Genomic DNA, 65,252 nt, shown 5'->3' on the forward strand with positions numbered 1-65,252 from the left:
GGCACTGCCAGTATCTGTTTGGCCCTGCCAAGCCCGGCAGTCTCTGTTCGCCTCTGCAAGGCTCTGTTTGTCTCTGACAGGCTCTTCCAGCCTCTTACTGGATCTGCCAGTCTTTGTTTAGCTCTGTTTGTCTCTGCCAGGCTCTGTTCGGCCCTGTCTGGCTCTGCCAGGCTCTGTTTGGCCCTGTCTGGCTCTGCCAGGCGATGTTTGGTTCTATATGCCTCTGTTTCGCTCTCCATGGCCCTGCCTGGTTCTGCCAGGCTTGGTTAGGCCTTATTAGGCTCTTTTTGACTCTGCCAGGCTCTGTTAGGCTGTGCCAAGCTCTGTTTTGTGCTGCCCGGCTCTGCCAGGAAATGTTTGGCTCTGTTTGGCCCTGCCGGGCTCTGTTTGGCCCTGCCGGGCTCTGCCCAGTGCTTTCTGGCTCTGCCAGGTTCTGTTTGGCTACATTTGGCCCTGTTTGGCTCTGCCAAGATCTGCAAGGATCTGTTTGGGTCTGCCGTGCTCTGTTTGGCTCTGCCAGGCTATTTTAGGCTCTGCCAGGGTCTGTTTGGCACTACCAGGCTCCCTTTGACTCTGTTTGTATCTGCTGGGCTCTGCCAGGCTCTGTTAGGCTCTACCGGGCTCTTTTTAGCTCCGCCAGGAGCTGTTTGGCTCCATTTGGCTCTGCCAAGCTCCGTTTAGCTCTGCCAGGCTCCGTTTGGCTCTGTTGGGGTCTGTATGGCACTGCCAGGCTCAGTTTAGCTCTATTTGCCTCTGCCAAGCTTTCTTTAGCTCTGTTTGTCTCTGCCAAGCTCTGTTTGGCATTCATTGGCTCTGTTTGGCTCTGCCAGGCTCTGTTTAGCTCTGTATGGCACCGATTGGCTCTGCTTGGCTCTGCCAGAATCCTTTTCGCTCTGTTTGGCACTGCCAGGCTCAGTTTAGCTCTATTTGGCTCTGCCAGGCTTTGTTTAGCTCTGTTTAGATTTGCCAAGCTCTGTTTACATTCCTTAGCTCTGTTTGGGTCTGCGAGGCTCTGTTTGGCTCCGATTGCCTCTGCCAGAATCCTTTTCACTCTGTTTGGCTCTGCCAGGCTCTGGTGGCTCTGCCAGGATCTGCCAGGCTCTTTCTGGATCTGCCAATCTCTGTTTGGCTCTGTTTGGCACTCCTTGGCTCTGCCAAGCTCTGTTTGGATCCCTTTAGCTCTGCCAGGCTCTGTTTGGCTCTGCCTGGCTCTGCTTGGCTCTGCCAGGCTCTGTTGTGTTCTGGTTGTCTCTTCCAGGCTCTGTTTGGCTCTGCCAGACTCTACCAACCTCTTTCTGGATCTGCCAATCTCTGTTTAGCTCTGTTTGACTCTGCCAGGCTCTGTTTGGCTCTGCCAGGCTAGGTTTAGATCTGTTTGGTTCTGATTGCCTCTGCCAGCCCCTGGTGGCTTTGCCTGGATCTGCCAGGCTCTGTTTGGCTCTGTTTGATTCTGCCAGGCTCTGTTTGGCTCTGTTTGGCTCTGCCAGGCTAGGTTTAGATCTGTTTGGTTCTGATTGCCTCTGCCAGGCCCTGGTGGCTCTGCCGGGGTCTGCCAGGCTCTGTTTGGCTCTGGCAGCCTCTTTCTGGCTCTGCCAGGCTAGGTTTAGCTCGGTTTGGTTCTGATTGAATCTGCCAGGTTCTGTTTGGCTCTGTTTGGCACTCCTTGGTTCTGCCAAGCTCTGTTTGGCTCTCTTTGGCTCTGCCAGGTTCTGCTTGGCTCTGCCAGGCTCTATTTGGTTCTGTTTGTCTCTACCAGGCTCTGTTTGGCTCTGCCAGGCCCTGTTTGGCTATGCCAGGCTCTACCAGCCTCTTTCTGGATCTGCCAGTCTCTGTTTAGCTCTGTTTGTTTCTGCCAGGCTCTGTTTGGCCCTGTTTGGCTCTGGCAGGCTCTGCCAGGCTATTTTTGGCTTGTTTGGCTTTGCCAGGCTCTATTTGGTTCTATATGGCTCTGTTTCACTCTGCATGGCCCTGCATGGTGCTGCCAGGCTCTGTTAGGCCCTGTTAGGCTCTTTTTGGCTCTGCCAGGCTCTGTTAGGCTGTGCCAAGCTCTGTTTTGTGCTGACTGGCTCTGCCAGGAAATGTTTGGCTCTGTTTGGCCCTGCTGGGCTCTGTTTGGCCCTGCCGGGCTCTGCCAGGCTCTGTTTGCCTCTGCCAGGTTCTGTTTTTCTCTGCCAGATTGTATTTGGCTATGTTTGGCCCTGTTTGGCTCTGCCAAGCTCTGCAAGGATCTGTTTGGGTCTGCTGTGCTATGTTTGGCTCTGCCCAGCTATCTTAGGCTCTGCCAGGGTCTGTTTGGCACTGCCAGGCTCTCTTTGGCTCTGTTTGGACCTGCTGGGCTCTGCCGGGCTCTCTTAGGCTCTACCGGGCTCTCTTTGGCTCTGCCAGTATCTGTTTGGCTCCGTTTGGCTCTGCCAGGCTCAATTTGGCTCTGCTGGGGTCTGTTTGGCACTGCCAGGCTCAGTTTAGCTCTATTTGGCTCTGCCAGGCTTTGTTTAGCTCTGTTTGGGTCTGCGAGGCTCTGTTTGGCTCTGTTTGGCTCCGATTGCCTCTGCCAGAATCCTTTTCGCTCTGTTTGGCTCTGCCAGGCTCTGTTTGGCACTGCCTGGCTCTGCCGGGCTATGTTTAGCTCTGTTTGGTTCTGGTTGCCTCATGCCCTTGTGGCTCTGCCAGGCTCTGTTTTGCTCTATTTGACTCTGTTAGGCTCTGTTTGCCTCTGTTTGGCTCGCCAGGCTCTGCCTCGGTCTGCCATGATCTGCCAGGCTCTGTTTGGTTCTGTTTGTCTCTGTCTGGCTCTGTTTGGCTCTGCCAGACTCTATTTGGCTACGTTTGGCTCTGTATGGCTCTGTCCAACACTGGCAGGCTCTGCCAGGCACTGCCAGTTTCTGTTGAGCTCTGCAAAGCTCTGAAAGGCTCTGTTTGCCTCTGCCAGGCTCAAACAGCCTCTTTCTGGATCTGCCAGTCTCTGTTTAGCTCTGTTTGACTCTGCTTGCCTCTGTTTGGCTCTGCCAGGCTCTGTTTGACTCTGTTTGACTCTGCTTGCCTCTGTTTGGCCCTGCCAGGCTCTGCCAGGATCTGTTTGGCTCTGCCTGGCTCTGCCGGGCTATGGTTAGCTCTGTTTGGTTCTGGTTGCCTCTGCCAGGCCCTGGTGGCTCTGCCAGGCTCTGTTTCGCTCTATTTGACTCTGTTTGGCTCCGATTGGCTCTGCTTGGCTCTGCCAGAATCCTTTGGCTCTGTTTGGCTCTGCCAGGCTCTGTTTGGCACTGATTGGCTCTCTTTGGCTAGGCCAGGCTCCGTTGAGCTCTGACAGGCTCTGCCAGGAGCTGTTTGGCTGTGCCAGTCTTTGTTTGGCTCTGCCAGGCTCTGTTTGGCTCTGCTATGCTCTGTTTGGCTCTGCCAGGCTCTGTCTGGTTCTATATGGTTCTGTTTGGCTCTGCATGGCCCTGCTTGGTTCTGCCTGGCTCTGTTAGACTCTGTTAGCCTATTGTTGGCGCTGCCAGGCTCTGTTAGGCTCTGTTTGGCTCTGCCAGGAAATGTTTGGCTCAGTTTGGCCCTGTCAGGCTCTGCGTGGCCCTGCCGGGCTCCCTTTGGCTCCATTTGGTTCTGCATGGCCCTGCTTGGCTCTGCCTGTCTCTGTTTGGGTCTTGTGGCCCTGCTGGGCTCTTCCAGGCTGCGCCGGGCTCTGCCTGGCTCCGTTTGGCTCATTATGGCTCTGCCACACTCTGTTTGGCTCCGCCTGACTCTGTTTGGCTCCGCCTGGCTCTGTTTGCCTCTGCCAGGCTCTGTTTGCCTCTGCCTGGCTCTGCGTGGCTATGATTGGCTCTGCCTGGCTCTGTTTGGCTACAAATTCAATCTGGCCAATTACCAACCCATTCAGTCTGTCCTCAAAGTGAAAGGTGGCAATATCAACAGTGCTATCAAGCTCCAACAGCACTCAAGTTTGACATCACCTAGAACAAAGCAACCTGCTTAATCAGCATCCCCTCCACCACCTGAAACATACACTCCCCAGCTACTGATGCGAGTTACAGCCACTATGTACCTTATTGCAACTCACCAAGACTCCCGAGACCACACCTTCCAAATCAGCGAGCTCCTAACACCTTGAAAGATAAGGACAGCAGTTGAGTGGGAACACCACCACAAGCAAACTACCCTCCATTTCGCACAACATCCTGACTTGAAACTGCCATCAGGTGAGATCCTAGAACTCCTTCCTTAACAGCACCTACATTAGATGGACTTCAGCAGTTCATGAAAATGGCTCACCACCACCTTCAAGGGCAATTAGGGATGGGCAATAAATTTGGCCTTTCCAATGATACTCATCCCATGAAAATGTTATTTTTAAATGGGGACAACGGGAGGATTAGAAAGGTAGAAGTGGATATTGACTGATTATGGGTCAAGTCCCATTCCAGGCACTGAGTGTTAGAGCTGCACTCATCCAAGCAAGTGGAGAGTATTCCAACATACTTCTGACTTGTGCCATGTAGATAGTGGATAGGCTTTGGGGAGGCAGAAGGTGAATTACTCATTACAGAAGTTCCAGTCTCTAAGTGCTCTTGTAGCCACAGCATTTATTTGGCTGGTCCAGTTCAGTTTTTGGTCAATGGTAACCCCCAGCATGTTGATGCAAATGGAAGTACTGAGGTACTGTCAGAGGTACCATCTTCTGGATGAGACATTAGACCAAAGGCTCAGCTGTTCCCTCAGTGGGTGCACAAGGTCCCATGGCACTATTTTAACAGTGCAGCCACTCTCACTGGTGTCTTATTCAATATTTATCCCTCAATCAACATCACAAAGATGATCTAGTCATTATCAGATTGATATTTGCAGGACCTTGATGTGTGCAAACTGGATGCCATGTTTCTTACAACAGTGACTATACTTCCAAGTTGATCAGAGGTTGAAGAGGACAAGGAAGGATATGTTTGAAGAGCAGAATTTGTTCTCTCAACAGCAGTGGAGGTTCATGAGGTGTCTATTATGCTCCCAGATGCTGAACCATTTCCATAACCTTGACTATTTCTCATTTTTGGATTTCAAAATCTACAGTGTTAGATACATATGCCAATACCATTTACATTATACTTCAGTTGCATCATAACCTAGTTAATTCCATTGCATTGCACAAACTCAGCATAGTGCAGTGTTTAAGTGAAGCAAGGTTCAAAATTAAACAGCGTTTGAGCAAGGTTTTTCAGCGTTAAGTCAGCTCCAACGTTAGTCATTTTTACACGTAAATGATAAATTCCTACACCTGCATTAATGATGGAAACAGCTGGTTAGTGCTGTCAGTTGTAATTATATTGTTACAATTACATTTATGACAAGTTTACATAAACCAAATGTGGACTTAGGACCTTAGTAGAAAAGCTGCCAAATGTGCAGTGATGCAAGAATTAATATAATCTATTTCATTTATAATTAGATACCAAAAGGTTCATAAAGCCCAAACCAAGTGGATCCCTCATATAGAACTGATTCATTACGCAGATATGGAGTTACCTCTTCTAAAGCTGAGTTTTTAAGAAAACCCTCAGCGTCACAACTATTAATGCTTTGTTTACCTCATCTTCCCCACTTCCTTTCAAACTCGGTAGTATGCCTTCAACACATGCACTGGGGCTTCACTATTTTCAATTTAAAAATTATATTGGAGACAAGAGAGGTTATATGTAGAGAGGGGAACAGAAGCCTACATCACCAAGAATAGAAACATGCCCTCTTGTCCCTTTGGCATCGAGAACTTGATTATAAAATGGCTAAAAATAGAACAGATATATTCTCAAGACAGACTAATCCATTAGTCGATTTGGTGCCAGCTTTAATCTGGTGGAAAGAGGAGACCTGGTTCAGCATCCAGCAGAAACAGAACGACTGCAAGAGGCTTAGTTGTGTGCGCACAAAGGAAAAACCCTAACATAAAAGCAAAATACAGCAGATGCTGGAAATCAGAAATAAAAACAGAAAATGCTGGAAGGGCACAGCAGATTGGCAGCATCTGTGAAGGGAGAAACAATTGTTTTTCAGCTTTTGTCAAAACCCCATTTGTCTTTAACTATTTAACACTGTACTCGCTTTCCATTCTGCACTATCCATAAACTACAGCTCATCTGAAACCCTGTCAGGTACTTTGCAGTCCAAATCACTGGTCACTCCTGACTTTAAAATGATCAGGATGTGGGCTTCATTGGGAAGACCAAGATTTATTGCCCATTGCCAGCTGCCCTTGAGGTAATGGTGCATGACCTTCTTAGATACAAAAACAAAAATGCCTGGAAAAACTCAGCAGGCCTGACAGCATCTGCGGAGCGGGATACTGTTGATGTTTCGAGTCTATATGACCCTTCATCATAACTGAGACGTATAGAAATGAGATGAAATATAAGCTGGTAGAGTGGGGTGGGACAGGTAGAGCTTGACAGGGGGCCAGTGATAGGTGGAGGCCAAGAAGAGACTGCCAAAGATGTCATAGACAAAAGGACAAAGGGGTGTTGACGGTGGTGATATTATCTAAAGGATGTGCTAATGGGGACATTAAGGGTAGCAAGCAGGACAAACTAGTGGCAGATGGCCCTAGTGGGGGTGGGGGGAAGGGATCGAAATGGGCTAAAAGGTGGAGATGAAACAATAGATCGAAATAAATTTAAAAATAGGAGGGAAAAGAAAAATATATTTGTAAAAAAATTATAAATTATTGGAAAAAGTGGGATCAGAAAGGGGGTGGGGATGGAGAAGAGAGTTCATGATCTGAAATTGTTGAACTCAATATTAAGTCCGGAAGACTGTAAAGTGCCTAGTCAGAAGATGAGGTGCTGTTCCTCCAGTTTGCGTTGAGCTTCACTGGAACAATGCAGCAAGCCAAGGATGGACATGTGGGCATGAGAGCAGGGTGGTGTGTTGAAATGGCAAGCAACAGGGAGGTCTGGGTCATGCTTGCAGACAGACCGAAGGTGTTCCACAATGTGGTCACCCAACCTGCGTTTGGTCTCTCCAATGTAGAGACCACCACATTGGGAGTAACGAATGCGGTAGACTAAATTGAGGGAAGTGCAAGTGAAGCGCTGCTTCACTTGAAAGGAGTGTTTGGGCCCTTGGATGGTGAGGAGAGAGGAAGTGAAGGGGCAGGTGTTGCACCTTCTGCGGTTGCATGGGAAGATGCCGTGGGAGGGAGTTGAGGTGTAGGAGGTGATGGAGGAGTGGACCAGGGTGTCCCGGAGGGAACGATCCCTGCAGAAAGCTGCCAGGGGGGTGAAGGGAAGATGTATTTGGTGGTGGCATCATGCTGGAGTTGGCAGAAATGGCGGAGGATGATCCTTTGAACGCAGAGGCTGGTGGGGTGATAAGTGAGGACAAGGGGGACCCTATCATGGTTCTGGGAGGGAGAGGAAGGTGAGGGTGGATGCGCGGGAGATGGGCCGGACACGGTTGAGGGCCCTGTCAACCACCGTGGGTGGAAAGCCTCGGTTAAGGAAGAAGGAAGACATATCAGGGGAACTGTTTTGGAAAGTGGCATCATCAGAACAGATGCGACGGAGGCGAAGGAACAGAGAGAATGGGATGGAGTCCTTACAGGAAGCGAAGTGTGAGGAGCTGTAGTCGAGGTAGCTGTGGGAGTCGGTAGGCTTGCAATGAATATTGGAGGACAGTCTATCACCAGAAATTGAGATAGAGGTCAAGAAAGGGAAGCGAAGTGTAATGAATATTGGTGGACAGTCTATCACCAGTGTTTTCTCACTGAACAATTTCTCCTTAAACTCGTCTCACTTCCTCCAAATAAAAGGTGCGGCTATGGGTACCCGCATGGGCCCCAGTTATGCCTGTCTCTTTATGGGGTATGTGGAACATTCCTTGTTCCAGTCCTACTCAGGCCCCCTCCCAGAACTCTTTCTCCGGTACATCAATGATTGCTTCGGTGCTGCTTCATGCTCTCGTCTGGACCTGGAAAAATTTACTCATTTTGCTTTCAATTTCCACCCCTCCATAATTTTCACATGGAACAAGCCTACCGACTCCCACAGCTACCTCGACTACAGCTCCTCACACCCCGCTTCCTGTAAGGACTCCATCCCATTCTCTCAGTTCCTTCACCTCCGTCGCATCTGTTCTGATGATGCCACTTTCCAAAACAGTTCCTCTGACATGTCTTCCTTCTTCCTTAACCGAGGTTTTCCACCCACGGTGGTTGACAGGGCCCTCAACCGTGTCCGGCCCATCTCCCGCGCATCTTCCCTCACACCTTCCTCTCCCTCCCAGAACCATGATAGGGTCCTCCTTGTCCTCACTTATCACCCTACCAGCCTCTGCATTCAAAGGATCATCCTCTGCCATTTCCGCCAACTCCAGCATGATGCCACCACCAAACACATCTTCCCTTCACCTCCCCACCACCCACCCCCCCCCAAAGCGGCTTTCCGCAGGGACCGTTCCCTCCGGGACACCCTAGTCCACTCCTCCATCACCTCCTACACCTCAACCCCCTCCCACGCCACCTTCCCATGCAACCACAGAAGGTGCAACACCTGCCCCTTTACTTCCCGCCTCCTCACCATCCAAGGGCCCAAACACTCCTTTTAAGTGAAGCAGCATTTCACTTGGCACTTCCCTCAATTTAGTCTACTACATTTGCTGCTCCCAATGCGGTCTCCTCTACATTTGAGAGACCAAACGCAGACTGTGTGACCGCTTTGCGGAACATCTTCGTTCTTTCCACAAGCATGACCCAGACATCCCTGTCGCTTGCAATTTCAACACTCCACCCTGCTCTCATGCCCACATGTCCATCCTTGGCCTGCTGCAATGTTCCAGCGAAGCTCAACGCAAACTGGGGGAACAGCACCTCATCTTCCGACTAGGCACCTTAAGGTCTTCCGGACTTAATATTGCGTTCAACAATTTCAGATCATGACATAAAAACAAAAAACTACTGCGGATGCTGGAAATCAAAAACAAAAACAGAATTACCTGGAAAAACTCAGCAGGTCTGGCAGCATCGGTGGAGAAGAGTCGACGTTTCGGGTCCACACGACCCTTCAACAGAACTGAAGTATAGTTAGGAGAGGGGTGAAATATAAGCTGGTTTAAGGTGGGGGGGGCAGGGGGAGAGAAGTTGAGCGTGGGGTGGTTGTAGGGACAAGCAAGCAGTGATAGGAGCAGAGAATCAAAAGATGTCACAGACAAAAGGATCAAAGAGGTGTTGAAGGTGGTGATATTATCTAAGAAAAGTGCTAATTAAGAATGGATGGCAGGACACTCAAGGTACAGCTCTAGTGGGGGTGGGGTGGAAAGACTGACAAGGTATTAGTTGTAGATTTAAAAATAATGGAAATAGGTGGGCAAAGAAAAATCTATATAAATTATTGAAAAAAAAAACAAAAGGGAGGGGGAGGAAATGGGGTGGGGATGGGGGGGGGGAAGGGGAGTTCTCCTTCCCACCCCCCCTCCCCCCATCCCCACCCCGTTTCCTCCCCCTCCCTTTTGTTTTTTTTTTCAATAATTTATATAGATTTTTCTTTGCCCACCTATTTCCATTATTTTTAAATCTACAACTAATACCTTGTCAGTCTTTCCACCCCACCCCCACTAGAGCTGTACCTTGAGTGTCCTGCCATCCACTCTTAATTAGCACTTTTCTTAGATAATATCACCACCTTCAACACCTCTTTGATCCTTTTGTCTGTGACATCTTTTGATTCTCTGCTCCTATCACTGCTTGCTTGTCCCTACAACCACCCCACGCTCAACTTCTCTCCCCCCGCCACCCCCCCACCTTAAACCAGCTTATATTTCACCCCTCTCCTAACTATACTTCAGTTCTGTTGAAGGGTCGTGTGGACCCGAAACGTCGACTCTTTTCTTCTCCACCGATGCTGCCAGACCTGCTGAGTTTTTCCAGGTAATTCAATTTCAGATCATGGATGATCCTTCATTCCCACCCCCTTTTTCCAATAATTTATAATTTTTTTACAAATATGTTTTTCTTTTCCCTCCTATTTTTAAATTTATTTCAATCTATTGTTTCATCTTCACCTTTTAGCCCATTTCGATCCCTTCCCCCCCATCCCCACTAGGGCCATCTGCCACTAGCTTGTCCTGCTTGCTACCCTTAATTTCCCCATTAGCACATCCTTTAGATAATATGACCATTATCAACACCCCTTTGTCCTTTTGTCTATGACATCTTTGGCAGTCTCTTCTTGGCCTCCACCCATCACTGGCCCCCTGTCAAGCTCTAACTGTCCCACCCCCCTCTACCAGCTTATATTTCATCTCATTTCTATATGTCTTAGTTCTGGTGAAGGGTCATACGGACTCGAAACGTCAACTGTATCCCTCTCCGCAGATGCAATCAGGCCTGCTGAGTTTTTCCAGGTATTTTTGTTTTTGTTCTAGATTTCTAGCATCCGCAGCATTTTGTTTTTTTCTTCTTAGATACACACTGCTCTAAATTTAAAATTCCCATCCTAGTCCTCGAAACCCGTGTGTTTTTACCCCTTCCCATCGCCAAGATCCTGGGAACCTACAACTCCCAGAACTCTTCACTCCAACTTCAGTCATCTTGGGTCTCACCCTTGGCAGACATACCTTAGGCTCCATATCTTGAAGGCTCAAACACAGCAACCTTCCCTCTCCTCCAAAAACCCACCCTTGCCCAAGCTTGCTGTCAACCCCTCCATCTCTTTGGCTTAGCATCCATGTTTGATTACACCTTTGAAGCAGCTTGAGAAGTTTCACTATGTTAAAGATGCTACACATCAATGCAAGCTGTGGAGCTCTAGAATAATACAACACAGGCAGCCATATGGCTGATGATGCCTGTACCTGCACTTTGGTAGATCTATCCATTTACTCTATCCCTTGTAGCCCTGTATTAGGTTACCTCTTTCAAGTTTTTATCCAATTCTCTTTTAAAAGTGATTAATTGAGTTTGCTTCCACTACCTTCTTAGGTAGTGCATTTCAGATCACAACTAACTGCAAAAAAAGTGTTTCCTATGTCACATCTGGTTCTTTTAAATCTGTGTAATCTGGTTACCAACCCTTATGCCACTGGGTGCAATTACTCCTTACTCTCTATTGAAGTCCTTCATAATTTTGAACACCTCTATCAAATCTCCTCGTAACCATCTCTGCTCCATGAACAACCCCAGCTGCTCCACATAACCTTAGTCGTGGTACCTTGAATATTGCATGCAGCTTTTTTTGCATCAAGTATTTGTAACAATTAAGTTTTGCAATGTAAGGTGTTTTTGAGTGGGGAAGTTAGGATTTGGAAAGAGAATATGAAGAACACAGTACTTCACTTGTGTACATGTTAATTCAACGACGTGCCTTTGGATTGCGAAACATCTTTATTAAATCTTCCATACAATAAAATACAATTGAACAGGCTTAGCTGCAATGCTAACCTGGACAATTACACTTTTATACAAAGCTTAAGTGAGGCACTATTAACCCAAGAGGCACTTATCTGGGTTTCTGTAACTGCTGGGCACTTTTAAGCCAGAGTGGCAGTTAACTACAGCACTAGAGGCTAAACAGCAAGTTCTGACAAAGAATCACGAAACTCAGTAGAAGTTAAATCTACTGGCTGAAGGCATTAAGGCACCTCAAGTTTAAAGTCACTTCAACTGATGTTTAAAGTAGTGCGATTCATTGAAAAATACTGTAAAAAGCTTCTTTTGGTGATCAATTATATCAACAAGTGATGGTTAATTCAGGTTTCAGTCTTCACAAAATGTCAATAAGCCTGACTTGACATACATCACCTGCCAGCACTGATTTCAATCTTTTTTCATACACCATCCTTCTGGTCAGACCCAGCCAATTAATGCTGCTATTCAGATTAGGAGTGGGGTGCATGGTGGTGAGGCAAGTGATCAGCTTTGATTCTCTCCTTATTCCAAGAGAGAGAAGCAAAGAAGCATCTCACAATGATTGAGTGACTGTGCTTCAACAAAATGCAGCAGCTGTGGTGGTCTTTTCAAAATACCAATCACCAATGTGTTGCCCACAATTTGCCTACAGTGCAATAAAAAAGTTAAACAGTGCTAGACAATTTGCAACATTCATCTAAGGCTATCACCAGCAAACGTGAATGACAAGTGCAAGTGGGCCAGCATGACTGGTCCACTGGACTGCGGGAGAGAGACTAGCCTGTTCAGATGCTGTGCATATGCTGACATTTGAAGTCCCATTCAGGAGTGTACAGATTTCCTCTTAAAACTCCTTTGTGCAAAAAAGGAAGATTTTCTTAGGTTCATGAACCCAGGCCAATTGCTGGTGATAAAATTAAAGGCTTAGAACCAAATTTTTGCCGAAAAAAGTGACTAGCTAAGCCTTCAACCAACACCAAAGTGACACTAAAGCAACAGGCATCTGGAACATCAAGTTTCTCCCCCTTTGCTCAGTGTCTTTTTATACTAAAAACTTCAAAGGAAAAACTCCTTATCACTTATCAAGATTTGCACATGGTTCATGAAAGCCCAATTCCATTTAGCAAGGTACAGGTTCAAAGCGGAGACCCATATAAATTTTAAAGATACAACCTAAAATGTTACTCTAATCTGAGACATTAAGCAGATAAGGCACAAGGCAAGAGTCAAAATAAACATCTTTTTGGCTTTTCTTTTGGAGCGTTCATGAAAAGGGATGAGGTGGCAACTGGCACGTTGAGGACATATTTTGTTGATAAAAGAAAAATTCCATTACTGACCAAATCTGCAAGTTTGCAATACTCCATTACAATTTTAGGCGTTACTGAGAGTGGCCTATCTCTTTCAGCTCGGGGGGCAGGATTTGGACTAGGCTTTCCTACACCAATCACTGACCACTGGTTAAGACAGTACAGTCCAGATGGCCAAAGCCACAATTTCCTTAAAGCTCATCTTGGAAGTAGCCCAAGGAGGCAGAAGCCAAACAAATTGCCAGAGGAGGTAGTGGTTTGAAAAGTACATCATTCGACCTTTGAAAAAGGAGAAACTTCTTCAGAAAGTGTGTTACTATGGGCATGATATAAACAACATGTTCAATAAAAAGTGAAATGAAAGTGGAACAGAGCATTGCAAACTACAAATTCAGGAAACATTCTCCTAATTTAACTTAAATGACAAAAGGAACACACCACTCTGGCAAAATTGAACCTTTGGTTCCATTGAAACTCAGATGTAAGGGACAATACTGTACGATTGTTATTGACTAGTTGTCTCACTTGGGCATCCAGATTGCCCCTCTCATCTAGAGTATTCCCCTTAAGGTTTGGTGTGCAGGCAGCCCACATCTCCATGCACATACCAACATTCATGATCCATTACTCGATCTTTGCCTAGTCCTAGTGGCCAGGACTAACAGCAGCAGCCTGTCAACATTTTAATTTGCATTCTAGCTTCATCTAAAACCTCTAAGTAGATGGGTTTTAATTGCCAAGAATTTACAAAATGCCTATTTAAAAAAAAAGTTGATAGCTTAGAGAGGTGGGGCAAAGAAAAAAAGAATCACATCTGCTCAGCTTGACTATTACAGACAACCATCTTGATAAAGATTGATCATGATCAGGAGTTCAAGTGTGTGGCAGCCTCCTCAATGAGGATACACAAGATCAAAAATCAAGGGTTTGTAGCATTAGGACTTCAAGTTTCCTGTAGAAGGTTTGGTCCCGCCCAAGGCCATGGCGCCAATTTCAGTTATTACCAATGGTGCCATGTTGCCTTGTTTGTCCATCACAAGTTTAGTATGTAATCAATGAGGGTCAAACTGAAGAGATTAATGCTTTACAACTTTATCTGAACTCTTGATTATAATCAAATTTCCCCCAGTTGTTCATAATGTTTAAACCAATAGACAAACAAATTAACTCTTTAAAAACACAGTAGATAAGGTGGGTTGAAACCAGAAAGTCCTCGTTTGCCTCCAACTTCCAAGCATGAAGTTGGTCTTATGTGGTCTGCCAAACTGCAAAAAGGAAAAAGACACAGTTTAGTCATGAGAGAGAGTACATAACATCTTTATTACTTGACCATTTCAGTGATTACAGGTTTGTTGTACTGAATTGTGTCTATGTTGAAGGAAGCGTTTGGCAGCAAGAAACTGCTCAAACATGTTACTCAAATGACCAATGCTCAGGGTTACCGCAGAGACACAAACCTCAAGTGGTACAACACCAGACCATATGTTATACAGGATGAGTTTAGTCCTGCTGAAAAGTCAGATTTCAGCCTTATTGCTAGATTTAAAAAAAAAAAAGATTTTTGGGATGTGGGTGCCAATAGCAAGGCCGTCATTTACTGACTTTCCCTGGTTACCCGATTAGATATGATGGAATGGCTGCTTGTCCACTTCAGGGAGTAGTGGATAGTAAATCACATGTTGAGTGTGGAACTGGGAGTTGCAGAGCTTAGATTGGGTAGGACTGAAGGCTTCCTTCCCTGAAGGACTCAGTTATTTTTATGACAGCTTCATGGTTCACTTTTATGGAGACCAGCGGCTAGAAATTTAAAAGAAATCTGAATTCAGTTGGAGCTGATGAGCAGAAGCTGCTCCTTCACAAAGGGGCAAACCAGACAAATTTAGAGAACAGCCGACAGAGGGAGAAAAGATTGAGAGCAACAAACAATAAAAGAAAAATGAAAAACTTAGATACTCACTAATTATGACAATTATGATGATCAGGATGACAGCTATTAATATTGCCCACATCTGAGAGAGAGAAAAGAGTTTTAATACTAAAGTATCAATGTCAGAATAATTACTGCTGAACAAACAGATAGCCAACATCAACTGTTCAATGAGCTTTAGTGTATCGGTTCCATGTAGAACAATCCACTCTAACTTCCATCAACCTTGCATTTTATTCAGCATCTCAAGTCAAAAATGCCAATACAAAGTGAATGACCTGGGCTAACTGATGTGTTCTTTTTCCACCAACACAATTACACAATGAAGCTGACTAGTTATCTGTTCCCAGCAGTGTTGTCATGGGAAGGATGTGGCCAGACATCATGAGAATATCTTGTGCCAGCTGTTCTCACAGGCCAAGGTCAATGCAAACAGATTGAATCTGTAATTGAATTGGTTTCACTTGAAGGTCAGCACCTCCCAACAACATAGCCAGCATGTGGCTTGCACATAACCTCCCAAACAGATATGTGAGATATAAATCCAAATGCCTACTTCTTACGACAAGCAATCAGCTGAAGTCAGATAGATATTTTTATTGCCATACTGGGAAGGGTTATAAAACTGGTGGATAGAGCTAAAGCCAACAGAAAAGAGAAGAACCTTGACCTTACCTTGCAGTTCTTCCACCAATATTTGCGTTTTAGTTTTGCGGCACTGGTCTCGAACTGAGACGCTCCAGCTTGAAGTGCATCAGCTCGGTCATCCAACTCCGTAAGTTTTTGGTCTCGTTCAAGCACTCTGTCTACATTCACTCTCATGATATCCACAACCTAATGCCAACAAAGCACAAGGGAGTGTAAAGAAAAATTTCTCTGATTATATAGATGACCAGAAGGTCAAAGACCAGGGCACCTCATCTCTCTCATGAGGTTCCTGCCACCTTTAAACACATATTGAACAAAGTGTGGAGAGATAAAAATTGAGATTTGACTAAATGCTTTGTAAGGATGATAAAAAAAAAAGCGAGGTAGAAGAATTAACACATTTCTCTTATTAAATAATTGCTGTGCAACATCTCCTATTGGCAAGTGGAAGCATGCAGGATATGATATCTTTCCATTGGCAGACAGCCAGGTATCACCCAAGAGAAGTCCCAAGGTGCTTAGCAGTGCAAAGAGATTTTAAATAGTTAAAAAGGATGATTTAGAAGGGTCAAGGAGAGGGAGATGGAGGGGATTCATAGAGGGGATCCCTTTCCAGATTGGAAAGGGAATGGGACTTTATTCTTTCATGGGATGAGCACGTCACTGGCAAGGCCAGCATTTATTGCCCATCCCTAAATGCCCTTGAGTGGGTAAATGGATTCTTAGGCCATTTCAGAGGGCAATTAAGAGTCAACCACATTGCTGTGGGTCTGAAGTCACATGTAGGCCAGACCAGGTAAGGATGGCAGATTTGCTTCCTTAAAAAGGACATTAGTGAACCAGATGGGTCTTTACAACAATCAAAGGTAGTTTCATCATCACCATTACTGAGACTGTTTATATTCCAGGTTTATTAATTGAATTCAAATTTCACCAGCTGCGGTGGGATTTGAATCCATGTCCCCAGAGCATTCACCTGGGTCCCTGGGTTATTAGTTCAGCAATATTACCTCTATGCCGCCATGTCCGACTATGCCATATCAATGGTTAGACAAAGAGGGATAATGTATTAGAGGCCAAGATGGGAGAAGGTGGTTGATAGGGCTAGAGAAGCTTAGAGATTACTTTAAACCCCTTAGAGTCAGTAAAGTCAATGAGAATTTGATTTTTTAAAGGGGGCGGGGGTGGAAGAGACAGGGATTACAATAACAATCAAGGTGTACAGAGTAAGGACAGGAGTGATAGGGAAAAATGTGACAGGCTACAAACAGCAGGGTATTGGGTGGGCTGAGAAAAAAAAGTGGGAAGGAATGGAAGGTTGGCCAGAATGTTGGCAGTAACCAAGGTATAGAGGGTTACAGCAGTAGCTGAGCTGAAGCAAGGTGAAGTGGGTGGTGTTCTGCTGGAGATAGTCTGATATTCTGTAAACAGCTACCTTGGTATAGCACCAGAGGCAAAACAAGGAACCAACAACTCCACATCCACCCAGTCAATTCCACTCATGTTTAAAATCACATCTTCTGCATCCACCCCAGTAAAGTTGTTGCCATCAGGATCTATTCTCAACAGCAATGGAAAGGTCAACACAGTGCCTAATTTTCCTTGCGAATTGCAACCCTTGACTGTCATATCAAGACTACCCACAACAGGCAAAGGTATTCCAGCATCACATCCCACACAAAAATCTGGATAAACCCCTTCAGATGACTTCCCATTTACAGAAGAAGAATGATCCAGAACAAGTCCACATGATTTAGTATACCACCAGGTCCGATCCCTGAATTTTAACTCAACATATTGCATTTCCCTACAGAACTTGGAACAGATGTAGAAGCAGAAACTGAAGAATCATTCAGCCCCACAAACAGAAGAGATCCTCGACCCACTACGTGAGGGGTTCAGCTGAAAACTCAGTTTCCTTTTATTCAGCCGATTCACAAATCACTGGTTAGGCCCAGCTAGAGCATTGTATCCAATTCCAGGTAACACTTCAGGAACGATGTCAAGGTCTTTGAGTGCGGAGATTTACCAGAATGATACTGGAATGCAGGATGTCAATTACATAGGGAAACACTAGAGGAGCTGGGGTTGGTCTCTTTAGAAGAGAGAAGGGTAAGGGGAAAAATTTAATAGAAGTGTTCAAAATGACAAAGGATTCTAAAAGTAAATAAGGAGAAATTGTCTCCAGTGGTAGGAGGATCAGTAATTAAGGGACAACAACTTAAAATAATTGGCAAAAATGGAGGGGGAGAAAAAGAGAATGTTTCAAGCAGCAAGTGAGATCTGGAAAGCATTGTCAGAAAGAATTGAGGAAGCAGACTTGAAAGTAATTTTCAAAAGGGGACTTGGATAAATACTTGACAGCATATAACTTGCAGGACTGCAGGGAAAGGGAGAGTGAGACTAATCGAATAGCTCTTTTAAAAAAAAGACCCAGAACTGGCACTGATACAATGAGCCAAAAGGCATCCTTGTGCATTGATTCATTGATAATTCAAACTTGAAATCTTCCTAGTCGAGTCCGGTGCCAAGCTTCGGGCTAGGTTATCCATTGTAACATGTGTTGTATCAGCTTGGTTGTGAAGCACATTTGTCCTAATGAGAAATTGCAGTTCCTCATGCCAGCTGGAGGATGAAGCCGCCACGAGGAACTGTAGTACCAGTGACCTCGAGTGAAATTTCGATGGCTCTATGAACTGTACATCAGCAAGAATCCAAGGATTCAAATTCAGTGAAGGACATGAGTGAACATAAGTTGTTTTTTAAAAAAGGCAAGGCGGCAGCTTTTCTTCATTTTTCATCCAGAGAGAGCTCACATATGAAATTCAATTTGATAATTTGGTCAACAGTAGAACAGACGTCAACCAATCCAGCAACCATTATTCCAGCAGGGGACTGTACCCTGTACATTCATCTACTCTCTCTGCAAAACAGTCAATGGATAGCAAACAGGATGTACCTTGGATAGTTGAGTTATGAATAATTCTGGGCACCACACTTCAGAAAGACGTAGAGGCTTCAGAAAGGGTGTAGATAAACTTTACCGGGATGGTTTCATGGATGAGGACTTCAGTTATGGAGAGATTGGAAGAAAGTTAAGGCTATTCTCCTTGGAATAGAGAAAGTTAAGTGATGGCCTAACAGTGGCCTAAAAGAGGTTTAAAGATAAGAACAAAAACAACAATAAAAATACCTGGAGAAACTCAGCAGGTCTGACAGCATCTGCGGAGAGGAATACAGCTAACATTTTGAGTCCGTATGACTCTTCAACAGAACTAAGGAAAAATAGAAGAGTAGTGAAATATAAGCTGGTTTAAGGTGGGGGGGGGGTGGGACAGGTAGAGCTGGATAGAGGGCCAGTGATAGGTGGAGATTGCCAAAAGATGTCATAGACAAAAGGAAACCTCTCTTCTATTTTTCCTTAGTTCTGTTGAAGAGTCATGCACACTCGAAACGTTAACTGTATTCCTCTCCGCAGATGCTGTCAGACCTGCTGAGTTTTTCCAGGTATTTTTATTTTTGTTTTGGATTTCCAGCATTCGTAGTTTTTTGCTTTTAAAGATAAGAAATTTGATACAGCAGATAGAGAAAAAGTTGCCTCTGGTGTATGGGCCAATAACTAAGTCATGATGGAACATATCAGAAGAGAGTTGTGGAAATCAATTCCATAATTAACTTTGAAAAGATACAGGACAGGTACTGAAAAATGAGGAACACAGGGTTTTGGAAAACAAAAACAGGGATGCAGGATTAAGTACTACTGCTCCTTCATAGAACTAACAGGCATGGATGGGCTGAACTGCCTCCTCCTGTATACAAGTTAAAATGCTCTTCATGAACCAATGTCATTATGGCATCTCCATTATAATCCACCTACTTCAACACTTACTGGGGAGTGAAAATATGGTTAGTTATGATTAAGAGTTCTGGTTGTCAGGACCAGTGACTCCAGGCTGCCCTGGTATACAGAACAAAATTAGTTTCCAATACCAGTACAAGGTCAGCGGCAGTTGAGTGTAGGGACACGGATAATAGCTGTCCAGTTCTCCAAGGTGAGATGGTGAATTTGAAATACTAGCTACTTACCAATAAAGCACACACAACATTGTTTCCATTTTTAAAAAATGGGAAATTAGGAGGCTTGTGTGGAACATAAACACTAGCATGGACCTTTTGGGCTGAATGGCTTGTTTCTGTGCTGTAAACTAAACGTGCACACAAGAGGTTAATGCAGGCAAAGGGCAGTGGAAGCAGGTTAAATCAAAGGGAAGTGGAACTATACTTCATTATGGTAAAGAAGCGGCAGAATTATGGGGAAGAGCAGAGGCAAAATGGGACGAATTGGATAGTTCTCACAAAAAACATAGGTAGAATGGCCCAAATGACCTTCATCTGAACTGTTTGCAATTCTATTTGTACAGAGTGCTTGCTAAAAGTATCTAGCCCCAAATCAGTTTTCCGCAACCACCATTCTAAAATATAAACACCAACCATCTGGAACTTCCTGTATGTTAACCAGGATTCTGCTGTCTTGAAGGACAATGATATTTCAGTAAACAACCTATTAACACTTTAGGCTGAATGAACATCAGAAAGCACGGCAGAGAAGTCCTGCACAATCAAAGACCTATATAAACACCTTTAACTGGCCAAAGTATGGAGAACCCATCAACTAACATTCTCAGACTAACCCACTTTGCATTCTGCTATTTAAAGTTACAGTTCATTCTTTAATGCACTGCAGATTTTTAACACTCATGTGTTAATCCAGTTTTCAAACCAATCTGTTTTAAAAAAAAACAGTACAATACTGTTGTCTAGCAAAAGGCCGGCATCAAGAATCTGCCAAAGCTGTTTCAAGAACCAGAGTTGGGAACAGGTCACAAAGTATTCTTTGCTGGAGAGTGAAGTTATGCAAAACCCCTCATTTCAGGTAGGCACTTTACAGCCTTCAGACTTCGACAATTTTAGATCATAACCAGTACAAACTGACAGACAGCAAAGAAACACTGGCCTGTCCTGCTCCCAAGTCCTTTCAGCCCTTCGAGCCTGCTCCACCATTTGACAAGATCATGGCTGATCTAGTTGTGGTCTCAACTCCACTTTCCTGTCTGCCCTCCCCATAACCCTAGGCTCATTTATCAAAAATCTAATCCAGCCTTGGATAAATTCAATGACCCAGCCTCCACTGGTCTCTGGGAAAGAAAATTCCACAGGCTAAAAAGACCCTCAAGGAGAAAAAAATTCTCATCTGTCTTAAAACGGAGACCTCATTCTTAAATTGTGTCCCCCAGTTCTAGTCTAGTTCTAGCAATTATATCCTTTTCCAGGAAGACGACCAAACTCGTACAGAGTACTGCAGATATTGCCTCTCCACCCCATACAGCTGCAGTAAAAAACTTTTTCTATTCCATTTCTCTTGCAATAAATGTCAACATTCCACTTGCCTTCCTAATCACTTGCTGTACCTGCATGCTAACTTTGTGATTCACGTACCCAGATCCTTCTGTACCACTGAGTTCTGCAATCTCTCCCAATTTAAATAACTGTTTCTAGTCTTCATGCCAAAGTGGACATGTTCACATTTTCCCCACATTATACTCCATGCCAATTTTATCTCCACTCATTTAACCTGTCTATATCCCTTTGCAGACACTACCTCCTCTTGACAAAGTGTCATCAGCAAATTTAGCTGTCATACATTTAGCCCCTTCAACCAAACCATTGAGAGATTGTAATCAGTTGAGGTCCCAGCACAGATCTCTGTGGTACTCATTGCAGCTTGCCAACCTGAAAAAGACTCATTTATCCCTACCCTCTGCTTCCTGTTGGCTAACCAAACCTTTATCCATGTAATATGTACCCTACACCTTGTGCTCACATCTTGTATAGTAACCTTTGATGTGGCACCTTGTCAAATGCCTTCTGGAAATCTAAGGGCACCACATCTACAGGTTCCCTTTTATCCACCTTGCTTGTTACTTCCTCAGAAAATTCTAATAAATTAGTTCAACATATCTTTTTCACAAAACGATGTTGACTCCACCAGATCCCATTATGATTTTCTAAGCATCCTGCTATAACCTTCTTAATAATGGATTCTAGCAATTGCTCTGACAGATGTTAGGCTAATTAACCTGTAGTCTCCCTCCTTTCTTGAATAAAAGTGTTACATTAGCTATTTTCCAATCTACTGGGATCCTTCCAGAAACTAAGGAATTGTGGAAGATTATAACCAATGCCTCCACTATTTCTGGAGCCACTTCTTTTAAGACCCTAGGGTACAGGCCATCTGGTCCCGAGCAGTGGCCAGCCTTAGTTCTAATAGTTTTCCCAATATCTTTTCCCTGGTGATGGTGATTGTTAAAGTTCCTCCTTCCCTTTCACCTCTTGATTTTCAAGTATCTTGGGAAGTTTTCTAAGCCTTCAACAATGAAGTCAGACAAAATACCTGTTCAACACCTCTGCCATTTCCTTGTTTTCCATCAATTCCTCACATTCACCCTTTAGAAGATCAACGCTAGCTTTTTTCATTTAAATATTTGTACACATAGTAAGAGTTTGTTTTTATATAAGCCAGCTTTCTCCGATACTCTAATTTCTCCATTATTTAGTCATTCTTTGCTGGTTCATAAAATCTGATCAATCTTCTACCACTAATCTTTACAGATTTGTAGTGTTTCTTTCAATATGATACTATCCTTATTCCTTTTTGAGCCATGGATGATGCAACCTTCTCAGTCTTCTTCCACTGGAATAAATCTTTGCTGAAACTTATTAAATATTGCCTTAGCACTGCGGGTGTACCTACATCACATGGACTGCAGCAGTTCAAGGCAGCAGCTCATCTTCTCAAGGGAAACTAGGGATGGGCAATAAATGCTGGCCCAACCAGCAACGCCCACATCCTGTGACTGAATTGAATTAAAAGTCTGCTACTGCATCTCTATTGTCCTACTTTTTAAAACCATTTCACAGTTCACTTTAGCTAGTCTGCCTTCACACCCTCATAATTACCTTTATTTAGCTTTTAAAAGCTCTAGCCTTAGATCCACATTTCTCCCCTTTAAACTGAACATGAAATTCTATCATGTTATGATCACTACCACCAGAGGCTCCTTTACCATGAGGTTATTGATTAATCTTGTCTCACTGCTCATTACCAGGTCTAGAATAGTCTGCTCTCTGGAAAGTACCGCTCTTAAGAAATTGTCCCAAACGCATTACAAACTCATTTTCCCTGCTACCTTTGGACAAATCCAATTGGCAATCTACACGTAGATTAAAGTCACCCATGGTTATTGCAGTACATTTCTTACATCCTCCATATATTTCTTCCTATATTCTCTGTCCTACAGTGTAACTACCGTTAGGGGTCCTATAAACTACTCCCACAAGTGACCTATTTCTGGCAGATACTGGTTCTGATGAAAAGAGATATCAACTCTCTCTACGGATGCTGCCAGACTTGTTACACGGTGTTTTTTTGGCATCTTCCCGTCTTTTAAAAATCCAGTACCTGCTTTTGTATAGGTGCTGGTAATGATTCTGCTGTTAACATTTGCAGCTCTTCTGGACCCATTTTTTATTTCTTTACATCTGTCATTACCAATCACTTTTGCACCATCCTCCCGTTTGTCATTTAATCACTCCTGCCTTGCAGTCAGATTTTATATTTTCCTCTCCTCCCCTTGTAGTTGTTGATGAAACTGGTACATCTTCAACTTCTTCCAGTTCTGATAAAAGGTTGATAACATGAAACGCTACTTCTGTTTCCATTCCCAGGTGCTGCCTGGCTTGTTGAACATTTCAGATCGCCAGCGCCTGCACATTCAGCTTTTGCAAAAGCCAGGCAGCATATTCTATTCCTTTCCCCTGGTCAAATGCCTCCAGATCCCTTTTATGAAGAAGCCAGGAATACTGGGGATCTGGGTGGCAATCCTATTGAAAGATCTTGAAGCACCATCAACTGTTCAGAACCACATATATACACGAACATACTTACGGTTCTGACAAAAGGTCAGCATTAACTGTTTGTCTTTCCATAAATATCACCTGATGACTATTTCCAGCATTTTAGTGTGTTTATACAAGAGTGCCCAGCTTAACTGAGTGTACATGGATGTGCTATCTGCAGCCATATATTCAAATTCTAAAAACACATTGAACTGAATCATCACTCAGGTATTCTGTTGAACTCTTGTTTCTTACCTCATCCACTTGGGCCTGGGTCTGCTGCAGTTTCCTGTTGCTGCCATAGGGTGCCGGTCCAACCGGTGGATTACTCGAGGGGCCTGGGGCAGACCTGAAGTGGAGTGGAACAGATTATTCCTGTATCATCTCACTAGAGAAACTTAACTTAACATGTGGACAATGGGGCTTGAAGTGAGTGACTGTGTTGGCTTGAGGTTAAAGCAGATTCATGAGAAACCAGGTTTATCCATCCATCAAGTGTGTGATATGTCTAAGCTGTTGTACATTTACAGTCTACAAAGACAAGTGCCAGCTACCCAAAAAATGTACCAAGAATGTGGAGATGGGGTTCATGCAAATTTTTGCACAGAGGTCACACCGAAAAATCACTATAATAATCCAAAGTTATATAAAAGTCAGAAGTCAAGTGTCCCACATCTCCCGGAGCATGCAATGCAGCAGCCCAGTGTACAATTCCTGGCCTGTTCCAAGCCAGCAGTTTGTAGATGCTTCAATTAATTTTAACACCCTGGGTAGGGGAGATGATCAGGGCTGCCAGTTAACTACTGATTGATTTATGACGACTGCTACGGTTCACACGCATGAACAGAGTGAGGCACAGTGATGGCCTACACAGCTTAGTCATCTGCACACTTAAGTTATTAAGAATGGGCATTTGGGAAAATACTGGATCTGCCAAAAACCCAAAGAAAAATTGAGGGTTATTCACCAACATATGGGGCTGTACGGCATTAAACTCAGTCTAGAAACATTTGATATTAGCCAAAGCTCTAAAGAACATTCCAGTTTCATTACAAACAGAGTCCTCAACCGGTTTAAAAGTACAAAGTGTAAAAAGATACTCCATAACCTGAACCACTGCAAAAAGATAACCAGACACACTCAGGATTGAAAATTTCATCCTAAACTCCAGGGCTTGGTAAAGTGTGGGGATGCAATTTGATCTTATGCCACTGGAGGGAGGTCTGATCTGTATAATGGAACAGGGGAGTTAAAGAAGCAATAGTTCCCTGCATTACAATTAGAAATATGCATCGGCACGGTGACAATTAGATTTGAGGCTTTTCAAAAAAAACTTTCCCTTCTTGGAACACAGCCACCTCCCCACTACTGTTACACCACAACCAAGATCACAGAAAATTAACTGACTGCTCATAGATCCCACCCTAGCCTCTAGAATAAGTAAAGTCTGCCCTTCATCGCTCTAGATCACTCCCCAGACCATGTCTGGGGCAGTGGAAGATTAGAGAGTGAGCATATAGGACTGAAAGGTACATAACATCCCTTGCACTTGGCACAATCTTTCCTTCCGAAGATACGGTTCATGAGAAAAAGATGATGATCCCTTGATAGAAAAAGAATCAAGAGATTTCTCTGTCAATGATCGCTTCACCCAAATGGGCTCAACTTGGGAGAGGAGAAATTGCACACAGAAATCTCCCACAAATTGCCAGATCATCAGTTTTAGATATTGGTTGAAGGATACTGGCCAGGACATTGGGGAAAAAAAAATTCCCTTCAAAACAGTGCCTTGGTCTTTATTGGGCATCGGTTTAAGGTCTTAACTAAAGATGGCACCTTCAACATTGCAGCACTCCCTCAGTATGAGATCTGAATGTGTCAGCCTAGATCAAACCATCTTCAGCTGCTTCATCAATGACCTTCCCTCCATAAGGTCAGAGGTGGGGATGTTTGCTGATGATTGCACACTGTTCAGCACTATTCGTGACTCCTCAGATACTGAAGCAATCCATGTCCAAATGCAGCAAGGCCTGGACAATATCCAGGCTTGGGCTGACAAGTGGCAAGTAACATTTGCACCACACAAGTGCCAGGCAATGACCATCTCCAGCAAGAGAGAATCTAACCATTGTCACTTGGCATTCAATGGCATTACCATCGCTGAATCCCCCACTATCAACATCCTGGAGGTTACTACAGACCAGAAACTGAACTGGGCCAGCCATTCACCATGACTACAAGAGTTCAGAGGCCAGGAATTCTGAGAGTGCAACTGTCCTCCTGACTCCCTAAAGCCTGTCTACCATCCACAAGGCACAAGTCAGGAGTGTAATGGGATACTCCCCACTTGCCTGGATGAGTGCAGCTCCCACAACACTCAAGAAGCCTGACACCATCCAGGACAAGGCAGCCCCCCTTAAATGGGCCTCACCCACTACCAACACACAGTGGCAACAGTGGGTACCATCTACAAGAGGCACTGCAGCAACTTACCAAGACTCTTTGACAGCAGCTTCCAAACCCATGACCTCTACCACCTAGAAGGACAAGGGCAGCAGATGCATGGGAATGCCACCTCCTGGAAGTTCCCCTCCAAGCCACACACCGTCCTGACCTGGAACTATATTGCTGTTCCTCCACTGTCACTGGGTCAAAACCTGGGACTCCTTTCCTAACAGCATTACGGATGAACCTACACCACATGGATGCAAAAGTTCAAGGCAGCTGCTCACCATCGCCTTCTCAAGGGCAATTAGGGATAGGCAATAAGTGCTGGCCTAGCCAATGACACCCACATCCCTTGAAATAATTTTTTAAAAAAGTGTTAAAGTCTCTGGAGCAGTGTTTTTGAACACAACCCTCTGTCTCAGATATGAGAGCTATCCCCGGAGCTACAGCAGACACTAATCAATGAACAGAAAGTTACTATTGCAACTCCATTGCATATACCAAAATTTTAAATTGCCTGAAATTACTGAAAGCATCTAATTAGGTCAGTGTGAGAACATAGAAAATTTGGATACTACACAGGACGTGAATGTTTGGAGAATGTTGGATCGGTAATGTTATAAGCAGAAATTGATTTAACAGGACTCCGTAGTGATTTTCAGTTTACCCTATTTGTACTACACAGTGACCAAGGCTACCATACATTATATACGCTGCCACGAATGTGTAGTTGTGATATTATAGATTTTGTAAAAACAGCTGATCCCCCTTTTAAATGGAAAGCCTCAAAGATGGCTGCCAAAAGTCACCTGACCTTTTACAACTGCAATGTGATCAAGCTTCTAGAAGGCTCCAAGTGGATTGCAAGTACATATATCTAGACATGTGAAAATTCAGAATGCATTTCCACAAGGCTGAACAGAAACTCATACCTCCCCAAACTTGGGAGAATGGGAACTATTTAAGTTAATGGCAGGGACGTTTAAAAAAGTTAATAACCTTGGCTAAAATGACAATGAATGGGACTATACCTTCCCTCCCCCGCCCAAGACCAGAGCTCACCTGATACCTGAAATGGAAGCATGATCCAACAGTTGGGGATAGCAGCCATTTTGTGTTTTTGGATTGTACAAAGGAGGTTGTAAGAAACCATTTTTATGTGATAGTGAGGGAAACAATAGTAGCACACAGCTTTCAGCTGAAACAACCATAAACCGCATGTGAGAGGAGAGGATCCCTGCCATCTGGAGTTACAGTAAGGCATCCATAAAAATCATCCCTGGGCCGTTGAGAAGAAACTAGGCAATCTTCAAGTGCCAGTACCTGTAGTCTCCAACAAGGAAAGGAGTCCTTACTCTCTCCCAGCAACTGTTCTACATATCGAGTCCATCTACAAAGGGAAACTCCGGCTTTTCAACTTCAGCCATCGTAGCTGCTAAACCAAACCTCAAGTTTCAACCCCTTCACTTCAGAAAGGAATTCAAGCAATGGGCTGAAAATATCGCAAGTCTCTATTTCTCCCCCTTTATCTGGATTTAACCTTTCACTTTTACTCAAGTAACTTTCAGCAGTAGTTGCGTAATAAACTAACCCTTATCTTAAGAATAAAGCTTTTAAATTGAATTACTTGCAAATTAAAAGGGGGTTTACAAATTCTTAGCTCATTGGAAACGCCTTTTACGTGGTCGTGACAACATTTTTAAATTAGTGACTTCCCTTACTGAATTTAGTGAGATACCTTGGCCCCAAGGCACTTACATTTAATCCAAACTAAAACAGCACCCAATTAGTACATGCTATTAATAACAGCACCAGTGCAAGGTCTGAGCTCATCATACATCACACAAAAACTGGAAAAAAAAATCCCATGTATGCAATTGTTTTTATCCATGTATGCAATTCCTGCTGCGATCAGACTTACTAATGACATACACCGTCGATCAAGGCGGTGGGGGGCAGGAAGGAAAGAGAAAATTGCTGACTGCAAGTTTTAGTGGAAAAATAGCAAGAGGCTATTTTTTTAAGAAAGGGTAGACACTGTACAGAAATCTTCCATCACTATCCCGTTAAGAATTGAGCAATTACAAATTGTCAATAACCCTTTGTCTAAGCAGCAATTGCCAATGAGATCACTGGGAGAATGGTTATGAAGGAGTTTCTGACGCAGCCTGAGAGAGAACTGAATCACTTGATAACAATTATAACGCAGGGACAATGAAGCTCCTTATCTGTATTTAGTGATGACACTTTGGAGACAGTCACCCTCTGCTCCACCACATTGCATATTTCAGAGACTGGATGACATGAAGCAAATGTGAAACCTTTGCATCGGTTTAATAGAAAATGGCCCCGATGTCAAGACCGCCAAGTACAGGGCCTGTGCAAAATGTATTCAATTGGTCTTTTGGTATCCAACGTGCAGAAAAGTCACCAATTCCCATTTTTATCATTGCATAGGTTATGGGTATTAGTAAGACTAGCATTTACCACCCATTCCTAATTGCCCTTGAGAAGGTAGTGATGTGCCACCTTCTTAAACAGTTGCAGTCTGTATCGGTGAAGGTGCTCCCAAAGTGCCATTAAGTGGCGAGTTCCTGGATTTTGACCCAGTGACAGTGATGGCCAATATACATGTCTAAGACAGGTTCGTGCGTGACTTGAGGGGGGGATGCTGGGTAGCAAAACATTCAGCTAATTACCCTACTCGTCTTGCACATGTGTACTTGAGAGTCTCACCATCAGGACTCCTTTATAATGTTGAACTAATACAAAGAATTGACATAGACTTGGTTCTGTCTGGTCACTTGAATTAACCAGACAAATAGTGATAACAGATTAGAAAGACTAACTCATCATGATACACAGCATGCTCCTGGTCTATGCGCAAACTGGTTGCCATGTTTCTCTACAACAGTGACCACACTTATGTACTTCAATGGCTCTCAGGTGTTTTAGGACATCCCAGGGTTGTGAAAGGTGGAAGTTTTTTCTTTATTAAAATTTTAAAAATTCATTTATGGGATGTGGGCATCGCTGGCTAGGCCAGCATTTACTGCCCATCTCTAATTGCCCTTGAGGTGGTAGTGAGCTGCCTTTTTGAATTGGAGCAGTCCCTGTATCTCTCAAGAATGTCTCTTAAGAGCAGGACAAAGGTCACTGAGCTATTGAAATGCCAAATAGCAGATGGAAAAGTAGTCTCACCATTGACCTCACCACAGGAGATCTCAGCTTCCACACCCAATGCTTAGCATTCCAGCATCCACAGCTTTGCTGGCTTGATACCAATTTTCAACCACTGCCAAAAGCAAGTGTTGCTACAGATAATGCGGGGTGCTTTATTCTTGAATACCCCACATACTATTTGGAATTGTAGAATCTTGGGTGAATTTCAAAAAAGCACTTTGCAATGAAAAGTAAAGGAATACATGTTTGTTAGCCTGACTTACACCAACATCAACAAGTGTACAACTGAAAGCTTTTGGACAGGAAGAGCCTCAAATCAAAGTCTGGTATCCTGACATACACCAAGTCCTGTTCCCCCACCTTGTTCTCACTGACCTACATTGACAACAGCTCGATTTTAAAATTTTCATCCTAGTTTTCAAATTCATCTGTTGTCTCACTCCCTACAAGTTTAAGAACTTTGCACTCCTTTAATTGTAGCTTCTTGCGCCGATTTTAATATTGTTGCACAGGTGGCCTTCATGTATTTGATGCCTAGACCCAAGCAGTGGAATTCCCTCCACAAGGTGCTCCTTAAAACTTACTTCTTGTTTTTGGTCACTTGTCCCAATAGCTCACGTGGCTGAGTGTCAAATTTTGTTTGATAAGACTCCCATAAAGTGCTTCAGAAAGTCTTACCACATTAAAGGCACTATTATAAAATCATGCTGTTGCTGGCATGAAATTCCATTTTCACAAAATTGGTCAAACTGTCCATACTGATTTCTGCTCCAAGGGACAGAGGATGCAATCGGCAGTGTGCTGTCCCCACACCACCAGCAGTCTTCCTATTAAGTAGTCCAGAAATTTCAAACAAGCCTGGCTTGCTTGCAGGGAAAAACTATCCTACAGTCACAGCCAGTTAACTGCAGCCTAGAATTTTCCCAAACTGAAAATATTAAATCCAGTCTGCAATGTCCCTTTTTTTTTAAATCTTTTAATGCCCAAGGCTTGAATTTTAGAGGCTCTTTTAAAATATAAAAAAGGATGAACCACTCCCATTATAAATCCAGTGGCTTATTTAGGAAGCAGATAAACAGGGGAAACTCGAGCACAAATTAAGACTGACATTTCAGAACAGTACAGAAGAACTGCAGCATGGTTACAGGTGCCTTTTTCAGATGAGAAGTTAAATCAAGGTCTTGTCTGCCCTCTCACATGGATGTCAAAATCCCACCAATATTTCAAAGAAGAGCAAGGGCATTCTCCTCGGTGTCCTGGCCTATAATTTATCCCTCAACCAACACTATTGCCCAGTTATGAATTAATTACCCTTTGCGGAAGTTTGCTGGGTGCAAGTTGGCTGCCAGGTTTGCTGCATCACACTTGCTTTGATTGGCTGTAAGCAGCTTGTATTTATAGTGCCTTTAATATAACAAAACCTCAAGGAGTGTTAATAAAATTTGACACCAAGCCACATAAGGGGTTACTACAGCAGTCATAGAGCTTGGTTCTAAGGAGCATCTTAAAGGAGAAAAGCAAGCTAGAAAGACAGCGAGGTTTAGGGAAGGTATTCCAGGGCTTGCCCAGTCTTAAGGAGTTGAGTTACAGGGAAAGATTAAACAGGTTAGGACTTTATTCCTTGGAGCGTAGAAGGATGAGAGGAGATTTGATAGAAGTTTACAAAATTATGAGGGGTATAGACAGAGTAAATGCGAGTAGGCTCTTTCCACTTAGATTAGGAGAGATAAACACGAGAGGACATGGCTTTAGGGTGAAAGGGGAAAGGCTTAGGGGGAACATTAGGGGGAACTTCTTCACTCAGAGAGTGGTGGGAGTGTGGAACAAGCTGCCATCTGATGTGGTAAATGCGGGCTCACTCTTAAGTTTTAAGAATAAATTGGATAGATACATGGATGGGAGAGGTCTGGAGGGTTATGGACTAGGTGCAGGTCAATGGGATTAGCGGAATAATATTTCGGCACAGACTAGAAGGGCTGAATGGCCTGTTTTCTGTGCTGTAGTGTTCTATGGTTCTATGGCTTAGTGGTTCAAAGACATGGCCAGAAATGCAGGAGTACAGATTATTACAGAAGGTTGCAAAGGCTTAACAATTAACTTTAGCTGCCTAGCAATAGAAGGGGTGATACATCCTAAATGCCTATGAACCAGGTGGGTGCATAGACATGCTGGCATAAGGGCAGAGTGGGCTTTAGCTGCAATCTGAGACCCTTCTCCCTGTACTCAGGTCAAGGATTACACATGGCTGGGTTGTGTCAGGATAGTCGAGAAAATCAGCACCACATGGACCCATACCTCAGCGAGGAATCTACAGCTGTAGCAGAAACAGGGGGCAAAAGAAAGTTGGTGAGAAGTGTGGCACACGCTATCCCAGAATAGTTTTGACTGTATTGAGGCCGGGACATTGGGGAGGATAATGACATCAGTAATACAATTAGTAAAGTGTACTTTGAGACACTACTAGATAAGTCTAACCACTAATAGGTGCACGTTCCACGAGCAAAATTACAATTACATTAAAGCTAATATTGGTAGTCTCAACATTCAGGAACTCCCATCACCAAAAGAGCAAGCCCTGCATCTCCAAGTGTGTTAATCTGTTGGATTATGCTGGGTCCATTGCTTTTTGCAATGCAAGCCGACAACTGAACGATGAGGTAATCCATTCAGGGAAGAGTCATTTTCAAATCTATACATCACCCTTACAATAAAAATGATAAAGAGTAATATGTTTAAAACAAGTTGCACGAGTGGTGTAGTGAAATTACATGCAGGTCCAAAGTGAGCAATGATAGCTCAGCCCACGAATAGCAAACTTCTGGTACTTAGACACCAGATGCTTAGTGACTTGTGCTGCTGCCCAGAGTCTTAAGTTTATCCTTTACTGGAAACTTCACCTGCACATCCCCATCTTGCTTATTTTAAGTGCCTACCTTTCTCCAACTCGCAAGGGACCAACTATCAAACCTTCTCTGTATCAAGTAGTAAATGGGGCTACACACAAGCTTCAGTTGATCAGAGGTTTAAGGCATTTGCCAGTGAAAAAATGACTTGCATTCATTTTACAAATGCACCAAGGTGCTGCACAAGAGTGTTACACAAAATTTGATACTGAGCCATAGAACAGATGACCAAAAGCTTGATCAAAGTGGTATAGACTAGAAAGCTGAAGGCATGACTGCCAACGGTGCAGCAATTAAAACTGAGGAGTAAGAAGCCAGAATTGGAGGAGTACAGATTGGAAGGTTATGGGGCTGGAAGATATGAGAGAGCTAGAGAGAGATTTGAAAACAAGAATGAGATTTTTCCCCCAAATCAAGGTACCTGATAGGCCAGCTGAAGCATCAGTCAAAAGCAAACTGCTTTTGTCAGGTGCAATCATTCTTCCAGAACTTAGACTTAATACATACTTGGTCAATCTCGGGCAGAGCTGCACCAGAAGTACATGGACTGAGATATTAAGCAAAATCCCATGACACACAGACAGGGAAGGACGCAAGACATAATGACACCCACCCCATCACCTCGACACTCATTAAACTCTGCACATAAACCATGACCACTGGGTAATAGCGCACAAATGGCACCTGTGGAGCAAGGCCCAAGTGGTGATCCCCAGCTCTGGAAGGAAAACAAGCCTAATATTGTTCAACCAGCATGAGATGGCAAACAAGTTAATATTTCAGATCCTTTGTCAGTTTGGATTTTATCCTCTTAAATGGGAAATGTCTGGAAAGGAAACTACATTCACGAACACCAGGGTGAAGTAGTGGTGGTGAAATCAAGAATCAAAATGGTTGAAAAAGAAAGATGATCAGATAAGCAGCAAATTTCAATATTAACCTTGCACCTCAAAATTATTTTGTTCCTATCCTAAGTCATGTTCATCCATCACCCCTGTCCCCACTATTTAGGTTGGCTCTGGCAATGCCTTGATTTTAATATTTTCATCCTCACTTTCAAAGCTTTCCACAGCCTCAGCCCTCCCTATCTCTAATCATCTCCAGCCCTAAACGCTGCAAGGTCACTGCACGCCTTCAATTCTGGCCTCTTGTGCATTCCAACCGCACACCCCCCCTCATCACATTGTTAGTGGCCATGCCTTCAGTTGCTTGGTCCTTAATGTTTGGAATTCCCTCCATAAACTTATTGGCTTCTTTCAACCAACTTCCCTAACCGAGTTTCTTTTTCACTTGTCCCAATATCTTACTTCAAATTTTGTCTGACAACACTCCCAGGAAGCACTTGGATGTTTTGCTACTTTAAAGGCACTATACAAATACAAGTTGTTGTTCTATTACTTAAGTGATTCGAATACTAGCAATAGTGCACTAAATAAACTAGAAAATTAAGATTTCTTTCACAACTAAGTCATGCCCTCATGGCAGATCAGGATGCCAATTTGCTGATGGCAAAAATTCACACTTATGTTAATCACTTCCTAGTTTCCCCAGGATAGAAGGAATAAATTGAAACTTTATCTATCACTAAATAGTTTGATAATCTTTCAAAAAGTAATGCTGATTAAGGTAGTGCTGCTCTTCCATTCCCACCCACCCCCATTCCCATTCAAACACACACTGTGACTCATTCCAAAATAAGCCATAAGAGTATTTTCAGTCGCCAAGGCTAATGCTGGTTTGGCACAAGTCCACACACATCCAATCAGACAAGCTACCAAAAGCCAGATCAATGGCTAATCATCTCCAACTTTGGCTCAAACAGGCTCAGGTCCCAAGGAAACGAGCAGTGTGGAGAGGAATTTAGCTGTGACTAGTCCACAGGCAGTCATCCATTGATATTTAAAGCATAATTCATATTCGGAACAAGTTCTGAGGAAGTTCACTGATAGGATCCTGGATTTAAATGGAGGGTGCCACTTGCTTCCCAAGTCTTGTAATTTGGCACAATTTCAAAACACAGTGAAAAAAAACATTTCCAACTAGTGGCTTGCAAAACTTATTACTAACACACTTTACAATGGTTCATGGGTTAGAAGCAATGAACAATGGTACAGTGTCAATGTTTCCCTAAACCACACTTAAGCAGTTGGGTTTAATCTACATATTCTCTTTCACTTTATATTTGAATGGAATATATATTCAAATCTAAAAAGGAACACAATTATACTAATTTGGAAGCTAACAACTGATTGAGAACCAAAGCATTAACTCAAATTGACTGAAAACTATAACTTAATTATTTAAGTCTGACAGAACAGTCTGCATTACATTTTGCACTTGAATATATTCCTGCCACATGCCTCACCCCTTCCCCAAATTTCAGCAACATCAAGTTCACAAGTGCAATATTGCACAACCTTAAATATATGAGGGAGGGCAAGATAAGGAAATGAAATTTCCTTTTTTTGACATTCAGATTTTACTTCTATTGTTATATGGGACTATCACTCTTAAGTAGCAAGTCACTTCAGGGATTTCCAGAAGCGTTTCAATGAGGGGAGAACCTTCACAGAGTTTGAGGGCAGCTGCATAAAACTCCCCACTTTTATTCTGCCTCACCCACATTGGTCATGAACCCCAAGTTCCTTAACACTCCAAAGTTCCCACCTCAGAAAGATTTTCCACAGAATTCCCAACTACAAGTGCTGGCAACTCCCAGTTATCTTCCTGCTATGTATGGTCAGAAGAAGAGTAAAGCCCAACATGATAAACTTCATTCAGTCCCAACTTTTAAAAGTCATTAAAGCTAATGCACAGGCACAGCTGGATAGTACAAATACAGCACTTTCTGAACGAAATGAGAACAAAATTCCTCAACCACTGAAATTAAGTTAAAACTGCAAAAAAGGGAAGAAAGGAAGATATCCTTTTCAAATTGGTCAAGATGTGCCAAGATTATTTCCTTCCCTTATCAACGGTATATCAACCAAACTTTTAAACTAATCTCAACCCAACTTTAGCACTTCGAAAATTACTGGTCCCTAAAAGGTTTTTTTTTACCAGTTTGCGATTTGGAACCTGTACTGAATTTTAACATTTAGGAAATAAAAGGCTAAACCCCTGGCTTCTGGGCTGTGCGGCTGAACACTACAAGTCTGCGGCCTTCCCTCCAACACAAGCCTGCGGCCTCGCCTAGAAATTGGACGGGGTTTGAGCGCCTCCACGTCCGGCCCCCGGGCTGGAGGCGGAAATCGGGTCCAAAGAAATGATTAAAAGAAGCAGAAAAAAAAACAGGTTGGCGGAAAGACGATAAAGATGCAAAAGGTGAGGTAACGTCAGGAAAAACTTACATGTTTTCCAGCAATAAACCGTCGATACGCGGGCAGAGGGCAGAGAGCTCGCTGTAAGTTGGGTGTTGTCAGCAGGTTAGAGACGTCACCGCTGCCCAGCCCCCTTCTCCCGCCCCCCCCTCCTCCAACCTTCTCCTGTCAACAGCAATAAATCCTTCTCCCAAAACCAACCAGCTCCACACTTCACCTTCCTTTTCACTCTGCTTCATCCCAATGAGGCCAACACAGGTCAATACTTGGGTCAGTTTTAATTGGACGTTTCCAATTACAAAGCCTGCAAGGAAAGCTCTACTGCGGCTCAGTTCATAGCACCCTCGCCTTTGAATCAGAGGGTTGTGGGTTCCTGTCCCACTCCCGGAAAACCAAGAACTGTGATCGTACTCGAAAGAGTTGCGACCTGTGACCGTTGATAACTCGAAAGAGTTTGGGCGTAAGACCAACGGCAGCAACAAAAGTCGCGTTCACTTTGCACCTTTGACATATAGTAAGTCACAGGAGCCATTGCCAAACAAAAATTGGACACTTGAGCGAGCGACGTGGCCAAAAAGGGTCGGTTTTAAGAAGCATATTAAAGGTGGAAAGAGCCGCAGAGAGATGCAAATTCAACATTTTGTGTTCAAGGGAAAATGTTTTGTGCTCTCTCTCTTGCTAGCTATGCTTCTAGAGCAAATTGCTGATTTTAATAGATCAGCATTAAAACTTAATAACCTCAAGGCACAAGGTTTTCCCTGGTCACTATGTTCACAGCATCATAAAGATAGCAAGAGCCTCTTTACCTTTTGGGGAAGTGGAGGAAAAGCACCACGCAGCAAACTCACATTTTATTACAACATTTAAATCAGATTGATTTTGATCTATATATTAAGAGAGGAAATTCCAGAGTTTAGGCACTTAGCAGCTGAAGGCTCAGCCGCTGATGGCGGAGTGATTAAAATTGGGGATGCTCAAGAGGCCAGAATTAGAGGAATGCAGAGAACTGGGACCGGAGGGGGTTTCAAAGGTAGAGATGAGTGGGGCCATGGAGGGCTTTAAAATCAAGGATGAGAACTTTAAAATTGATGCATTGCTTAACTGGGAGCCACTGTAGATTAGTGAGCCCAGGGGCCTGGTCGAACAGGGCTTGGTGCAAGTTAGGACACGGGCAGCTGAGTTTTGGATGGCCTCAAGTTTACCGAGAGTAGAATGTGGGATGGTGGCCAGAAATGCATTAGCATAGCCAAGTCTCAAGGTAAAAAGGGTGAGGGTTTCAGCAGCAGATAAACTGAGTTGGTGTGGATTCGGGCAAGGTTACTGAGGTGGAAATAGGCAGTCTTATTGAAGATGTGGATATGTGGTCAGAAGCTTAACTTGGGTCAAATATGAGGCTGTGACAGTCTCATTTAGTCTCAGACAGTTGTCAGCAAGAGGGTTGGAGTTGGTGGCTATAGAATGAAGTTTGTGACAAGTACCAATGATAATGGCTTTGGTCTTCGCAGTATTTAGTTGGGTGGATGTAGAGAGGATGTTTCCTCTTGTGGAAGAATCTAGAACTGGAGGTCACTGTTTAAAGATTAGGGGTCACCCATTTAAAACAGATGAGGCAACATTTTTTCACTCAGTGGGTCATGAGTCTTTGGAACTCTCTTCCTGAAAAGGTGGTGGAAGCAGAGTCTTTGAATATTTTTAAGGCAGAACTGGATGGATTCTTGGTGAGCAAAGGGGTGATGGGTTATCAGGGGTAGGTGGGATGCAGATTTCAGGTTACCAATACATCAGCCATGATCTTATTAAATGGAAGAGCAAGCTTGAGAGGCCTACTCCTGTTCCTTGACTGTATGTCCATATGACATTTCTGCTCATCCAGTACTGGATGTTGGTCAAGATCTCTGAAAATTTAGAAACAGTGGAAGGGTCACAAAATGGTGGTGATGCAGAGCTGCGTATTTTCAACATACATTTGGAAACCGACGTCGTGTTTTCAGATGATGTCGCTGATTGGCAGCGGAATAAAATATCTCTGGAGGCATTCACACTTTCACCATGAAGCAATAGACAGTAAGAACAGTCAGCCCTGGCTCAGTGGGTAGTGCACTTGCTGATAGAAGATTGTGGGTTCAAGCCCCACTGCAGAAACTCGAGCACAAAATCTAGGCTGACACTCGCAATGCAAGTGAGAGCTGCACTGTCAGAGGCGTTCAGATGTTAAACAGAAGCCCTTTATGACCTCTCAGGTGAATGTAAAAGCTCCTATTTTGAAGAAGAGATGATCTTAAGGATCTGAAAGGCACCATTGTAAAATGCAAGTTCTTTCTTATTTGTTTCTATAACCTAAAAATCAGATTATTTCTTTGCTTTAAATGCCAGAATGAGTTAATAATTTGTAAGCAGTGTGACACCCAGAATCATCTCCCAGGGCCTTTGTGGGGAAGAACCTGACATTAAAAATCCCCTGATGGTGTGGCCAAGATAGAGAACTCAACACGTTGACAATGACAGACAAAAACCTGTCATCCATTACTTTGTGGTTTAGCTCATGGACATACCAATATGCTTTAACACTGCATCACCCCTAGACACAAGAATTTATTTAAAACATAATAAATGAAAGTATAACTTCTTATGATTAGATAATGTATTAAGAATTATTCTGGGGAAAAGTGTAAACAAATGCTCCAGCTTGACCTTCTGTTGGAAATGTAATTAGCGACAGTTCTTTTGAAATATATCTCCAACTATTTAATTACCCCTCTCCTTTGAACTCTAGCACTCTGCATCTGACCTTTACTGACAGAACAGTACAGTTTACACATTGGAGTCATCGAAAGAAGAATGTTTGATTCATAGTGTTCCTCACTGTGGATAATAATGGGATAATGAGTGATTTAAGGGCAATGGTTTAGCTTCTGTCACCTTAATTCATAATTATTTATTTTTGGATTGTATACAGAGAGCTGCAGAGGACATTTCATACTTGTTGCTCTCTGGAGGTAAAAGCACCTTCTATTTGTGAAACTGAGCTTCACCGATCAGGAAGGTCCCAGGTTCGATCCCGAGTCTGTGGCGAGCTAGCTGATCTCAGAGGGGATGACAGTGAGCATCGGCGGGGATGGGTTTAGCTAACTTGGGTGAGGGTGCAGGTATTGGTTGGAGGTGGTGGTGGTTGTGTGCTGAGAGTCAAAAATCAAGATTTGCCCTCCTTGGTGGGAAGGGGACCAAATTGGGAATCAGAGAATGCCGCCAATTCTGGTCCGAAAGCCAAGCCAGGAACCTGAAGATTAAAGATGGGCCACAAAGGTTTAGGGTTGCCAGCCCTCCAGGATCGTCCTGGAGGCTCCAGGAACTAATGATTAATCTCCAAAATACTGTTAGATACAAACAGTGGGGGGGAATCATTCAGGCATTAAAAAAATTGTGTGAATTTCTCATTTTCTTTTAACATTTATTAATTATGAAAGTATTGAGGATGGGATTAAAAAGGTTGTTTGACTGACAGTCGAGCATCATCCAATCAGATAATTAAAGCTTGCAATCAGGCTTCTTCCTAATTGGCCGAGGGAAGGCAGGGACCTGCAAAGACGGACATGTCAGACATCCAGTGTCAGAACTGGGCGGCGTGGGTGTCAGTGGGATTCCCAAGCCTGGCTGTGAAGACGACAGAACCTATTAGATACTTACAGGACCCCCTCTTTTTAAATTAAATTGATATCCAAACAGATACAAAATGATAATACATGTTATCTTATTACACAATCAATCTTAACCATACTCCATATTTCTCCCCATCTTAAATTTTTTAAAAAATTTAATAAGGTTACAACTTTCCGTGTTCTCATAATCCATTAGAACACAAGGCATCCCTCTTCAAGGATATCCAAGAATGTCTTTGGACAAGCAGTTCTTTTTGTGAAACAATCTGGCAACTGGTGACTTGCTTCATCCTATTTTAGTTTGGAAATCTTCCTTGTCAACATCTCTTTTATACGCGCGAGATCAACCTCAACCTCTTTTCTGTGACACTCTTTTTTGTCGAATGGTATTTGTACCAGAGTGAATGGTTATCTACGTAGCATTCTATGGCACATCCCCCCCACCCCGTTGCCCCTTATATAGGAGTTCCTTTAAAACACTCGATAAATACATAGCCATATCTGTCACTTCTACTAGCGTAAGTGTCTCTGCAGCTAAGGTGCTTTTAAGTACTCTCACTTCATTTTCTTTGATTCCCATGCTAATTGACAACATTTATCGTTTCTTCCCACTAAAAATACAATGAATCCTCGAATATCCATCGGGAAGGTTAATGTGTGAGGCATCACTAAAAATGACTAATTTCATCCCTTCCGGGTCACCCAGGTTTGGAAATCTGAGCATACCTTCTTCTAAACTTAATTTCTCCATTGTCTTATTTGCTTTTAGCACTTCTCCAACAGTAGTATATTTCAGCATGATGCTCAATTCAAATACATCATAGCATGTATCCAGTCTAGTTTGTGTGCATAACCAGTTTAATTGCCCAATTAAGCTTCTTAATTGATCTGCTTCTTCCTTGGTTGTAGAGTCTTCCTTTTATGAGGATCTGGCCTGATTTATTGGGATCCTATTCTCTAGGTTAGGGTTATTCCCAACTTGGTCTCCTAATGTCCAACCCTATATACTTAAATGTTCCAGAAGCCTGACTTCCAATTTTGAATTCCTTTATAATTTTACCTATCAGAAATTTCTCAAATGTTGTAGATCTCCCACACACCACCACAGGAAATCATCTAAATGCATTAAGAAAATGCCTGCTAGTTTTCCTTCATCGTACCAATAAAACATTGCCTTCAACTAAAAGCAGATCCAGCAACCAGCTTTCAGTAGGATGGACCTAACTGAAAAATACGATACCCTGAATGCATCGTTTAGCACGTAAACACACTTATTTAGCCTCCATAATTTTGTCTCTATATCTCCAGCTGTTTTTGAATACTTCTTTAAGAATACTTCTCTTTGAAATTGTTTCCCTTGTAAACATGCTGCTTTGACGTCAATGGATTTACATTGCCATGAGTATGCTAGGAAGATCCTCAAATTTACTTTTCCCGCTATTGGGGAGTCTGCTCTAACTTCTTGGTCGCCCAGTTGTCCCTCAAATCCCAGAGCTACAAGTCTGACTTTAGCTTTATACGTACCATTGGGAAGTCCTTTCTCTGTACATATCCAACTATGGGACAATGCTGGCTGTGCTCTGTCTGGCATCTCCATGTAAATGCCAAACTCTCTCCAACTGTTTTGCTTCCTTTACCAATTTACCATCTAACTTGTTAGTAGCCACTAGAGCTTCTCTATTGTAGGGGCTCCGACTTCTGGTGTTGCTCCTTGCTTGTTCTTTGGTCTTGCTCTTGTTAAACTACGTCCCCTACTAGATCTCCTGTCCCTATCTGGACATTACTACTGGACCTGTCCCTCCTGCGACTGGACTTCCTTTCACAAGTTCTTGATCTTTTCCTTGGGCTGTGATCACCATATGGCCCTCTGTCTGAACTTACACTATGCTTCCTGGCTTTCCACATTTTTACTTCCTTCTGCCAATCCATAGATCTGATATTCTGCCCCTTGTCTTGTACATTCAGCCAGTTTTTGTATTTCCCTGTGGCCTTGCCTGCCCTTCCTACTATGGTGGCTTCCCTCCACTCACTAGCCCCTGCTGCCATATATGCCTCTTTAGTTCCAACTTTTGGTAGTTGATCTTTGTGACGAATGGCCCTATCCTGATCTTCACTATCACTTGATCTACTCTGAGTTAGCCCATTATCTGACACAATCCATTGTTTGTACACGTCCGGCATATATGTGTGCGGTGCCTGGTGCATCTTCAATTTTCATCATTTGTTCATCGATGTGTAATCAGTGCCCGTAAGTCGCGTGGAATGTACTCTCATAGTTTGGTTACCATGTTGCAAGATTACCATTTTGCCATCAGTGCCTATAGCTTTTCCGGGCCTCTCCATTCTTTCTGCCCTTCTCTTTTATAAAACGCCATGTTCCCAGGCTTAAAATTAATTTCTGACGGCCTGATTCAATACCTCAAAGCTCTCCTAATTTTTTTCTGAAACCTCCACCTTAATAAATGCTCTCCTCCCTCCATGCATGGCATTCAAATGTCCTTCAAAAATGGAACAAATGGTAATTCCCTCCAAAGCCTGGGGATGATCCCACATTATTGAAGATATCTTCGGATTCCTGTCATAAACTAATTGATAGGGGCTGTAGCCCCCAGTCATCTGGAGTGCATTTTTTGCATGTACTGCCCACACTAGTGCAGTTGTCAATTTACAATTCGGTTGGTCAGCTAAAATTTTAGGAGCTTTTCGTCAATGACTGTGTGATTTCTCTCACATAGCCCATGGCTAAAAGGACTAACTATGGCTGTGTGCATTGCTACAATATTCATCATTAGCAAATTCTCCTCCATTGTCCATTAAGAATTTAGCTGGTGCTCCCAGCCCCATTCCTATCCATCTTTCCATTATCTTATTGATAACTACTTTTGTCTTTACCAAAAAATTACCATTGACAGACTAAATCTAATCGCTATGTCTACAAAATGCAAAGAATAGTATATTTTTCGTCATCCCATACTTCGAGATCCATTGCTATGGTTTCATTAAAGTTTCTCACCAGTGGAAGACTTACCACAGGTCACAATGGTGTTCTCCTGTACTTCTTACAAATGTCACGCTTTTCACTAATATCCTTGACAAGTCTAGTGTATTCCTGATCCAGTACCCCTGCATTCTTTAACAGAATCTTCAACTTATGACCAGAGGGATGTGCAAATTGTCAATGTAGTTTGTAATAATTTGCTTCTTCCCTTTTAATTCCCTATCCCCAGCTGCGATTAATACCTCTTTAACTGTGTAAATTGAAAATCTACAGATTTCCCAAAGACAATCACTTCATCATGCTCCATGTCCAACTTCATTTGGGCCTTTTTCATTGAAGACTTACTTAACAGTAAGGGTATTTCACTCGATACAACATCCGTACTGATAAATTGATTTACCCCTGCTATTTTACATGGAATTACTATTCCTTTTAGTGATTTCAACGTGTTACCATCACTGAACCTGAAATAAGTAGAACTCTTATGTCCTTTGACTTCACTTTGGACTTCCTTACTTAAAGAATCCATGTAACAGTTTAGCCAGTCCACTCCACATACCGTGGATGTACACTCACTATCTAGAACTGCGCACTTGAATAAATCTCTGTCCTCACTCTTTTTGTTTGTAATTCTTCTTTCGTACAGATGTTTGTGCCCCATATTCAAACAGTCTCAAAATGCTGCTAGCATTGTATCCTCCATCTTTGGTGTCATTGTTGAAGAGCCTATTTGCACCGTAAAAGCGGCCGGAAATGAATGCTTCCCAAAAATGCTTTTTTAAGGCTTCAGACATTTGATCCAAAAGTGTTTCTTTCTCGCTTTGAGTCTAACTCCAGTTAAAACCAAGAGCCTTTCCATGTTTGATATCCTAGCACAGTCCAATAATTCAAAGGCAAGTACTGATTTAGGAATTTCCAAGTGGAATCGCTGCAATCTCGTACATAGTCGGTTAAACTCCATTCTTGTATTCTTCTATGGAAGAATCATCAATTTTTCTAAATTTATCAAAGTCCAACCAAGCTTCATGGGCATTCAATAAATCATCCTTCATATACATTTCACCCATGAATCTCAAGAGAATGTCCAAAAATTCTTCATTGTCCAGTTCCTGAGCATCTAGTTCCAAGAACACTGTGCAACTGACCTTGCTCCTGGCAGAGTCATCGCTTGTTTTCTTTTTGGTAGAGACATAACCCATATCTGTACATCGACTATTTTCTGTTTTTAATTAAGAAATGTACAGTTACCATGTAGAACCTTGAATGTGTATTGTCTCTGTGTATGTAAACTGCAGCTCAGTGCTGTTTCTGAACAGATAACCAAAACTTCCTTTTAATGTTTGGAGCAGTTTTGAAGAATACTTTCTGCATTATTGAAATCAATTAATATGTTCCTGTGGGAGGACTAATTATTGGGAAGTAACTAATGCAAGAGATAACTAACTACAATTCGTTACAAATTGTAAAGCAGAATACTGCGGATGCTGGAAGTCTGAAATAAAAACAGAAAATGCTGAGTTTTTTCCCAGCATTTTCAATTTTCATTGCCATTAATTACAACCTGCTCACAAGGCACTCTGCCTTTATTTTTTCATTGATCGTAAGGTTCCATTTCAGAAAACAGTGGTGGAAAATCATATCCTGCCACCCTATATCTGGTTTCAGTCACCTTTCTTCAAAGAGTCTCCAATTACAGTCTTCTCTGAAAAAAAGATTCACTCCAATACTAGCCTGGAAGTAAATCTTAGTCTCCAATCTTCACTTTCAGGAAACCATTCTCTGCTACCAAATGTCAATGGAATTCCCAAGCCTGGTTGTGAAGTAGACACGGTGACCAGGATGCTTTGATGGAAACTGTTTATTGCTTGCCACGAAGCTTACTTCTTCACTCTAACACCCTTCCCGAGTGCTGGTTGATTCTTCTTTATATACACATCTGAGTATATTTAACTAATCAATACCCAACACCTGTTCACCTTATTACCTTAAACTATTCTGTATTTAATATCCATCAACACAACGTATTAGATACCAACAGCGGGTAGGTTAAAGTTGAGAAATCACGTAATGAAAACTCCAGGAATATGTTCAGCCAGGGTTGGCAACTGAGGTTCCTGGCCACAAAATAGAGGGGGTCCTCTAAATTTCCAGTGGCCAACCTCTAAATGAATGGAAGAGTCAAGACACCACCACCCACCACGCCGCTTACCCCCTCCTCCCGATTCAGCTCTGCTACTGGCAGTAAGGGAGCTTCTATGTCCCTCTAGTTACAGAATGGAAACAAATAAGCCAGGGCTCTTGCTACTATCCAGGACAAGTGCTGGTAAGTACACTCGCATGGATGTCAAGTGAAAACAGGATTGGGCTCAGCTGTGATGTTCCTGTTACGATCAAATATCCCATCACCTTCTAGACATAGATGTTAACAATGGCCACTTGGGTAAGGTACCAGAATCATATTTCACAGCACCAGTTAGCCCCTTCAAGGTAGGGGGGAAGAGAGCGTAATATTGAAAAGGCAGTAATTGTGCTGAGGAGCAATGTCAAGGTCAGTGCTGGAACACCATGAACTACCTCTTCAACTAAATGGCAACAACTGACTGCAATAATGTACTGCAGGAATTCAAAGCACGTGACTTTTGATATCTATTTGAAATGCAGAGGCAAAGCCCTTTTATTTGGAGACAAACCACAAAAAGCACACACTTCGCTTAAAATAGAGACAGTTGCTTATATGTTTGCCACTTGCAAGTTAATCTTTCATGATATGCATGATGAGCATAAAGTGTAGAAATGTACAGTTACCATGTAGAACCTTGAATGTGTATTGTCTCTGTGTATATTCCAATTGTACAAATCACAGCTCAGTGCTGTTTCTGAACAGATAACCAAAACTTCCTTTTAATGTTTGGAGCAGTTTTGAAGAATACTTTCTGCATTATTGATATCAATTAATATGTTCCTGTGGGAGGTCTAATTATTGGGAAGTAACTAATGCAAGAGATAACTAACTACAATTCGTTACAAATTGTAAAGCAGAATACTGCGGATGCTGGAAGTCTGAAATAAAAACAGAAAATGCTGAATTTTCCCAGTATTTTCAATTTTTATTACTGTTAGTTACAATCTGCTCACAAGGCACTGTGCCTTTTATCCTCAGCCTTTCAGGATTAAAACATGATGTTTAAGCTTTTTTTTAACAAATGTTCAGAGTCCCAAGTTTCTTTAGTGGTAAGAGGCTGTTTGAAATGTTCATTTTGAGCAGGTCAATGACATCAGAGAAAGAGTGTGTGTGTGTTAATCAGCACACTCAAAACAGCACAAGGTGAAGTTAACATGGCAAAATAAACTGAAGATACTCATTGATCCCCTCACTTAAAATAGAAAGAACCAACTTGGAATGATTCAGAATCATTGAATAATAGAACTCGGTAGAAGGCCATTTGGTCCATCCTGTCTGTGCCGATTTACAGAGAGGCTTTCATAATCCACAGCGGTCCCAAGGCGCTTTACAGCCAATGCAATGCTTTTGAAGTGTAGTCACTGGTGTAATGTAGGAATCATTACACCGATTTACATACAGCAAGCTCCCATAAACAGCAATGTGACAATGACCAGATAATCTGTTTTAGGGATATTGGCTGAGAGATAAATATCACTCAGGACGCCGGGGAAAACTCTCCGGCTCTACTTCAAAACTGTGCCATGAGTTCTATTGCATCCATCTGAAAGGGCAGATGGGAACATCGGTTTAATGTCTCATTCCAAGGACTGCACCTCTGACAGGAGCTACCCCTGGTCAGTAAAGGTAAATTGCAGTGCAATACTAAAGCCACACAGATGAGAAGGTCCAGGGAGAGCATACACACGAGAACGTCAGAACAAGATGTTCCCTCTATGGTTGAATATCTGGACACTGCCCTCACTCTGGACTCATGGGGCTGCATCTTCCAAGCGGGGAGTGGGGCCCGCTTGCCAATATGTAAAATGACCCAGGGTGACGTTGGGCGTGTATCCCAATGTCTACCCCGCGTCATTTAGATTTTCAGTTTGGCGGGCGCGCAGTCAAGTCGGCTGCGCACCCGCCGAACTGTCAAAGGCCTATTAAGGCCATTAAAAAAGTAATTTAAGTGATGTGATTAATGGACCTGCCCATCCAACCTTAAGGTTGGCGGGCAGGCTGGGAGCCCACGCGGGCTTCTGAAAAAACATGAAACCTCATCCACGGGCGGGATGAGGTTTCATGAGGTTATTAAAATTTGTATGAAATCTCTAAATAAAAGAAATTGACATATCCCACCTCACGTGACAGTAGCACATGAGGGGACATGTCAGTAATTTTTTTTCTCATCTTTATTTAATGTTTCAAACCTGAGCCGAGCTCCCTGAGGCAGCACTTTGCCTCAGGGAGATCTGTGCGCTCTTTCGCGCGCATGCCCGCCCGCTCCTGCAAAACCTCCTCCCCAACAGGGGGAAGATCCTACCCATGGGGATTTAAACTTACCACAAGGTCACCAAGCTATGTAGCTGAAAAGTGAAAAAGCTCGGACACCCCAAAACCAAAACATCAGTTATGGAATCTTTAATCAAAGTGTAAATTCAGTGATTGCAAAAAAAAAAATTAGAATTTGTTTGTGAGGACTGGTATTTAATAGAGCAATAAATATTGGACAGCACAGCAGGGGCAACTTCCCTGCTCTTCTGTGAATAGTGTCATGGGAACTTTTTACAAGCACCTGAGAGGGTAGGTGAGGTCTTGATTTAACTTTGCATCCAAAGGACAGCACCACTGACAATGCAGCACTCCCTCAGTACTGCATTGAGTAGAACGGTCTGGATTATGTATTCAGGTCATGACTAGAACCTTCTGACTCGAAGGTAAAAATGCTACCACTGAGCCATGGCTAACACCAAGTTTACATTAATTCTTGACTTGAAAGGCCACTTGAAAGAGAGTGAGTGGGGCTAGACTAAAGGAAGTGTAGCATAGCACTCTGACTCTGTGATAATGTAAAATGGGTGATAGCGAGTCAGCAGCGGTTTTATATCTTCCTTCATTCTCATTTCTGTTGAATTCAAAGTGAGGTATAACAAGCTGTGGACTCGCCCTCACCCGTTATACAAAGTCAAAATCACACCCATAAGTCAGAAGCTGGGAGAATTTTTATTGGACAAAGATGAGAAAAATATTTATGAAAAACTCATTGAAGGGGATAAAACTTTACACAACTGTAAGCAGGCTGCTGTGACACGGTAGCTCGAGACAGGCAGCGAAATAAAGACTGATGTTATTGTCTCGTGTTATTCTCTGGATTATTCCTTCTTCCTGTGTTTGCAGCAGTTTTTTTTAATGGTTTCGTCATTTGTTTCCCTGACAGTAATATCTGTATCCATGGAATGGGCCACTAACCAGAGCTCAACTACATTCCCACACACCTAAATCAGGACCAAAATAAAGAGTTCATGTAAACTTGGTGTTAGCCATGGCTCAGCGGTAGCATTTTTGCCTCCGAGTCAGAAGGTTCTAGTCGCACTCCATGACCTGAACACATAATCCAGACCATTGCACTCATTGCAGTACTAAAGGAGTGCTACATTGTCAGAGGTGCTGTCTTTTGGGTGCGAAGTTAAATCGAGACCTCACCTACCCTCTCAGGTGCATGTAAAAAGCCCCCACTATTCACAGAAGAGCAGGGAAGTTGCCTCTGCTGTGCTGTCCAATATTTATTGCTCTATTCAGTACCAGTCCTAACAAACAAATTCACTTTTTTTTCACAATCACTGAATTTACAATTTGATTAAACATGCCATCACTGATGTTTTGGTTTTGGGGAGCTTTTTCACTTGTCAGCTACATAGGTGTGAACGTTTGTGTTCTTATGGTAAGCTTAAATCCCCATCCTCTTTAATTCCCAACGTCTCCATTTGCTGCTACTAATAGGCATCTGATTTGTAACTTATCCACAAATGAGGTGACAGCACTAAGAACAGCCCTTGCCACGAAAACCAAAAAACAAACCAGCGAATAAGATATGAAAAAGCAAATAAGACTGACTGGCTATGGGTGATAGGTCACCACTCCATTACAGTGCTGAGGGAGTGCCATATTTCCAGAAGTTCTGTCTTCCAGCCATTTGGAGCATTTGATGGAAATGTTGATGGAATATATATCCAATTCCAAACAGATGGCAATCTCTTCAATCTGAGATGATGAAATCCCTACCTCAGGTAACAGAGGTGATACGGACAGAGATGATACGGGAATTGCTGTTTGCCGATGACTCTGTCCTCATGTCATGCTGTGAGCATGGCCTTCAAAAGATCATGGTCTGTTTTTCAAAAGCGGCCGACGACTATGAGCTAACCATCAGCTTAAGGAAGACAGAGATACTCCACCAACCACCACCAAATTCTGATTATACCCCACCTACTATAACTTTCGATGACACAACCCTGAAGGCTACAGATAACTTCACCTATTTCGGAAGCACAATCTGCAGAAACGTCTGCATTGACAGTGAGGTGGCAAATAGAATTGCCAGAGCAAACTCAACATTTACCTGTTTACAGAAGGGACTGTGGAAGAAACGAGCTATCAAACTTATAACAAAACTTGCTGTACCCTCCTTTATGCCTGTGAGACATGCACTAGCTGCTCCTGACACATTAAGCAGTTGCACAGGTTCCACATGAGATGTATTGAGAACCTCATGGGTATCAAATGGGAAGACAAAGGGCCCAACACTGAGTTACCTCAAAGAACAGAAATGTCTGGAATTGAGGTACTTATCATCCGAACCCAACTCAGAGGAAATGGACGTGTAGCACGTATGTTTGATGATAAATCCCTAAGGCAGTCATGTATTCACAATTGAAACTGGAAGACTGCCTGCTAGGTCGGCTGAGATTGGTTGAGACCTGAGACCCTGCTCGAAGCATTCTGGTAATGGCAGAGACTTTTTTATGTTTGTTCTTTCACTCGCTGCCACAACATAGTATTCTTGGTCTCGTTCTGCCAACACAGAATATTAACAGAATCTGCTGAGGTAAGGAAGACACTAACTTTACTGAGAAACATCTTACAGTGGCTTCATCTTGCCATGATACCTACATGTAGGTGGTCAAGATTAAATTTCAAGGACTCCTTGAACGCGAAACTCAGGAAATGGTAGCATGTCCACAATTGACTCAGAGAAAAATGCACAAGAAAGAGCAACCTGGGATACAGTCTTAAATAATGGTGTTGTTTCCCTTGAATAGCAAAGAATACAGGCAGCTAAGTGTAGTATAAGGGGTTAATTTTAACTGTGTGATATATAATGAGATGGTGGCATAGGGTAATATCACTGGAATAGCAATCCAGAGATCCAGCTTAATGCTCTGGGGATATGGGTTCAAATTCCACCATGGCAGCTAGTGGAATTTAAATTCAATTAATAAAAACCAGGAATATAAAGCTAGTCATGGTGACCATGAAACAGTTATTGATTGTCGTTAAAAGACCATCTGGTTCACTAATGACCTTTAGGGAAGGAAATCTGCCACCCTTACCTGGTCTAGCCTACGTGTGACTCCAGACCCACAGCAATGTGGTTGACGCTTAACTGCCCTCAGTTCAAGAGCAATCAGGAATGGGCAACAAATGCTGGCCTTGCTAACGATACCCACATCCCAGGAGAGAATAAAGAAAAAAAATTCATCATCATAGGAAGTGATGTGATGTCACATGATCTTGCTCCCTCTTGTAGGTCTCATGACAAGATGAAGCCACTGTAAGATGTTTCTCAATAAAGTTAGTGTCTTCCTTACCTCAGCAGACTCTGTAAATATTCTGTGTTAGCACGAGACCGAGAATATTATGTGGTGGCAGTGAGTGAAAGAACAAACATGGAAAAGTCTCTGCCATTACCAGAACACTTTGAGCAGGGTCTCAGGTCTCAACCAGGCAAAAGCGTGGTTGAATTGGTGCTGAAGATTTACCAGATATCACATTGCATCAGGCCTTGTGACAAAGCTGAGCAGCGGGCAGGACAGCACACTATTGTATGTGATGGGTGGCTGTGCAGATGATATCCTAGTCAGGCAAGGGACCAATGAAGAAATAGCTATATATGATAAAAGCACTTGATGCCTACTTCAATCTGCAAAAGAATGCCATTGTTGAGCAGGCTAAATTTAACAAGTATACTCAATAACAAGGGGAAAGTATTGATATATTTATCTATTATTTGTATAGACTTGCAGAGAACTGTGAATAAGGCAGCTTAAAAGATGAACTAATCAGGGACAGAGCTGTTGTTGGAGTTTTGGATGAAGCATTGTCTGAACCCTTGCAGTCAAGGGATGATTTAAACTTAAAGGCAATTCAAGCTGAGGTCAGGAAGCAAAACCGTTAGGTAATTCTGGGTGACAGGGAGAACCATATCCCAAAAATGAATGACTCAGTGGATTATGTTAAATTTAAAAGCAGAGAGGTGACCATAAATAAGCAGGGGAAGCAGAAAGAGCGTCCATTAACCGCCCCAGCTAACTGTAATTGCTACGGCAGGAAAAAACACAAGCACGAAAATTGTCCCATCAAAGAGGCCGAAAGCCATTTTTGCAGAAATAAAGGCCACTTCCAGGCTGTGTGCTGCAGTAAGAAGCCTGTAAGGAATAAGCAAAAGGAAAAACCTTCGAAAGGTGGCAAGATTTATGAGGTAGAAGATATTGACCACATTGAGATGCCTTTCCTTGGAGACATTCAGGAACCAAGCAAAAGCTACTGGAGTGCTGATATCCTAGTAAAGCAAAACAAGACAGGCTTTAAGTTAGACACAGTTGCAGCAGTTTTGGTTCTTTCTGATGCTGAACCGTGATTGGAGATAAGTTCTCTTCAGCCATCATGCAGAAAAACTATACGGGCTGTGAGGTAGAATTCAAGGTCATAGGATAGCTGAATGTTACTTTTCAATGTAGAGAGAGAAAAATCATTGGAACCTTATGTGATCCTGAACCAGAATTGTTCACTCTTAAGCAGGAAAGCCCAATTTACATCTGATTTGCAGAGTAGTGGAACTGGAAAGCCGAGAAGATCAGCCTAAAAACTTCAGATCTGAATTTCCATAGCTGTTCACAGGGTTAGGAAAGCTGAAGGCAGTGTACCACATCACTCTACATCCTGAAACGGAGCCAGAGTGTCCGTTTACACCCAGAAAAGCTCCTCATCTACTCTTGCCAAAGGTAAAGAAGGATATTGACGCTGTTAAAGCAATGAGTTATTTCACCTGTGACAGAACCAACAAGCTGGTACTCGAGTAAGTTCCATTAAGTTTTGGCCTTGGGCCCAATCAGTTTTTGTGTAGATTTTACCCAGCTGAATAAAGCAGTTGAACTTGAAGTTCATCCTACATCGTCTGTGAATGAGAGCTTAGCAAAGTCGGGAAAGAGTTCAAACTTCACAAAGCTAGATGCAAATAGTGGTTTTTGGCAACTACCCCTCAGTGAAGCGTCTAAGTTGCTCACAACCTTCCTTACGCCATTTGGGGGGTCTTGTTTCAACAGATAACCCTTCGGTATTACATCAGCGCCAGAAATCTTCCAGAGCACAATCTCAAGTATCCTAGAAGGATTAGATGAAGTCTTATGTCACATGGATGATGTCCTGATCCACTCAGACAGAACAGGACACTGGAGTGCAAACTGTGCTACAACACCTACAGGAAGCAGGATTTACACTCAACAACAAATGTGAATTCTCACAGTGACTGTCTAGTTTCTTGTGCATGTTATGGATGCATTCAGCATCAGAGTTGAACCACACAAGACAAGAGCAATCAAGGGGTTTCCAGCCCCTCGCAGTGTGACTGAGCTCCAGAGATTCATGGGGATGCTAAACCAAGTTGGAAAGTTCTTGCCCAATCTAGCTGCTGTCAAAGAGTCCCTACATCAGCTGTTACGACAGGACAATACATGGTGCTGGGAGGAAGCACAACAGAGGTCTTTTGAGAAAACCGTGGTGATGCTAATATCACCTGATATTTTAGCTCACTATGACCCAGAGCTACCCACTATCATTGTTGCAGATGTATCTTCTACATGATTTGGAGCTGTACTCTTACAGATACAGACTGATGGAAAGTGTAGACCAGTTAACTACGCATCCCAGTTACTGACAGAGACTGAACAGAGATATGCAGTGATAGAGAAAGAAGCATTAGCCACTACATCAGCTTGTGAAAAGTTTGTAAATTATGTTTTTGGTTTCCACTTCAAGATAGAGACAGACCACAAATCCTTAGAGACACACTCTTAAACTCAAGGAGCTAGCAAAAATGCTTCCATGAGTACAATTCAGACTGAGGGTGATGATGTTTGATGCAAAATCAGTGTATGTTCTGGGAAAACAGCAGACCACAGAGAGATACTTAATTCTGTATCCCAGTGGCAAGGCCTTAACAAGGTGATTTAGTCTTTGTTGAAGAGGTAGAAACCTTTGCATCAACAACAACCACAACCCTACCAGCAACAACTCAGTAACTGAATGAAATCAGAGATGAGAAATCTGATGAAGAATATGATCAGGTTAGAGTGTACTGTGTCAAAGGATGGCCCACATACATGCCACAAAATCCCATTCTCAGACAGTACCATGAACAGAGAGGTCACTTCTGTTTAGTTAATAATTGACATATCTATGATGAGAGATTGGTCATTCTGAGAGTCTGAGACTCGATACACTGCAATGATTGCACGAAGGACCTTTAGGCATCACAAAATGTTGAGCCAGCTTAAGATATTCTATTTGGTGGCCAGATCTCTCGAAATCGTTGGAAGAGATGATATCAAGTTGCATTATTTGTGCTATTCATTCATTGTCAGGAGACAAGAGAACCATTGATGTCATCCTCATAAGACCATGGTAACGTCTTGGGATGGACCTCTTCGAACACAGGGGTAAGATGTTTTTGACCGTAGTAGACTACTACTCCAGATGGCTAGAAGTCGAGCAACTACAGGGTCACACTTCTGAAGCAGTGATGACATTGGTGAAGGAGATATTTGCAACATATGGAATCCCAAACAATGGACCAATTAATCCTTTTTAAAGAGTTCACGGCATCGTATGGATTTGTCCATACCGCCAGCTCACCAAGATACCCTCAAACCAACAGTGAAGCTGAAAAAAGAGTGCGTACAGTGAAAGCCGATGACATCGAACTTGCAATTCTGAGCTATCATTCAATTCCACTCCAAAGTGGTTTAGCACCATGTGAACTCCTCATGGGAAGATGATTTGAGAACTCAACTCCCTACTCTACCACACACACACACATGCAGCCTGATGACTTGGATAAGGTGAGGGAGAAAGAAGATGAGTATCGTTCCAGCCAGATGTGGAACTATGACAAATGTCATGAAGCACACAACCTGCCAGATCTCCAACAAGAAGAGCCAGTTTGGATCCAGGACCAAGCTCACTATGGACAAGTGGTTCTACAGACATCATATCCACGGTCCTACCTCACTGAAACAGAAAATGGTACAGTGAGATGGATCAGACGTGCACTAGTTGCCAGACAGAAGCAACCTCCTACACAGCAGAAGCAGTCATCTACACAATCAAACAGACCATAGATGTGCATTCACCAAGAGATCCAGATGACAACCAGAGTCATCAACAAATTCTTTTTCTGTCCAGCAGAGTCTGAGAGATCATATGCAGGACTCAAATCTCCAATCTCCTCCAAAGGAACCAAGGACCTGCTCGGATAGACTAGTGAAATGGCCACAGTGGTTGTCCCTATAAAAAAAGGAAATTAGTCAGAGACTTAGGGGAAAATGTAGTATAATGGGGAGGCGGAATGTAGTATAAGGAATTAATTTTAACTGTATGATTAGCTAATTATGGCATAATGGATTAATAGTTTTGTTATGAGATAGTGATGTGTATCATGCTGTAAGAGTGGCATCAACAGTCATGTGCTGGAGACTCTGTAGAGGAGATGGAATAGTCTGTACACAAGAGAGATATACTTACCTACTAGCTTATCATAAACACAGTGGTTTTGAAGTCATCTATCTGTGTCAGACCTGAGTCACTTATGAATAGAGGGAAACCTTCCCAGTATAGATTAGGCTAGGAGATAAACCGCAAAACACTAATGAGACACAGTGTACATCATCACAGGAAGTGATGCAGTGTCACATGATCTTGCTCCCTCTTGGAGACCTCATGGCAAGATGAAGCCACTGTCAGATGTTTCTCAATTAAGTTAGTGTCTTTCTTCCCTCAGCAGACTCTGTCAATATTCTGCGTTAGCACAGTTAGACCAAGAATATTATACTAAGGATAAAAGGCAAACTAGAAACACCGGGCAGTCCCAACAAAATCAGACAATTCATCGCTGCTCACACTGTGAAAACCCATGAAGGTCTGCAATTGGACTCCATAGCCACGTTAGAACGCACAACAGATATTTCTATGCACAAAAGAAACGGTCACTTTCGATAATGAAGGGAAACTGACGACAACGAAGAAGAGTTAAAATAGCTCGGTCTTCCTTTGGCTTATAAAAGATCCCACAGAATAATTTCAAGGAGAGCTGGGGAGTTCTCCCCGGTGTCCTGACAATTATTTATCCTTTCACCAACATTCCTATCTGGTCATTATCACATTGCTGTTTGTGGGAGTTTGCTGCAAGCAAATTAGCTACCCGGTATCCTGCATTACAACAGTGACTACACTTCAATCAAAAATAGGTGAAATGATCATTCATCTCCATTCTTGTTTGATTACAAATAAAAATGGTAACTATGGTTCAAGAAGCAATTCAGAGGATGTGCTAAATACATGCAAGCTGTTTCTTCCCCATTCTAGTGGCCCTCCCTGCAAAATGCGAGGGAGTTTTGATAGCTTGTCCTGAACCCTTTGTGCAAGAGTAGTTCAGATATTTTGAGGGACCTAAATATTTCTATCTGTTTGTGGAAAGATGACACTTGTGAATATCATTAACAATAAAGAGGAAAATTAAAAACAGACATGCATTTCTATAGCACTTTTCACAACCACCAGATGTCTCAAAGCACTTTACAACCAGTGAAGTACTTTTGAAGTGTAGTCACAGGAATCATTCCCAACACCATGCTAGTGGTAAGATAAGTCTAGCTCTTTTTCTCAATTCAGTCATTTTCTTAACATGCCTTCAACTCCAGAATTTAAGGCCTGAAACTTGAAATTTGTAATTGGATGAAAATCTAAATGATGCCTAGTATTCAAAGGTGAGGGTGCTATGAACTGAGCCACAGCTGACACCTCCCTTAAACTGTTAACTCTTTCGAGTTATCAACAGATCGCATGTAACTCTTTTGAGTACATTCACAGTTCTTGGTTTCTGGGAGTGGGACATAAACCCACAACTTTCTGAATCAAAGGCGAGGGTGCTATGAACTGAGCCACAGCTGACACCTCAAAGAAAGGAAACTCTTTCGAGTTATCAACAGTCACAGATTGCAACTCTTTCGAGTACAATCACAGTTCTTGGTTTCCGGGAGTGGGACATGAACCCACAACCCTCTGATTCAAAGGTGAGGGTGCTATGAACTGAGCCACGGCTGACACCTCCCTTAAACTGTTAAACTCTTTCGAGTTATCAACAGTCACAGATTGCAACTCTTTCGAGTACAATCACAGTTCTTGGTTTCCAGGAGTGGGACATGAACCCACAACCCTCTGATTCAAAGGCGAGGGTGCTATGAACTGAGCCACAGCTGGCACCTCCCTTAAACTGTTAAACTCTTTCGAGTTATCAACAGTCACAGATTGCAACTCTTTCGAGTACAATCACAGTTCTTGGTTTCCGGGAGTGGGACATGAACCCACAACCCTCTGATTCAAAGGCGAGGGTGCTATGAACTGAGCCACAGCTGACACCTCCCTTAAACTGTTAAAAATTCTTTCGAGTTATCAACAGTCACAGATTTCAACTCTTTTGAGTACAATCACAGTTCTTGGTTTCCGGGAGTGGGACATGAACCCACAACCTTCTGATTCAAAGGCGAGGGTGCTATGGACTGAGCCACAGCTGACACCTCGTTACTTAAACTGTTAACTCTTTTGAGTTATCAACAGATGGCACGTAACTCTTTCGAGTACATTCACAGTTCTTGGTTTCTGGGAGTGGGACATGAACCCACAACCCTCTGATTCAAAGGCGAGGGTGCTATGAACTGAGCCACAGCTGACACCTCGTTACTTAAACTGTTAAGCTGGACAATATTTCTTAATTAGATAATTGGCCAGGTTTTTTAGTAATTTGCTGGTTGATGCTTGTGATTTGCCTATTGGGTCCTTGGTCTGGACTGTTCTGTTATCAAGAGGTACTGAGTGTGAGAGAGGGAAAGACAGTATGTGTGTGTGTGTGTAGAATTTACATCATAAAAAGAGGCCATGTGGCCCTACTAATCTATGCAGATGTTTATATTCCACACAAGCCTCCTCCTACCCTGCTTTGTCTCACCCAATCAGCTATGGTGATCCAATGTTATTATATTAACCAATAATACTCTTTATGGGCCTGCCAGTGGCTGTTCTTAGAGCAACATTGCATGAAGCTTTGAATAGGGAATGGTGTGGGACACAGGAAAACCCAAACACAGAAGTAGAAAAAAAACAGAAAATAATTTACAATAAATGTATAAACTTCGATTATTTTAATTTGTTTTGAAAAAGAGATATATATACCAGATTTGTAATTTGTCCCACCCAATGACAGCTGTGTCCTGTTTTCCAAAACTAGAGAGATCTTGGCAATTAGGGTGGAAAAATCAAAATGTGAATGGAATTTGGCATCAACTGCAAAATATATTATTGACTTTTTAAAATTAATTCTCATGATGTGAGCGTCACTGATGAGGCCAGAGTTATCACCCATCCCCATTGATACAACTGAGTGTTTTCAGAAAAATAAAATACTGCGGATGCTGGAAATCTGAAACAAAAACAGAAAATGCTGGGAAAACTCAGCAGGTCTGACAGTATCTGTGGAGAGAAAAAAAACAGCTAACGTTTCGAGTCCTTATGACTCTTCTTCAGATCTAAAGGGAAGTAAAAGTGTAATGAAATTTATACTGTTTAAGGGGTGTGGAGCAGGTGAAGCTGGATAGAAGGCCAGTGATAGATAGGTGGAGGCAAAGGAGAGCTTGCCAGAGATGTCATGGACAAAAGGACAAAGTGGGTGTTAATGATAGCAGTACTGGCTAAAGGAGGTGCTGATGGTAGCATTAAGATTAGAAAGCAGAATGTGGTAATAGCAGGACAAGGGTAAGCACTCTGGAAAGAACAACATGAACAAGTGACAGATGGTCCTTGTGGGGGTGGGATGGGGGGAGGGGATGGCAAGGCACCTTCCCATGCATTCGCAGAAGGTGCGACACCTGTCGCTTTACCTCCTCCCTCCTCACGATCCAAGAGCCCAAACACTCCATTCAGGTGAAGCAGCGCTTCACTAGCACCTCTTTCAATTTGGTCTACTGCATTCACTGCTCCCAATGTGGTTTCCTCTACAATGGAGAGACCAAACACAGACTGGGTGACCGCTTTGCGGAACACCTTTGGTCTGTCCGCAAGCATGACCCAAACCTCCCTGTCGCTTGCCATTTCAACACTCCACCCTGCTCTTATGCCCACACGTCCGTCCTTGGCCTGCTACAATGTTCCAGTGAAGCCCAGCACAAACTGGAGGAACAGCACCTCATCTTCCGACTAGGCACTTTACAGCCTTCCGGACTTAACATTGAGTTCAACAACTTCAGACCATGAACACTTTCCTCCATCTTCATCCCTTTTTTCAATATTCATTCTCATTTCTTAATTTTAATTTTTTAATTTTAATTTTTATTATCTTTATTTTCATTTTTATTCATTGTTTTCCCCCCACCTTTTATCCTATTTTCAATCTTCTTTTCCCACCACCATCCCCTCCCCTCACCCACCCCCACAAGGACCATCTGTCACTTGTTCATGTTGTTCTTTCCAGAGTGCTTACCCTTGTCCTGCTATTACCACATTCTGCTTTCTAATCTTAATGCCACCATCACCACCTCCTTTAGCCAGTACTGCTATCATTAACACCCCTTTGTCCTTTTGTCCATGACATCTCTGGCAATCTCTCCTTTGCCTCCACCTATCTATCACTGGCCTTCTATCCAGCTTCACCTGCTCCACACCCCTTAAACAGTATAAATTTCTTTACATTTTTATTTCTCTTTTGCTCTGAAGAAGAGTCATAAGGACTCGAAACATTAACTTTGTTTTTTTTTCTCCACAGATGCTGTCAGACCTGTTGAGTTTTTCCAGCATTTTCTGTGAGTGTTTTGACAGGTCACTTAAGGGGGCAATTAAGAGTCCACGACGTTGATGTGGATTGGAGCCACATGTAGGCCAGAATGGGTAAGGAGAACAGGCTTCCTTCCTAAGACACATGAATAAACCAGCTGGGTTTATTACAATAATCTGGTCTCTTTTTATTTACAGATTTCTTCTTTAACTAAATTCAAATTCTTAAAGTGGACTTGAACTGAAATCCTCGGGTTACTAATCTGGGGCACAATTTTGCCCTTTCCGTGTGGGATCGGCGGTGGAGGTTGGGAAGCTGATCGCTGCCCGCGATCAGCAGTGCACCGCGATTTTACGCGGACAGGCCAATTAAGGCCCACCCAGCGTAAGACGCGGCTGCGGAATGAGCACGAAGGGGTGGGCGGGGGCGGGTGCTCAACGTCTGCTGGGTCCAATGGCAATTTGTAGAATATTTGCCAGGCACCAGTTAATTAAATGTGTTTTTGTGGATTCTTCTCTGGATTCTTCATTTGTTCTGCAGGTGCAGGGTAAGCCATGATGTTATGATAGATGTGTTTCTCCTCACACTTATGTGCCATTTCAATAAAGTTTATGTTGTTAACCAAGGAACTGGTTCTGTCAGGGATCGAGTATGGAGCCAGCAGCCCTGGCATGTGGTGGAGGCTTTTATTTGGTAGGCTAGCTGAAGGAGCGTTGGATCAAAGCATTCCGGGTTTCCCTGCCTCCCTGGAGGTTGCCCAGGTCAGCGTCTAGGCCCTCAGCGTTCTCCTCACCGTGCTCGTCCTCTGACTCACGACTAGACTCATCGTCTGTTGCCTGAGCAGCTGCGTCAAGATCTTCTTCCTCCAGTGCATCCCCCCTTTCCAGAGCCAGATTGTGGGGAGCACAGCATGCAACCACTATCGGTGACACACGATCTGGGGGTTATTGCAGTGCGCCCCCTAAACGGTCCAGGCATCGGAAGCGCACCTTGAGAAGACCTATGGTTCTCTCTACCACTGCCCTTGTGGAGACATGGCCCCTGTTGTGCCACTGCTCGGCCTCTGTTCTTGGGTGGCGGAGAGGCATCATGAGCCACCTTTTGAGGGGATAGCTCTTGTCACCCAGCAGCCATCCATCCAGTCGGCTGAAGCACTGAAGACCGTCGGCACCTGGGAGTGTCTCAGGATGTAAGTGTCATAGGAGCTTCCAGGGTACCTTGTACAGACTTGCAGAATCTGCATCTTGTGGTCACACACTATCTGCACGTTCATGGAGTAGAATCCCTCCCTGTTGATGAAGGCACCGGGCTCACCCGCTGGTGCCATGATGGCTGCGTCAATTGCACCCTGGACATGGGAGAACCAGCAATCGCGGGGAAGCCTCTGGCTCGCTCTGCCTGGCTGGCCTCGTTCATATGGTACTGAATAAAAGTCAATGCATGCTTGAACAGAGCTTCTGTCACCAGGTTGATGCAACTGTGGACAGCTGATCGGGAGACTCCACACAGATCCCTCACTGACCCCTGGAAGGAACCGGAGGTACAGAAGTTGAGGGTCACTGTGACCTTCAGAGCCACTGGTAAGGGGGGCCCACCCACACAGTCGGAGCTGATCTCAGGGCCGATCATCTGACAGATGGAGGTCACTGTCTCCCTTGAGAGACGGAGCCTCCTTTGGCACTGCACCTCAGACATATTGAGGTAGCTGCATCACCGCCTGTAAACCCTGGCAGCAGGATAGTGGGGTCTTCTGCGGCCCCTTCTGCATTGGACTACCAATTGGCCCTGCACCCCCTGTGTCTGCGCCTCTACTCCCACAGGTTGCTCCCCTGGAGGCTGAATAGGGAGACCTGCCCTCCTCCCCCTTCTGCCCCTCCCTTCTTCCTCAGAGGAGGTGCCTCCAGTGGAGACCACAATCCCCATTACCAGGGTAAGGGAAAGCTGTCTGATACCTGGAAGGCCCCAAGTGGTATGAATCCTCCGGGGGCCTGTAAAACGACACTGAGTCCTGAACTGAAGCCTATTTTTTCTGTCAAAGCAACTCTGAAGTGAAACGAAGATGTCCTGTTCACAGAAGCAACCAGCAGCAAGTTATATCCTAAACTACAAACTGCTCGCATTTACAAGCCCACTGACTCCTCTTATCCTGCCTGTGGATGAGGTTTTTGAAATTGTGGTCTGCCCGCCTGCCCGTTTAGCCCGTGCGACGGCCTGAAAATTGCATGGGCTACGTAAACTCTGAGACAATTGGTGTCTCAAGGGCCTGAACTGGCCTCTTAATTGATGGTGGGCGCGCCTCCATCTTCATCGCGTGCCTACCTGGTGAAATATCGCGAGAATGCGCATTGACGTCGGCATGCTCGGCCAACGTCACTGCGCTTTATTTTACTCTCGGGTGTGTCGGGAGCGCGCCTGCACGCCAAGCCAAAAATTCTGGCCCAGGAGTTTAACCATGACAGTGCCTTGCCCCCATTCTTTCTACAATCTCAATTATAGTTCAGTGTGCTGAGAGCTTAAAAAGTAAATATTAGCAACTTAAAGCAAGGACAGGTTGAATAGCTTATATTGGCAAGTTATTGTCTTTATTTTCTACTGTTTCACACACCGCGACCAGGCTTGTCTACTATCTCTAATGTCATTGTTCTGCTGTTTACTGGGAGATGTGACAGTTTTTCTTGTCATATTTTTCACCACAGTGAACAAACATTCACTTACAGCAAAAGAAAACTCTAAAAATTCTTTATCGATTCCAAAACAATCAAAGGGCACAAAACCCTTTGGGACAATATAATGATGTTCAGCTCACCTGTGTGGCCCTACAAAGATGTTATCCCCTCGGGTTGTGACAGGCCACAGTCATGGTGCTCCATAGGGTCCTCGATCATTTCACCCTGTAGCCTCTAAACCCTTCCGAATCTGGTGGTGGTCTTGTTCAGTTTGAAGGTGTTAATCAATTCCGAGGGGCACTAATCCACTCTACACATCTAGTATTCTGTGAAAACAAAATTTCTTCTCATTTTTTGTAGAGTAAGCATGGGGAAACTTTCCAGTGGCAGGAAGGTCAGTAAGCACAGGACACAGATTTAAGGAGATTGGCAAGAGAACCAAAGGTGACATGAGGAAAAACTTTTTATACAGTGAGTTGTTATGACCTGGAATGCACTGCCTGAAAGGGTGGTGGAAGCAGAGTCAAGAGCAGCTTTCAAAAGAGAACTGGATAAATATTTGAAGGGCAAAAAATTACTGGGCTAAAGGGAATGAGCAGGGGAGTGGGACTGATTAGGGCTCTATCAAAGAACTGGCACAGGCACAATGAGCCGAGTGGCCTCCTTCTATGCTACATAGGGGGTAGATGGTGGTGTAGTGGTAATGTCACTGGACTAGTAATCCAGAGGCCCAGGCTAATGCTCTGGGCACATGGGTTCAAATCCCACCATGGCAGCTGGTGAAATTTAAATTCTGATGAATTCTGATTAAACTAGTCATCTATTGTCATCAACTTTCATCGATTGTCGTAAAAACCCATCTGCGGTTCACTAATGTCCTTTAGGGAAGGAAATCCTTACTTGATTTGGCCCACTTGTGACTTCAGACCTACAACAATGTGGTTCACTCTTAACTGCCCTCTGAAACGGTCTTACAAGCCACTCAGTTTAAGGTCAAATTAGGAATGGGCAACAAATGCAGGCTTGTCAGTGATGCCCACATCCCATAAAAGAATAAAATAAAATCATGCTATGATCCTAGGAGGCTAATTTTAACCTAACTTGCCAGTCAGGAAACCCAAAATATCGGGTGGAACTCTGGTTTTACACCATGCCCAATATTGCTAATCAGCGGGAGGGGTGTTAAAACAGGAATGCACCTAATTCCATCAGTTTCCTGATAGGCAGATTAGGTTAAAATTGTACCCCTGGTCTTCTTTGGGGCATATGGAATTTGTACTGAAGTCCGACAATCACAATGCAATTCTATTCATCTATGTTACCCATAGTTACATCTGAATGCTAAACCTGAACACCCGTTCACAGGAGGGTGTTCTTGATTGCTGTCAGTCTTCCTGGACCAGAAAATGCATTAGGTCCAGTGCCAATTGCATTTCTACTGACAATGATGCCACTGAAGTGCAGGGAGGAGGACCCACACAGTGCATCATCCTCCACTGGTGCTACACTTCCAGCACTGTTTAATCAAGAACATAAGCATTAAAGTCTATTATTGTGTCACCTGTACATAGCATCATTGTGTTGGAGCTGATAAACAGGGACTGATAAAGACCAGTTCCCCTTTCACTGAATACTTTATATTTGCTTCCTGATTTTTTACTCATGAATGGCCTAACTCTAATTTTAAGATTGTGTTCCCTTGTCCTGAATTCCCCTGACAAACAAAATAGAAGCATGTTTCCGCTCATCACCAGAACGAATCATTCAACACAATGCGTTATACAGAACTGACAGTCTAGACAGCCGGCTCATTAGGCTTATCTCATACATCATGATGACCAGAGATTGTGACTAGACAGTTCCCTTCCACCCCCATCCACCTTGCAAACCCCTGTTATCTTTCCATAGCCATTTAATCACCTAGGAGAGGCAAAAAGACCCAGAAAAATAACCAGGGCCAGTCAAGAACAGATATTCTTCTGACCCCCTCAAGCAATTGAAACCAGTCCAGGAAATCTCACAGACCAAGTGTTACTTGAGAAGGACACTTACCTGCTATATGATGCTATCTCTGCCCCAGTCAAGAGCTGTTTCAGCTCCCTCTCGAAAGCGAACAGGGAGTCAGCACCCACCATGTTCCAGAGGCTCACTAGACTTCGATGGGGGGGGGGTGGTGGGGAATCCTCAACAGAACCTGACAATTTACAACACTTGCTGTGTGTGGATGCCTTGTTGTTGGAGTATCGCTATATTAGCTAAAAAGGTGTTGAAAATGCTGTTTCCTAGGTGGATCTGTCTACAATATACCACAAGAAACATACGACAAGAGGTAACACAGCACAGCAGTAACAAAGGAATAAACCATGCATATGTCACATGACTCAAAGTAGCACATTGGGTTTCCAGCCCCGTCCATTTTACTTTTGGGATTTTCTCCTTCCATTCTGTCTCCTTTCCCCCGCCATCATTATTTAGGAGGCCGGATAGATGAGGCCTAAGGCTCTCAAGTGCCCCCGTGAATAGATTGGGGGTGTTGGTCTCACTTCAGTGTTCATTTGTTCACTCTGTGGAATTCTCTTGCTATATTGGTGAAGCCAGTTGACTATGGCATGGTGTGTTATGGCAAAAGTTTAATTCCCATGATTCTTCATGGTGAGTTAGCAATTTTTAACAGGATACTGAGAAGAGGCAATGGGGACATCAGATATTTCCCTTCAAGGACATAGCAGAATGTGGATTCAGAAGGGCTGCCTCAGTGCTGATGGTTGAGTTGAATAGTCTTGGTGGATTTACCCTTTAATATTTCATCTCTTGCACATACTTTTCTCTGTTTCCATTTTTCCTCTTGCTCATTCTAACTGTGGCCAAAATGGCAGATAGGTGACAGGCTTCCAGGAGTCAAACTATATTGCTTTAATATGAGCCATTGTGATTGAGTAGGAGAGATACCCAAGGAGGACCAATATCTGATTTACCTTGGCTCTGTTCGACAACTATGGAGCTGAGTCTGAGAAGTCGGTATCGTACCTCCACGTATGGTTTGGTGCTCCATTCCTCCATTCTGGATCATTTCTGTCTCTCAGTCAAATCAATCAGATGTTGCAGTAACACACTCTCCTTGGGGGAGCAATTTTGGTCACTGGTGGCACAAGTTTGGTTTTAATGTTCCAAGTATTGGCTTTTTGCAAATCTCTAGCACAAACACAAATCAGTAGGGTATCCTCAATAACAGTGACACTCTTACTTTTCTTTGAATTGTTTATTTTTTTCCTTCCTCATTTAAAGACAATCCTTTCGCACTTGGTCCAATTTGCTGGGTTATCTGCTCTTAGGGTTTGGCCTGTTCTGCCTTTAAGGTTATCAAGGGGATGTACATAAGCTAATAATTCAGCTTCTGATTAAGCACCTAAGGATGGTGAGGTGCCTGGCGGAAGGAGGCACACAGAGGTGCTGCTCTGCTAAGGTGGTTTCTTGTCAATGGTTACCCCTCTCCACACTGAATGATGTAACTGTACGGTGGGGCAGTCCCACAGCAATGGCTGATTGGTGAGTTGTGACTTCATTCCACCTCCACTGCCGGTGGGAAGTGAAGATGGGATGAAGGCATGGGGCAATAAATGGAGATCAGTTATTTACCCACAGAGGTGATGAGGGAGAGAGGAAGTGTGAATCTAATAATTTACGATGTTCCTTCAGTATAGTTCAAGCGAAGAACAGCATTGGTAGGGCCAGGGAAAAGTCTACTTCACTGGCCGCAGAAAAACAGATGGATAAGAATGGAGATGCAATTGGGAGATGGTTTAGAGGAGCAATGTACAACCATACAGATCCAAGGTGCAAAATGAAGATGCTTAGGCTTCGCTGGGATGGCTGATCACAGCCGGAGAATCTATAGATCCTAAAGTTTCAGGCGCGACATTTGGTTTCCGTGCCACTGGGCTAGAGAGCTGAAGGAAATCTTGTCCAGGCTTCCAGTTCCTGGTCACATTCCACTAACTCCTGTGGGAAAGAGCATGTGTGCACAAGTCAGGTGAGAACAGCAATGAACTTTGTTGTGATGCCCTGCATAGTTCAACAGCCTTTGGATATTCATTGTCTAGGCCAACAGATGAGGGATGGCCAACAGGTAAAGTTACCAACCCACCAGATTGTCCTGGAGGCTCCAAGCATTTAAGATGAATCCCCTGGATACTGCAGTGAGCGTCCAAATATGAGCAGTCATAGGGGGCATTAAAACAAGTTGTGTTCACTTTTCATTTTCCTTGAAAACTTTTGTTTGTTAATTGAAAAAATATTGGAAATGGGATAAGAGGCTGTTTGACTGCAGGAGGCGCTTGGGTCTGGAGGTCATGTGATGAAACATCCAGAAATACGTCCAACCAGAGGTAGCAACCCAGCAAACGGAAGGCACCATTAATCTGTACCCAGCTGGAAAAAAGAGGTGAAGGGAAGGCGAGGATCAGGGGAAGGCGAGGTCCGAGGGAAGGGGAGATCCAAGGAAAGGTGAGGATCAGGGGAAGGTGCCTTCCAGGAGAAGGCGA

General features: G+C 43.4%; 1 protein-coding gene across 1 annotated transcript; it reads right to left on the reverse strand.

Moving 5' to 3' along the window:
- Positions 1-11,337: 11,337 nt before the first annotated feature.
- On the reverse strand, positions 11,338-35,210 carry LOC144690440 (vesicle-associated membrane protein 3-like). The gene is made up of 5 exons (XM_078557951.1): positions 35,106-35,210; positions 23,477-23,570; positions 15,293-15,451; positions 14,648-14,699; positions 11,338-13,955 (listed from the first exon to the last, which is right to left on the reverse strand). Coding segments are annotated over exons 1-5 (324 nt in total). The 5' UTR covers positions 35,108-35,210; the 3' UTR covers positions 11,338-13,938.
- Between the last annotated feature and the right edge of the window lie 30,042 nt (positions 35,211-65,252).

The sequence above is a fragment of the Cetorhinus maximus genome, chromosome 15, assembly GCF_964194155.1.
Source record: "Cetorhinus maximus chromosome 15, sCetMax3.hap1.1, whole genome shotgun sequence".
Taxonomy (NCBI): Eukaryota; Metazoa; Chordata; class Chondrichthyes; order Lamniformes; family Cetorhinidae; genus Cetorhinus; species Cetorhinus maximus.

Bases quoted from the DNA above. Each gene is read 5' to 3' on its own strand.
- LOC144690440 (XM_078557951.1), bottom strand. The intron at 15,452-23,476 runs GTAAGAAACAAG...TGTTGGCATTAG, and splicing joins CCCAGGCCCAAGTGGATGAG to GTTGTGGATATCATGAGAGT. The intron at 14,700-15,292 runs GTAAGGTCAAGG...TCTCTCTCTCAG, and splicing joins ATTGGTGGAAGAACTGCAAG to ATGTGGGCAATATTAATAGC.